This window comes from Zea mays, chromosome 7 (assembly GCF_902167145.1).
Source record: "Zea mays cultivar B73 chromosome 7, Zm-B73-REFERENCE-NAM-5.0, whole genome shotgun sequence".
Classification (NCBI taxonomy): domain Eukaryota; kingdom Viridiplantae; phylum Streptophyta; class Magnoliopsida; order Poales; family Poaceae; genus Zea; species Zea mays.
The window spans coordinates 119,984,864-120,056,952 of record NC_050102.1 but is presented as its reverse complement, the minus strand read 5'-3'; the positions used below and the strand labels follow the sequence as shown (position 1 = coordinate 120,056,952).

At 47.2% G+C, this 72,089-nt stretch overlaps 2 protein-coding genes and 1 long non-coding RNA gene across 3 annotated transcripts; 2 read left to right on the top strand and 1 right to left on the bottom strand.

The window, feature by feature from the left end:
• The first annotated feature begins 12,244 nt into the window (after window positions 1–12,244).
• Window positions 12,245–13,987, top strand: LOC100147737 (uncharacterized). The gene is made up of 3 exons (NM_001127251.1): window positions 12,245–12,542; window positions 12,662–13,042; window positions 13,157–13,987. Exons 1-3 carry the CDS (start codon window positions 12,354–12,356, stop codon window positions 13,493–13,495), a joined length of 909 nt encoding a protein of 302 aa, NP_001120723.1. The 5' UTR covers window positions 12,245–12,353; the 3' UTR covers window positions 13,496–13,987.
• Window positions 13,988–14,065: 78 nt separating this feature from the next.
• Window positions 14,066–16,532, bottom strand: LOC109940984 (uncharacterized). The gene is made up of 4 exons (XR_002263813.2): window positions 15,945–16,532; window positions 15,771–15,851; window positions 15,535–15,685; window positions 14,066–15,415 (listed from the first exon to the last, which is right to left on the bottom strand). It is a non-coding gene; the product is annotated as an uncharacterized lncRNA (long non-coding RNA).
• Window positions 16,533–44,671: 28,139 nt separating this feature from the next.
• Window positions 44,672–47,492, top strand: LOC103632755 (transcription factor bHLH69). The gene is made up of 6 exons (NM_001370774.1): window positions 44,672–45,145; window positions 45,263–45,454; window positions 45,701–45,766; window positions 46,296–46,361; window positions 46,492–46,536; window positions 46,862–47,492. The coding sequence occupies exons 1-6, from the start codon at window positions 44,939–44,941 to the stop codon at window positions 47,240–47,242; spliced, it is 957 nt and encodes a 318-aa protein (NP_001357703.1). The 5' UTR covers window positions 44,672–44,938; the 3' UTR covers window positions 47,243–47,492.
• Window positions 47,493–72,089: the final 24,597 nt, after the last annotated feature.

Sequence of the window (72,089 nt, the reverse complement as noted above, 5' to 3'; positions counted from 1 at the left end):
CGACGCCGAGTCGTGCCACGGGCTTCACGCCGTTTTTCCTGGTCTACGGGGCTGAAGCTATCTTGCCCACTGACCTGGAATACGGCTCCCCGAGGGCGAGGGCCTACACCGAACAAAGCAACCAAGCTAGTCGTGAGGAATCGCTGGACCAGCTGGAGGAAGCTCGGGACAGGGCCTTGCTACACTCGGCGCGGTACCAACAGTCCCTGCGACGCTACCACGCCCGAGGGATCCGGTCCCGAGAACTCCAGGTGGGCGACCTGGTGCTTCGGCTGCGACAAGACGCTCGAGGGAGGCACAAGCTCACGCCCCCCTGGGAAGGGCCATTCGTCATCGCCAAAGTTCTGAAGCCCGGAACATACAAGCTGGCCAACAATCAAGGCGAGATCTACGGCAACGCTTGGAACATCAAACAGCTACGTCGCTTCTACCCTTAAGATGTTTTCAAGTTGTTCATATACCTCGCACCTACGCAAAGTTTAGTCGTCAAGGAAGGGTCGGCCTAGCCTCGGCAAAGCCCGACCCTCCCTCGGGGGCTAAAAGGGGGGAGACCCCCTCTGCGTCAAATTTTTCCTCGAAAAAGGATCTCTCTTTAGCAGGATTTCTTTCGTGCTTCTTGACTACTTCGGAAAGCGGATCCTGGAAACGACGAGGTACACGTAAGCAGCCAAGGCTGACCGAGCCGAGGGACTCCTACGCCTCCGGGATACGAATACCTCACTCGTCCCTTTCTGCGATAAGTAACTTGCGCTCGGATAAAGCGACCCCGTGGACCGAACGAGTCATCACGTTCGGAAGCTCTCCTGCCGAAGCAGTCCTTCAAGCTCTCTCGACTAAGTCGGGGACAGGGCCTCATGGACGGGTGAAAGTACGCGTAAGCGGCAAGGCCGACCGAGCCGAGGGATTCCCACGCCTCTGGGATACGGATACCTCACTCGTCCCTTCCGCGAGAAGCAACTCTCGCTCACACAAACATCCCTGTTACCGACAGAGTCCAGATGCTCGAAACAGGAGGAAAAAAGACGCAGCTTCGCAAGCGCAGCGAGGGTGTGTTGTTCTGGCCTCGGCGGCCGCAGAAAGCACACGCTACAAGATGATCTGATCCTGCAGGCTCGGGTCTTCACGCCGAAGGGAGCCGTAGCACCCTCGGCATCGACGACGTCTTCAGCAAAGCCCGACCCAGCCTCGGGCGGCGCCGCGGTCCAGGGACTCCTCCGGGAATCCGGCCCGAGCAGGCGGCTCAGCCGGTCACCCCTGGGGCCTCGGACAACCGGCTTCCAAGGGCGCCAGCCCGACCCGAGGCCTCGGCTGATCGACTTTGGAGTCGGCTCCGCTGACGGACAACGTGGCTAGGCTCCGGCCAACCAGGTTCCCATTCTCGAGCCAACTCCGCCTCTGTTCATACTGATATCGCTACCCCTGGCCTCGGCCCGCCGAAGGGCAGCCGGGGGGTCTCTTTAACTAAGCTAGAGGAGCCCCAGACAACAAGGTCGAACGGGCCGAGGGATTCCTACGCCTCCGGGATACGGATACCTCACCCGTCACCTTGACACGGGGCAACTCATGCTTGGTAAAGCGGTTCAGATAGTCAACAGGCGAGACTTAGTGCTCGAAAATGAGGAAAAAACACGGCTCCGTGCCAAAATTACATACACGTTCAGGCCTCGACAGCCGCAATGAACGAAGAACACTGGCATTCGAAGTGCCATTACAAACGGAACTCCGGTTCCCCCTCCGCAGGTACGAACAACCCCACTCCGAGGGGGAAGGCCTGCGGAGCAACGGAAGGCCGACGAACGGCGCGCCGTCACCTGCCCCAGCAGTGGCGACGACGGCGACTTCTGCTCCAGGGGGCCGAACAGCGGCAGCGCTGACCTCAGGGTGGATGCCGCTGCAAGGAAGCCCCCGCCTATGCCAAAACTCGTGAGGCAAGGACGGGCAGAAGGCCGTAGGAGTTGGAGGTCAGCCCGTGGCCGGTCCCGGCCACCGTGCCGGCGGAAGAACCTCTTCCAGCTGCCGTGGCAGACGCCGACGCCGCAAGTGGCCCCGAAGCCACTCGCGGCTGAAGACCAGGCACGCTGCAGCTGCCGGACGCCACGGGCAATGCCCGCTTCTCCCCCCATCACTGAGTGAAGGAGCGGGCCACCGCCCACGCAGGGGCCGACCCCAACTCGGCACTCTCCCCTCCCCAGCCTTGGTGATGAAAATCCTTGAGGCTGAGGAAGGGGCAGAGGCCGCAGCCCGGCTCGCTTTCCCCCACCATCAAGCTGGAGGTCGCCATCTCGGGTGACCACCGGTGAAGGGGTGCGACCGGGCTGCATGATGAAAATCCTTGAAGCCGAACGATGGCTGAAAGGTACCAACTCCCATGGAGTTGCGTTCCTCCAACGAGGAGGCGGAAAGGCGGCGGATACCCCCCATCCGGGGGCTTGGAAGATGGGAAGACCCGACGCTTAAGGGAGGAAGAAGACATGGTTGCCTTACGAAAGGAGTCTCCCTCCTTTTAAAGGCGACTCTCCCTACGTGCGCCCCCAGGTACCGCGGGCTGAGTCTTCTCCGACACGCTCCAAGGCCCTCCCCTGCGACTCGGGGGCTGGGTCCCGCATGTCATGCAAGCCGGCTCAGGGCAGAAGAAGCCAAACCGCCGCGCGTGGTGCGCACGACCGTCCAGCGGTTACAGGCGACCCCCCATTTTCGCCCAGACCAACGGGCAGAAGGGGCGGGCAGCCATGCAGGCGGCATGCAACCACGCCAGATGGACGCGCTTCTCCGACTTCTGACACGCCAGCTTGGAACCCAGGCCCACGCGTCGAGCAACCGGCGCGCCAGTTGCTGCATGCAAGCAACCGCACTGCCACTTGTGCCACCATCGCGCCTCTTCGGTTGCGAAGCCTATGCCACGACTCGAGGCGACCCAACAGCGCCAGACTGGCGCGTCGGTCAAAGCGACCGAAAGGGGGCCGGCAGTAATAGCGGTGGCAGGCGGCGGGCGCAGCGGTCATGTCGTCAGCCAGGCTCACGTCCCATCCTGAGACAGCAAGAGAGCCTCCTCTCACGGCGTGAAGACGGTGCACCCGTGACCCGTTCCTCAAACGGATCGCACGCGCGCAACGGCCGCCCCGCCAACCACTCGCCCCGTCGCATTAACTCCGCGGCGGGACACGCGGCGCCTCTGGCAGGAGGAGCGCGCGACGCTTCACCTTCACCGTAATAACCGCGTCAGAAGAGGTACGCCACGTCGTCCGATTTTGTATCCTTTTCCGTTTTCCTCTATCTCTATCTCTTGCAACAGGGACCGGGAAAGGGGGACACCCCGAAAGGGATCCTTCTCCGCGAAGGAACCGGGCTCCGAGCCCCCCGTTACTGATCAGGGGTTCGAAGGCTGGCCCCCCAAGGGTTCAACAGTCGCCTCAGGTCGCGTGGGCCCGACACCCACTACTGGTCAGGGGTTCGAAGGCCGGCCCCCCGAAGGGCTCCATGGCCGCCTCAGGCTACTCGGGCTCCGCGCCCATTACTGATCAGGGGTTCGAAGGCTGGCCCCCGAAGGGTTCACAGTCGCCTCAGACACCGAGCGAGGGATGACCAGGGGTACGTTCGATACATAACCAAGGCTCGGGCTGCGCTCCCGAGGTACCCTAGGACATTTCCGAGACCAGCGGGAACGATCTTGTAACGGAATCCCATCGGAGGGAGGCATCGAGCCCTCGGACCCCGTCGCCAGGGGACCGGGTCCGGCAAATCACCCGCAGGTACTTTTGGGCGTGCCTCTGGGCCACTAGCCGACCCCCAACGAACGGGGCACGGACGTCCACTCGGATTACCCGCTTGCAGCTCACCGGAGACACCATGTTCGGTGCCCATCGAGGGTAACATGGCGCACTCCCCCCCTCCTCCTTGCGGAAAGGCGACGTAGGGGCGTATGTAAAAAGTCGGGTCTGTCCCTGATCGTCCTCTCGCCCTGTGCAGAGGCTCGGGGGCTGCTCTCGCAAAAACCGGCTCCGGCCAAATCGTTGACAGCGTCAACATACCAGCCCGAGAGCTTGGGCCCCGACCGTGCACCCGGGCTACGGCCAGTTCGCATGAGGGAACGACCAGACCAGCCGAAGCGTTAAGCGAAGTATTAAGACCTCGAAGGAGTGTAACCACTCCTCCGAGGCCTCGGGGGCTACACCCGGCGGGTGCGCTCGCGCGCACCCACCGGAACGAAATGCAACCGAGAAAGGCTGGTCCCCTTGCAAAAAAGTGCGACAAAAGCCTCCAAGCGAGTGCTAACACTCCCTTCGAGGCTCGGGGGCTACTGTCGGGGACCATAATTAGGGGTACCCTCAAGACACCTAATTCTCAGCTGGTAACCCCCATCAGCATAAAGCTGCAAAGGCCTGATGGGTACGATTAAGTCAGGGATCAGTCCACACGAGTGACTCGATCACGCTTCACCCGAGCCTAGCCTCGGCCAAAGGTAGCCGACCTCGAGAGACTTCCGTCTCGCCCGAGGCCCCCCTTTTATGGCAGACACATCACCGGCTCGCCCGAGGCCTTGGCTTCGCTCAGAAGCAACCTTGACTAAATCGCCACACCGACTGACCAAATTGCAGGGGCATTTAACGCAAAGGTGGCCTGACACCTCTATCCTGACACGCGCCCCCGGCAGAGCCGAAGTGACCGCCGTCACTCCACCACTCCACTGGCCAGTCTGACATAAGGGCAGCGCCGCCTGCGCCACTCCGACTGCAGTGCCACTCGACAGAGTGAAGTCTGACAGGCAATCAGGCCTTGCCAAAGGCGCCACGGCGAACTCCGCTCCGCCCGACCCCAGGGCTCGGACTCGGGCTAAGACCCGGAAGACGGCGAACTCCGCTCCGCCCGACCCCAGGGCTCGGACTCGGGCTAAGACCCGGAAGACGGCGAACTCCGCTCCGCCCGACCCCAGGGCTCGGACTCGGGCTAAGACCCGGAAGACGGCGAACTCCGCTCCGCCCGACCCCAGGGCTCGGACTCGGGCTAAGACCCGGAAGACGGCGAACTCCGCTCCGCCCGACCCCAGGGCTCGGACTCGGGCTAAGACCCGGAAGACGACGAAACTCCGCCTCGCCCGACCCCAGGGCTCGGACTCCGCCCTGGCCTCGGCCGAACGACTTCCGCCTCGCCCGACCCCTCGGCTCGGGCTCGGCCACGGCAACAGAAGGCAGACTCAACCTCGGCTTCGGAGGAACCCCCACGTCGCCCTGCTTGGGGCACAGACCGCCACGTCAACAGGAGGCGCCATCATCATCCCACCCCGAATCGACTCGGGTCACGGAGAACAAGACCGGCGTCTCATCCGGCCGGCTCCGCCAGAGGGGCAATGATGGCGCTCCACAAGCTCTATGACGACGGCGGCCCCCAGCTCTCTTACGGAAGCAGGACAACGTCAGCAGGGACTCGACCGCTCCAACAGTTGTCCCTCCATCAGGCTCCGCCGCACCTCCGACAGCCACGACATCACGCCAGCAGGGTGCCCAGATCTCTCCGGCTGCCACATTGGCATGTACCTAGGGCGCTAGCTCTCCCTCCGCTAGACACGTAGCACTCTGCTATATCCCCATTGTACACCTGGATCCTCTCCTTACGACTATAAAAGGAAGGACCAGGGCCTTCTCAGAGAAGGTTGGCCGCGCGGGACCGAGGACGAGACAGGCGCTCTCTTGGGGCCGCTCGCTTCCCTCACCCGCGTGGACGCTTGTAACCCCCCTACTGCAAGCGCACCTGACCTGGGCGCGGGACGAACACGAAGGCCGCGGGACTTCCACCTCTCTCACGCTCGACTCCGGCCACCTCGCCTCTCCCCCCTTCGCGCTCGCCCACGCGCTCGACCCATCTGGGCTGGGGCACGCAGCACACTCACTCGTCGGCTTAGGGACCCCCCTGTCTCGAAACGCCGACACCTTCCACGAGAAGCAACTCTTGCTCGCAAAAACATTTCTGTTACCGACAAAAAAGTCCAGATACTCGAAACAAGAGGAAAAGAGACGCAGCTTTACAACACGGCGAGGGCGTGTTTTGGCCTCGGCGGCCGCAGGAAACACGCGCTACAAGACAATCCGATCCTGCAGGCTCGGGTCTTGACACTGGAAGGGAGCAGCAGCACCCTCGGCGTCGATAACACCTTCGGCGAGATCCGACCTAGCCTCGGACGGCGACGCGGTCCGAGGATCTCCACTCCGAAGGACGGCGTCATCGCCACGCCCGGGCCATCGCTGCCAGGGTCTTCTCCGGGAATCCGGCCCGAGCAGGCGGCTCGGCCGGTCACCCCGGGGCCTCGGCCAGCTGTCCTCCAAGGACGTCAGCCCGACCCGAGGCCTCGGCTGGTCAACTCCGGCGTCGATCCCGCTAACGGACGACCCGGCCAGGCTCCGGCCAACCAGGTTTTCTTTTCGAGCCAACTCTGCCTCTGTTCATGCTGACACCGCTACCCCTGGCCTCGGCTCATCGGAGAGCGGCCGAGGGGTTCCTTTAACTAAGCTAGAGAAGCCTCGGACAACAAGGCCGACCGAGCCGAGGGACTCCTATGCCTCCGGGATACGGATACCTCACTCGTCACATTTACACGGGGCGACTCAGGCTTGGTGAAGCGGTTCAGACAACCAACAGGCGAGTCTTAATGCTCGAAAATGAGAACAAAACACGGCTCCGTGCCAAAATCACATACATGTTCAGGCCTCGACAGCCACAATGAACAAACACACTGGCATTCAAAGTGCCATTACAAACGGAACTCCGGTTCCACCTCCGCAGGTACGGACAACCCCACTCGATGGGGGGGCCTGCGGAGCAACAGAAGACCGACGAACGGCGCGCCGTCGCCCGCTCCAGCAGCGGCGACGACGACGACTTCTGCTCTGGGGGGCTGAACAGCGGCAGCGATGACCTCAGGGCGGATGCTGCTGCCAGGAGGACCCCGCCCATGCCCAAACTCGTGAGGCAAGGACGGGCAGAAGGTCGTAGAGTTGGAGGTCGGTCCGTGGGCGGCCCTGGCTATCTCGTCGGCGGAAGAACCTCTTCCAGCTGCTATGGCAGACGCCGGCGCCGGGAGCGGCTCCGAAGCCACTCGCGTCCGAGAGTCAGGCACGCGGCAGCTGCCGGTGCCACGGACAACAACCGCCCTTCCCCCGATCACTGAGGGAAGGAGCGGGCCGCCGCCCACGCAGGGGCCGGCCCCAACTCGACACACTCCCCTCCCCAGCCCTGGTGATGAAAATCCTTGAGGCTGAGGGAGGGGCAGAGGACGCAGCCCGGCTCGCTTTCCCCCACCATCAAACTGGAGGTCACCGTCTTGGGTGACCGCCGGCGGGGGGGTGCAGCCAGGCCGCATGATGAAAATCCTTGAAGCCGAACGATGGCTGAAAGGTACCAACTCCCACGGAGTTGCGTTCCTCCAACGATGAGGCGGAAAGACGGCGGGTATCCCCCATCCGGGGGCTTGGAAGGTGGAGAGACACGATGCATAAGGGAGCACGAAGACGTGGTCGCCTTCCAAGGGGGTCACCCTCCTTTTAAAGGCGACTCTCCCTACTTGCGTCCCCAGCCGTCGCGGGCCGAGTCTTCTCCAACACGCTCCAAGGTCCTCCCCTGCGGCGCGGGGGCTGGGTCCCACACGTCATACAAGCCGGCTCAGAGCAGAAGAAGCCAAACCGCCGTGCGTGGTGCGCACAACCGCCCAGCGGTCACAAGTGACCCTCCACTTTTGCCCAGACCAATGGACGAAAGGGGCGGGTAGCCATGCAGGTGGCATGCAACCGCGCCAAGTGGGCGCGCTTCTCCGACTCCCAACACGCCCGGCATGGAGGCCTAGGCCCACGCGTCGTGCAACCGGCGCGCCGAATGCTTCGTGCATACAACTGCACCGCCACTTGCGCCACCACCGCGCCTCCTCGACTGCGGAACCAATACCGTGACTCGAGGCGACCCAGCGCGCGACCCAGCAGCGCCAGCCTAGCGCGACGGTCAATGCGGCCAAAAATGGGCCAGCAGTAATGACGGTGGCAGGCGGGCAGGAGCAGCGGTCACGTCGTCAGCCAAGCTCACGTCCCATCCGGGGGCAGCGAGAGAACCCTCTCTCACGGCGTGAAGACAACGCGCCCGTGCTCCGTTCCTCGAACGGCTCGCGCACGCGCAACGGCCGCCCCGCCAACCACTCGCCCCGTCGCATTAACTCCGCGGCGGGACAGGCGGCGCCTCTGGCAGGAGAAGCGGGCGACGCTTCACCTTCGCCATAATGACCGCGTCAAAAAAGGTACGCCGCGTCATTCGATTTCGTATCCTTTTCCTTTTTTCCTATTTCTCTCTCTTGCAACAGGGACCGGGAAAGGGGGATACCCCGAAAAGGGTCCTTCCCCGTGAAGGAACCAGGCTCGAGCCTCCCTACTGATCAGAGGTTCGAAGGCTGGCCCCCAGAAGGGTTCGACAGCCGCCTCAAATCGCGTGGGCCCTACACCCACTACTGGTCAGAGGTTCGAAGGCCGGCCCCTCGGAAGGGTTCCACGGCCGCCTCAGGCTACTTGGGCTCCGCGCCCATTACTGATCAGGGGTTCGAAGGCTGGCCCCCGAAGGGTTCACAGCCGCCTCAGACGCCGAGCGAGGGATGACCATGGGTACGTTCGATACATAACCAAGGCTCGGGCTGCGCTCCCGAGGTACCCTAGGACATTTCCGAGACCAGCGGGAACGATCTTGTAACGGAATCCCATCGGAGGGAGGCATCGAGCCCTCGGACCCCGTCGCCAGGGGACCGGGTCCGGCAGATCACCCGCAGGTACTTTTGGGCGTGCCTCCGGGCCCCTAGCCGACCCCTAACGAATGGGGCACGGACGTCCACTCGGATTACCCGCCTGCAGCTCACCGGAGACACCATGTTCGGCGCCCATCGAGGGCAACATGGCGCTTTCCCCCCCTCCTCCTTGCGGAAAGGCGACGCAGGGGCGTATATAAAAAAGTCGAGTCTGTCCCTGATCGCCCTCTCGCCCTGTGCAGAGGCTCGGGGGCTGCTCTCGCAAACCCGGCTCCGGCCGAACTGTTGACAGCGTCAACATACCAGCCCGAGAACTTGAGACCCGACCGTACACCCGGGCTACAGCCAGCTCGCATGAGGGAACGACCAGACCAGCCGAAGCATTACGCGAGGCATTAAGACCTCGAAGGAGTGAAACCACTCCTCCGAGGCCTCGGGGGCTACACCCGGCGGGTGCGCTCGCGCGCACCCACCGGAACAAAACGCAACCGAGAAAGGCTGGTCCCCTTGCAAAAAAGTGCGACGAAAGCCTCCAAGCGAGTGCTAACACTCCCTTCGAGGCTCGGGGGCTACTGTCGGGGACCATAATTAGGGGTACCCTCAAGGCTCCTAATTCTCAGCTGGTAACCCCCATCAGCGTAAAGCTGCAAAGGCCTGATGGGTGCGATTAAGTCAGGGATCAGCCCATTCGAGGGACTCGATCACGCCTCGCCCGAGCCTAGCCTCGGACAAGGGCAACCGACCCCGGAGGATTTCCGTCTCGCCCGAGGCCCCCCCTCCGGCAGCGAACATATTTCCGGCTCGCCCGAGGCCCTGTCTTCGCCAAGAAGCAACCCTGACCAAATCGCCGCACCGACCGACCAAATCGCAGGAGCATTTAATGCAAAGGTGGCCTGACACCTTTATCCTGACGCGCGCCCCCAGCCGGCAGAGCCGAAGTGACCGCCGTCACTTCGCCGCTCCACTGACCGGCCTGACAAAAGGACAGCGCCGCCTGCGCCACTCCGACTGTGGTGCCACTTGACAGAGTGAGACTGACAGGCAGTCAGGCCCGGCCGAAGGCACCATAGGAAGCTCCGCTTCGCCCGACCCAGGGCTCGGACTCGGGCTAAGTCCCGGAAGACGGCGAACTCCGCTCCGCCCGACCCAGGGCTCGGACTCGGGCTAAGTCCCGGAAGACGGCGAACTCCGCTCCGCCCGACCCAGGGCTCGGACTCGGGCTAAGTCCCGGAAGACGGCGAACTCCGCTCCGCCCGACCCAGGGCTCGGACTCGGGCTCAGCCCCAGAAGACGGCGAACTCCGCTCCGCCCGACCCAGGGCTCGGACTCGGGCTCAGCCCCAGAAGACGACGAACTCCGCTCCGCCCGACCCAGGGCTCGGACTCGGGCTCAGCCCCAGAAGACGACGAACTCTGCTTCGCCCGACCCCAGGGCTCGGACTCGACCTCGGCCACGGAAGACAGACTCGACCTCGGCTTCGGAGGAGCTTCCACGTCGCCTAACCTAGGGCGCAGACCAACCACGTCAATAGGAGGCGCCATCATCACCCTACCCCGAGCTGACTCGGGCCGCAGGGAACAAGACCGGCGTCCCATCTGGCTCGCTCCGCCAGATAGGCAATGATGGCGCCCCGCATACTCTGTGACGACGGCGGCTCTCAGCCCCCTTACGGAAGCAGGAGGACGTCAGCAAGGACTCAACCGCTCCGACAGCTGTCCCTCCGCCAGGCTCCAGCACTCCTCCGACAGCCACGACATCACACCAACTGGGTGCCAAAATCTCTCCGGCTGCCACGACGGCATGTACTTAGGGCGCTAGCTCTCCTCCGCTAGACACGTAGCACTCTGCTATACCCCCCATTGTACACCTGGATCCTCTCCTTACGCCTATAAAAGGAAGGACCAGGGCCCTCTTAGAGAGGGTTGGCCGCGCGGGGACGAGGACGAGACAGGCGCTCGCTTGAAGCCGCTCGCTCCCTCTCCCGCGTGGACGCTTGTAACCCCCTACTGCAAGCGCACCCGACCTGGGCGCGGGACGAACACGAAGGCCGCGGGATTCCCATCTCTCTCACGCCGGTCTCCGGCCGTCTCGCTCTCCCCCCTTCGCGCTCGCCCTCGCGCTCGACCCATCTGGGCTGGGGCACGCGGCGACATTCACTCGTCGGCTCAGGGACCCCCCGGTCTCGAAACGCCGACAATACCCAAGCCGGTATTGCCACAATCACAGTTAGGCACACAAAGATCAGGAGGCACAGGAGCATCCTTACTAGATACATCCGGATATAACTTCTAAGGACGACCTCTCTTCTGCCACAACATCTCCCGATACATGTCTTTCATCTAAGAAACGATTATATATTAACACAACTATATGCAAATAGCAGAAATGATTTTATAAACACCACAGATCTTTGTATAAACGTATTTCGCAAACTATCTAATAAATTGTAGTCATCATATGAACTACATATCCTAGGAGCAACAATCAAAAGTAATAATCGAAAAATACAACCCAATATACAAAACAAACGAATCAGTGAGACACCATACATTGGTATACAAAATTTTCCAACTCGAATCTAGTTTTTTTTTAAGAAGATTGGAATGGAGAGAAAGTTAAGAAAAAAGGTGGGTGCAACTCTCGGCTAGCAGAACGACTGATTTATAGAACTACCTAACTCGCGACAAGATCTATGACACCGACCTAGGAAGCCAAGTCAGCGTCACGGCAGCCCTGGCCGCCGACGCCACGTCAGAGCTCGGCGCCTAGGCCATATGACGCCAAGCTAAGAGTACAAAATTAGAAATAAGTCACCGAGTAGTCTAAATGTTATTTTTTGTCGAAAAAAGAATTAAAAAACAAAAAATCGGATTTAATCACTGCAATCCATCTCGAACGGAACACAAGGGACATTTTAGCTCTATCCACTCCGTCATGCGCTATTGGGAAGGCGAAACCGAAGCCGCCATTTTCTTGCGCAACCCCGTGTAGACGTAAACCCGGGCTCGTGCGTGCTTACACACCAGATTTGTATTTGTATTAATACGGAGTATTACCCAAAACTAGCAGAGCTGAAGAAGGCACCTAGCGCGCGCTCTTCGTTTCGTTTGATCGCACGCGCCAATCCTGACGCGGTCAACCGCGAGTCCGCGAGGGGAGGGGAGGGGAGGCGAGGAGAATGACGCGCACCGTGACGACCACATTGGTGACACTGTGTTCCGTCATCACGATACTACAGGCGCCGCGCGCGTGGCTCCTCGTATCCCGACCGACGGTCACGTCGCGCGGGCGCGTCGGTCTCGCATCGCACTCCACTTTTTCCACTCAGTTGCGTCACGATTTTCACGACGCCCCGGCCCCCGCCCGTCGATCCCTTCCCTCCTCCTGCTTGGGCCGCGCCCGCGGTTCGGGTTCCCCCCTTCGGCCGTCCCCCTATATATTAAACCATGCCCGTCCTGTGGAAAGCATCCGTTCGGATCCGAGAGTCCTGCAGAGCCCATCCTGTTCCTGTCCCCCTCGAGCAATCGAGCTCTACAGCTGCACGCTCGCTTACGCGGAGACACAGACGCTGAGACACACGCAGGTCATGATGCTGCTCATGGACTCGGGGAGCCGCGGTGACTGCTCCCCGGTCTGCTTGGACCTCAGCGTCGGCCTTTCGCCGCCGTCGCCGGGGAGCGGCCCGGAAACGACAGCTGACGCTGAGAGACTCGACCGTCCCGCCACTGGCTGCTGGGGGCCACGGACATCGTCCCTCGCTGACGGGAAGGACGAGGTAACTGACCGACGACCATTTCCTCGCCGCTCGGTTTCCACAATCTATCGGCGTCGTCGTCGTCCCTGAAATCCTGAAAATCTATCGGCATCGGTGGCCACAATGCTGTGTGATGACAGGCCAAGACCCTGGAGGCCAGGCTCACCCAGGTCAGCGAGGAGAACCGGCGTCTCACCGAGATCATCGCCTACATGTACGCCAGCCAGGTCGCCGCGCGGCGGAGTCCCGACGGCAGGAAGAGGAGCAGGGACAGCCTGGAGCCGTCGAATTCGGGCGACGCCAACGCTGCCGTCGAGAGCGCCGCCCTCAGCGACGAGGGCACGTGCAGGCGGATCAAGCTCACCAGGGTCTGCACCAAGATCGACCCCTCCGACACCACGCTCACCGTCAAAGACGGCTACCAGTGGCGCAAGTACGGCCAGAAGGTGACGCGCGACAACCCGTCCCCGAGAGCCTACTTCCGCTGCGCATACGCACCATCCTGCCCCGTCAAGAAGAAGGTAGACTCCTGGCCCACCATCCGTCCATCCCCGGCCTGACATTGATTCGATTCACGGCGGCTTCTTTCACTCTGTCGCTAATGGTCGATACAATAACTCTGTTCCTCGGAACAGGTGCAGAGGAGCGCGGAGGACAGCGCCATGCTGGTGGCCACGTACGAGGGCGAGCACAACCACCCGAGCCCGACGCGCGCCGGCGAGCTCCCCAGCTCCACCTCCATCAACTCCTCCGGCCCGGCCATCACGCTGGACCTCACCAGGAACGGAGCCGGCGCCGTGCGGGGGCTCGATGCCGCCGCCGAGGTGCCCGGCCTCAAGAGGCTGTGCCAGGAGATCGCGTCACCGGATTTCCGCACGGCGCTCGTGGAGCAGATGGCGCGCTCGCTCACCAAGGATCCCAAGTTCACCGACGCGCTGGCTGCCGCGATCCTGCAGCAGCTGCCGGAGTACTAGTGTCTAGCGCCCCACCTGCTTTCAGTGCTTATTACAGATATCAGAGCGCCCGTCTTCAAAGAGCAGCAGTTCTTTCATCGTCAGGAAACAAAAAACCGCTTTACGTTTAGGGGTAGCTCGAAAACTCTATTTTTAAGGGATTTTTATTATCTCAAAGAAAAATAAATAAATTTTTTTAAGAAAATAGAAATTCCTTTGAAAAATAGAGTTTCTAAACTAAGACTTAGGGTTAGTTTAGGAATCACATTTTTCCATGTGATTTCTATTTTTCTAAAGAAATTTAGTTTATGTTCTTTTTAGAAAACAGAAATCCCTTAGAAAAATAAAGCTTCTAAACTAGCTCTTACTTAGATTAGATTAGAGCCAATCTCCCTCAAATTTATTATAGGTGTACCTGTAAGTTTCTTTCTTCTGTTCTTCTGGCTAGGATCTGAACTGCACTAGTACTACTGTACATTTCACATGTGCATAGAGCCATAGAAGGCCGTTGTCAAGTACCGCGACTGCGTCCTACCTGAATGTGATCTGCCTAGTTATCAATAGGGAATTTTATACTATAAAATTTAAGTATAGAATCAGATTAGAGAGTGAGTGAAGAAGCATTTAAATCGTGATCTATTACTATCCCTTTTCAAAGCATACATTTGATCTCTCTAGAATTAGAGATGGAGTGTTGGGTACAACTAACACAACTCGACCAATATAACGGGCGAGCTCGAGCCATAATTTTTGACCCGCAACAATTCATAGTTGGGTACAGACCATGATTTTTGACCCAAAACCTGATCCAACTCGAAAACCTTCGACCCATAGCTTGAAAACTCGTCTCGACATGTCCCACAGGGGGGCACGTGCCAACCCGGCGGCTATGCACGGGTCAGGTGTGGGTTGTGTCAAACGATCCACGAGCCAACCATTTTTTCTCCTCGAACATGGTTCGACAACTATGCACAGGTCAGGCACGAGCTGTGTCAAACGACCCGACCGATCATGACCCGGCCCAAACCCGATCCGAGCAGAGGTTTGAACAGGTCTAGATACAGCCCAAGTAAAGTTTTATACTTGTCTCGTCAAATGTTTGAATAATAATTCCGGATATTAAATATAGTCTAATTATAAGACTAGTTATAGATGGAGACTAAAAGACAAGTCAATTTTATTAAATTTAATTAAACCAATACTTAATAGTCTTAATTGATATTTGTTTTAATTAATATTCAAACATTTAATGTAGCACAGACTAAACTTTAGTAACCAAATATCCCTTAAATTTAGAAACTAAACTCTCTCGATGGAGGATTTCATTTCACTGTTTCTAAAACAAGCTGCACCACCAGTTAATGTATACATACATGTTTTGATCCAATGTAAATTACGTAGCCATTTGAAATCATATCTAAACTGAACACAGTCACTTCAACAAATACAATATATCTCATGCCGACAAATAAACATGATCAACCAAAAAATATTGATTAATATAATATTCATCTCAGTTTCGGAAAGGAAAAAATTTGGCACCCACCAAAATTGGGGAAATTTCGGAAATTTCAAACCAAATTCAAATGAATTCAAAATTTTAAAAAAATTGACAGAATTTCCCTGTAATTTATGTCTAATACATCTGACATCACAATTGCACATATATAAAATAGAAATGTGACTAAGTATCACAACTTACAACATCCATGGCACATTGGCATCAAACCACAACCCACCTAATAGTGTCCAAATATGATAAGTGCATATAGCATAGTTTATCAAAATAATAAAAGTCCGAAATAGTACATTTTCAAGCACATGTCATCAACAAAAGCACTTGAAAATCAATTCATTCTTTCCAAAATCAGAATCCCCAACAAAAGTGATCATTCTGTCCAAAAGTGTGCCATGTTCCGGTGGCCATTTCTCTTCCACATCCTACACAACAAATATAAGAATTTTAGGAAGATTATAACCACTGACATTTTGTATATATAAAGTGTTTTTACTACCATAGCACAAGCTGGACAGATGGACACCAAAGTTCATGAGCTTACCTTTTATAGATCATAAACACTCTTGTGTGTTGGCTTCCTTTTTCTATTTGATCTTGGACGAATATGGGTCGATTGTGGAAGACTGGACGCTGTCGTAGCAGGAGCAGACGCACTGGCACCAAGGGCGCCCCTCTATTTCCACTACATCCGCCTATAATAAAACATTGTAAATAAACTTTCATGCTAACAAATAATTATAACAGTTGGTAGTTGGTACTAATTGAAATCACCATAACCTTCAATACAATCTGATTTGTTCTTGTCGACATCACCACCCGATTTATCTTCCAACCAAGCATCCTAGCCTGAGTTGTTTCCTAACACATGACCACCATATATGAAACAGATCAGGTTTCAAACAAAATATTAGTATGGAGATAAAATGGATCACAATAAGATCTCAAAATTACCTTCATCATCAGAACAAATATCACATGGCTCATCATACAATGGACTACCATGTGGAGAATCTAACTCATAGTCATCTTCAAACTCTTCTTCCTCATCTAATTGACTCATTGGTTTCTTCCCTATGCTATTTTTACCAAAACCAAGATTCCTTTTGAATGCAGTCACATCTGATTTACTCATTTGTAGTTCTTCAATGAGAAAACTGCTAGGCGCATCCCAATCATCGTTGTCGTCATCATATTCATCAAGGATTGGTCTAGACTCAGATCTAGAGTTGTTGAACCAGTCTAAGATTGGATTATTTTCATCAAAAAGGACAACATCCATCATCATACTATATGGATCTATCTCCTTTCCTTGGGGATTGTCAAGTTCAAATTGTTGGACGAGAAGCTTTAAGTTATAATGGACATAGACTAACCTATCTAGCTTCTCATAGCCTAAGCGATTTCTCAACTTAGTATGGACTAGAGCAAACGTACTCTAGTTACGCTCACAACCACTAGATGAACAACAGCGTGAAACAATTCTAATAGCAATTTTCTGTAATTCTTTGCATTGCCCTCCGCATGAATTCCACCAATCAGCTACAATGAATAAAACAACATAAATATCAACGAAAGTTGTAAATAGCAATCAACTACAATGATAGAAGTTGATTTGGACAAGGAAAAGATGCTTTACTAGGATTAGCATCAGCACGAAGTGCCGAGGATCGAGCCTCTAGTGATCCAAATAACTTCTCTTTTTTGCTAAATGTTCTTGTAAATTGATCAATTGCAATTGATGCTTCTATAGGTGAGTGTGCTAGCTTCTTGATTGCCAATGTTACAGCCAATATAGCACTATGATGGGTGGCTAATTTTGATGTATAAAGTGCTTTTGGGTCAAGTGCAGCCCCTACAATAGGCATCCACAAAAAAGCATGATAACTAGATAGAAATTTCAAAAATTGTAAACTATACTAGCAACAAACATGAGAGTGTAAATAGGTAATAGGTATACTACCTGCAACCATGAGAGTATCACTAAGAAGATACTGAGTTCTCTTTTTAATTATTTCATTCACTTTCTTCATGAAATCTCTTTTGACATTTTTGTCATGCTTTAACTTAGCAAAGATCTCAGCTTGAGCAGATAGCATTTTTGGAAGAAAGCCAGAAATGGTTCCATTTTTCTGTTGGTCAGCAAATCGAAGCATAGAATAGAGTGGTGTCACAGTTTTTAGCACCATTTCAACCTTCTCCCACCATATCCTATCTATCAAACAATCGTAGGTGAATTTGTGGTCTTCCTCATCTCTCCAATCATTATTTTTCCAATCGCTAGACATCATCCAAGCTTGGAACTTGTCTTGTGTGTCCCAAAACTCTGTAGGAACCAAAAAAGTGTCCAAAACCTCGTGGAATTCCATCTAACAAGCTCTCCACCTATCTTCTCTTTCATCATAGCATGAAGCCTGAAAAAATAGAATATCATCATATTAATATTAGAATAACATCAGATTAACTATAGAAATATTAAGTATTATGCTTGTACAGGAATTTCACAATATAAATATTACCTATTATGCTTGTACAAGAATCTGCATATCCGCTTAGCACTATACAATAGTCCATCAACCTCATCACAGTGTGCTATGTCCTTCAACATTAAATTAATAGTGTGAGCGGCACATGGCTGCCAAGTAATATGTGGATACTCGGCTATAAGTTGCTTGCATGCTTTCTTGTAATTGGAACCATTATCAGTCACAATTTGAACAACACAACTTTCTCCAACATCTTTAACAACAACTTCCTTAATGCAATCATAAATAAATTCTGCATTTTGTATTTGACCAATTGCATCCACGGTTTTATGAAAGAACATGCGACCATTCAACAAATCATAAAATTAATAATGCACATCATGGTTGGCCCTGTCCATGAATCACACATAATAGTGACCCCAAAGCGAACCCAATCTTCCTTGTATTGGTCCATGCGAGTTTGTAAGTCCACATAATTCATATTTAGTAATGGTCCATCTATATCTCTTCGCTTTGGAACAGCCACTCCTTCCCCAAGCTGTTGAGATAGTTTTACTGCTGCTACAAAATATGGGCAGTCTGCTTCCCTTCCAGGAATATCATTGGCATGGAACCATTTCACCCAAGTTTTACCAAGTCTCTCTTTGGCACCCCCATGTAGCATAATGTCTATCCTAGGCTGTGTTGACATCTTACTGCATTGCAAATCTATATCACATATGTCCTGAGTCACACTTGGACTCCGATAGTACCTATCCATCCTACTCTGCCACGAGAGTCTGTAGCTAATGGTGGGGTGGTATTGCTTGTTGAAAGGGAATTAGGCTTACACCTAGTTTCTAAATAATTTTGGTGGTTGAATTGCCCAACACAAATAATTGGACTAACTAGTTTGCTCTAGTGTACAAGTTATACAGGTGCCAAAGGTTCACAACAAGCCAATTAAAAAGACCAATGTTGGGTTCAAAATAGAGAGCTAAAGGCATCCCGAAAGGCTCCCTGATCTGGCGCACCGGACTATCCGGTGGTGCACCGGACAGTGTCCGGTGCACCAGGGGACTTCGTGCAGAACTCCTCAGCCTCGGAAATTTTCAGAGTCGGCGCGCTATAATTCACCGGACTGTCCGGTGTACACCGGACTGTGTCCGGTGCTCCAAGAGGACGCGGCTCTGGAACTTGGCAGCCTCGGGAATTCGCTACGGCTGCTCCGCTATAATTCACCGGACATGTCCGGTGTAACTGCGGGGCAACGGCTACTTCGCGCCAACGGTCGCCTGCAACAGCAATTAATGCGCGCCAGAGCGCGCAGGCGTCAGGCACGCCCATACTGGCGCACCGGACATTCAACAGTACATGTCCGGTGCGCCACCGGACATCCAGGCGGGCCCAGAAGACAGAGCTCCAACGGTCGAATCCCAACGGCTTTGGTGACGTGGCTGGCGCACCGGACATGTCCGGTGTACACCGGACTGTCCGGTGCACCATACGGCAGTCAGCCCCACCAAACGACTAGTTTGGTGGTTGGGGCTATAAATACCCCCAACCACCCACCATTCATTGCATCCAAGTTTTCCACTTCTCAACCACTTACAAGAGCTAGGCATTCAATTCTAGACACACCAAAGAGATCAAATCCTCTTCAATTCCACATAAGGCTTTAGTGATTAGCGAGAGAGATTTGCCGTGTTCTTTTGAGCTCTTGCACTTGGATTGCTTCTTTTCCTTCTCACTTATTCTTGTGATCAAAACTCCATTGTAATCAAGGCAAGAGGCACCAATTGTGTGGTGGCCCTTGCGGGGAAGTCTTGTTCCCGGCTTTGATTTGAGAAGAGAAGCTCACTCGGTCGGAGGGACCGTTTGAGAGAGGGAAAGGGTTGAAAGAGACCCGGTCTTTGTGACCACCTCAACGGGGAGTAGGTTTGCGAGAACCGAACCTCGGTAAAACAAATCCTTATGTCACACTCCGTATTTGCTTGAGATTTGTTTTTGCACCCTCTCTCGCGGACTCGTTTTTATTTCTAACGCTAACCCGGCTTGTAGTTGTGTTTATATTTGTAAATTTCAGTTTTGCCCTATTCACCCCTCTCTAGGCGACTATCAATTGGTATCAAAGCCCGGTGCTTCATTAGAGCCTAACCGCTCGAAGTGATGTCGGGAGATCACGCCAAGAAGGAGATGGAGACCGGCAAAAAGCCCACTACAAGCCACGGGAGCACTTCATCGGAAGAGTCCCGCACCAAGAGGAAGGAGAAGAAGAAGGACTCCTCCAAAGGGAAGGAGAAGAAATCTTCTTCACACCACAAAGAGAAGAAGGAGAAATCCTCTTCCCACAAGCCGCATCGGAGTGGGGACAAGAAAAAGAGGATGAGGAAGGTGGTCTACTACGAGACCGATTCTTCATCGGCATCCACCTCCGGCTCTGACGCAGCGTCCGTCACTTCTAAGCGCCAAGAGCGTAAGAAGTATAGTAAGATTCCCCTACGCTACCCTCGCATTTCTAAACATACACCTTTACTTTTCGTCCCATTAGGCAAACCACCAACTTTTGATGGTGAAGATTACGCTAGGTGGAGTGATTTAATGCGATTTCATCTAACCTCGCTCCACAAAAGTATATGGGATGTTGTTGAGTTTGGTGCACAGGTACCATCCGTAGGGGATGAAGACTATGATGTGGATGAAGTGGCCCAAATCGAGCACTTCAACTCCCAAGCCATAACAATACTCCTTGCCTCTCTAAGTAGAGAGGAATACAACAAGGTGCAAGGGTTGAAGAGTGCAAAGGAGATTTGGGACTTACTCAAGACCGCGCACGAGGGTGATGAACTCACCAAGATCACCAAGCGGGAAACGATCGAGGGGGAGCTCGGTCGCTTCCGTCTTCGCCAAGGGGAGGAGCCACAAGACATGTACAACCGGCTCAAAACCTTGGTGAACCAAGTGCGCAACCTCGGGAGCAAAAAGTGGGATGACCACGAGGTGGTTAAGGTTGTTAGAATCTATACTGTCTAGAATCGATTCCTAAGTCCCTAGAATACCAATCCGTAACTGAAAGTAAAATCTTGATGACGAGTAGATCTGATCTACTGAGAGGAATGCGGAAACACACCTTGTTGCTGTTGTTATCTTCATACCGTGGCCCTGTAGAGAAGCAGACGGCATCGGGATCCGAGCCGCTGTAGGTTGTTGCGTTTCCAGACACTTCGAGGCCTAGGCGATGGGGGCCTCTGGGGACTAGGGTTTTGGGGCAAGGTACTAGCGTTAGTCTTTCCTGCGACCCCTTAGTCCTATATATAGCGTCGTGTGTCTGGAGGCTCCAACCGAGGTTAGCGTGGGCCCTCCCGATCAAGGGCCCGATTAAAGGAACGATAGTTGGGTTAAGCCCAATCCAGTCTCTATTGACCGGCTGTAGAGGACACACCCAACAATCTCCCCTTTGTTCTCTACATTCCTTGTACTCAACTTTTTTTTGGATTCCATCCCTCGACAAGTTTACACATAGAGACCAATGCGTGACAATAACCGATTAAGTATCATCGCACTCATTGACTACAACATGCTCGCCTGCTTCAGAACGAAAAGAGACTTTATTTGGTTGCAATCTGTAGCCCCTTTGATTCAAGATCATAGGTACTCCCTTAAAACCCATGCCGGCTGCGTGCTTACTAAACACGCTGGGTGGAAGACCTTTTGTGAGCGGATCCGCTAGCATCTGCTATCTTCTGTTATGCTCATCTTTTATGATTTGATCCTAAATCTACTCCTTAATAACATAATACTAAAGTCAATGAACTTGGCAGCGCCACATGACTTGCTGTTATAGGAGTACGGTACCGCTGGCTCATTATCGCAGTAAATTCTCAGTGGTCGCTCTATGCTATCAACCACTCTTAATCCGGGTACAAATTTCTTTATCTTTATTGCCTGCCCATTTGCCTCATGCATGGTTACAAACTCAGCGTGCATTGTCGACGATGCTCTCGCTGTCTGTTTGCAACTTTTATAAGAAATAACTCCCCCGGATATAGTAAATTTATACCTTGAAGTAGGGAACTAGATCTTCTATTTGTTAGCATGAGGCCATTTTCGTACCTTGGAGGTACATTAGAGCCTTCTTAGCTGCTTAACAGTGTTCTATGCCTGGGTTGATCTGATATCTCCCAAGCATCCCGGTAGTAAATTCTAAGTCAGGGCGAATATATATTTGAGCATACAAAATGCTTCTGATAGTAGAAGCATATGGTACTGACTTTATCTGATCTTTCTGTCACTGAATCTGGGGATACTGATGATTCCCAAACTTATCACCCTTGACTATTGGCGCAGGCGTGGCCTTACACTGATGCATACTGTACTTCTTTAGTACTTCTCTATGTATGACTTCTGTGAGAGTTCTAATACTTCATTATGCCTATCTCTGTGAAATTCTATTTTAAAACATAAGAGGCTTCTCCTATGTCTTTTTATATCGAAGTTCGAGGAACGAAACCTTTTTGTTTCCGCCAGTAGATCTTTATCACTACTAACTAAAAATATGTCATTGACATATAGAACAAGGAAGATATATTTTCTTTTTCCTTAGATTTCGCATAAATGCAATTGTCTTCCTAGTTATCCTTGAAACTAAACTTTCTGTTAGTCTGATCAGACTTGACGTACCACTATCTGGAGGAATGTTTTAATCCATAAATGGACCTCCTTAAGTGACATCTCTTGTTTTTTTCTTTTACTGCTCACAACAAAACCCTTTGGTTGTGTCATGAACACGTTTTTCTGTTAACTCTCCATTTAGTGATGTTGTCATTACATCCATCTGATGGAGCTCTAGATCAAAAAGAGCCACTAATGCCATAATGATCTGAAATGAATCTTTTGTTAGGACAAGTGAGAAGGTTTTATGGTTGTCAATGCCTTCTCACTGTGTGAACGCCTTGGCCACATGTCCTTGTATCTTTCTATATTTCCTTTGGAGTCACGCTTGGTCTTCTAGACCCACTAATTTGCGCTTCTCGTAGCTATTTCATATGTAATGGGATCACTTTCTGCTTCAATGTTCTCACACATATGAATCTCATCGCTTTCTATGTCTACACTTGTGTAAACTCCATAATCATCAGGAATCACAGATCGTCTAGACCTTTGAGACCTTCATAAACTTGTTTCTAGTTCTGGTTTGTTATGGGGCTCCTGCATTGGTGCGTCACTTGGCACAACACTACCACTCTCATGTGAGCTCTCATGTGCAACCGACTTAGAAGAGCCAGACTGTGCAGAAGGTGAATTGACTTACTCTGTGGTAGTTGCACTTGGTGATGCAATATTTGCAGCAGGGGTTTCACCTCGAGTCGTTACAACTGTTGGTGGAACCACAGCGGGTATCGAGAAGTATGGTTCTTCAACCATCGGAATTGGGACATACGTCCTCTTTTCCTGAAGGTCAACCTCTCTAAGTACCTTACTCCCCTTGATCATGTCATCTTCTAGGAAAATGGCATGTCTAGTTTCTATAAACTTGGTTTATCTGCCTGGACAGTAGAATCTGTAACCCTTGGATCTCTCAGGGTAGCCAATAAAATGGCAGCTAGTGGTTCTCTCATCTAGCTTTTCCTGTCCAGGATTAAATATTCGAGCTTCTGCTGGACAACCCCATATGTTGAAGTAGTTGAACGTGGGCTTTCTGCCAGTCAACAACTCATATGGAGTTTTAGCCACTGATTTACTAGGAACTCTATTTAGTATATGCATGGTGGTTTTTAAAACCTCCATCCATAGACCCAATGGTAAGTTAGAGTAACTAAGCATACTCATTACCATGTCCATCAATGTTCTTCTTACGCCTTTAGGCAACCACATTCTGTTGCGGTTCACCAAGTGTTGAATACTGAGCTACAATACTGTTTTCACTTAGGAACCTCGCGAAAGGATCCTGGGACCTATCCATACTCAGTATGGTGCCCACAGTACTCCCCCACATGATTTGATATGACAATATTTGTGTTCAAATTGTGTTGTTTTTCTACATCAGCCTTGAACTATTTAAACTTGTCTACATCTTATGATCTGTCCCTTAAAAAAAGGGTAAATATAATCGCAGCGAGAGTAGTCATCTGTTAAGGTTATGAACAAGTCAAACCCATCTACTGTCCTAACTGAAAAAGGACCACATATATCTATATGAATAATTTCTAACACTCTCGTACTGTGCATGCAATCTCTGCATTGCTCTAAGTCTGTGAAGTCTAGGTGATGGAGAATCCGTCCCTTAATGAGACTTCTTTTCTCCCCCTCGAAATATGGCCCAAACGATAGTGCCATAATTTTGACGAGGTTTCTCCATCACATTGTTTTCTTATTCCGCCAGTGTTGGCTCGTTTGTTTTTCTGGTGTATCTAGCACCACTATGCGAAGATAAATAAAGCATGTCTCGTCAGATGGCGAGACCAACATCTTTATTATCAAAACTGAATAACACACAGTCTATGTCACCAAAGTGATAGTGGATGTGCTGATTGTCTAATCACGAAACTGAAGTTAAGTGTCTGCTTGCTTTCCGTAAACCACTGTAACTGTTTTCAGCCCTCTGGGAGCCTTAGGTTTGTACGGAATTGCATTATGTAGCATCTATTGCAGGAATTCTAGACACTTTCTATTGTATGCCCTGTCTTCTTGCAATAGAGGCAGGTCTCAGGGGGATCTGAGAAACAGTCTGATCGTTGCATATAGAAAACATCGTGATCATGTTTGATCTTATTTTTGAACCTTTCTCAGAGGTCTTGTTCTGTTTGAGGATTCTTAGTTTGGGAAGATTGATAGAATCACTTATTTGACTTATCAACCTTTCCTCCTTCTAGACACATTGTGTCGTGAGTTGATCTATATAGCACTTGTCCATTTAGACAGGTGTTTTACTGATCATGAAATGTCTCATATTCTGGAATAGCACCCTCAATAGGATCCTGGATGAAACTCTTATTATGATCAAGTACATTATACTTGGATCTTTTCCAGTTGACCTTATAGATGATGTACTGCGCCATCTTAAGGTCATCCTTAAGGTGAGCCTCCTGTAGGCTTAGTGGGTTTCTCAAAAACCACAGTGAGGAATCTATTTCATCCACGATAGTTATCATTTTAATCTTTTCCCGCCATAAGTGACAACAAATACCACATAGCGGTTTAATCTACCTTATCTGACCAACTAGTAGGCCAATATGTGCACTTTTGCAAAAGTAAAACAGAAAATATTTAGGACATCTAAAGTAAATACTGAAACATAGAACTTGCATGAATTAAATATTCGACGTTGGTCAAATAATAACCATGTCTGATCTACAAAAAATTTTCTTGTTCTAAAATTCTAAACCATCGTTGGATGATCTAGAAAACATAATTCTTGTATAAAATGTGGCAACAATATTCGACGTTGGTCGAAATATTCAATCACCACAAAAAAACTGAATTTCTATGCACTTAAAGAGAATTAATCCACGTAGGCTTCATAATAAACAATAATGCATAGAAAAACAAATAATAATCTGGTTCTAAAATTCTAAAACCATCATCGGATGATTAAGAATATATATACTTATGTTGAAAATGTGGTAACAATATCTAATGTTGGTTAAAATATTCAATTACCACAAATTTTCTGAATTCTATGCAATTCTAACAATAATTAATCCACGTTGGTTTCATAATCAACTGAGAATTGCATAAAAAATATATAAATAAAAGTACCAAAGTACGCAGCGGAATAAAATAGTCCATAAATATGTCTGTAATTTTCTATAACTGAAAAAATTATATTTCTGAAATTTTCTGTTTTTTTCTGTACTATTTTTTTACTGTTTCTGTTTTCTGGAAATAGCAAAAAAAATCCAGAAAAAAATTTGGAGCCATTTCGGCCCTGGTCGGCCTATGTGGCTCAGTCCACATGGCCTTTCGGCCTGCTTAGACGGGCGGCCGCGCGCCCAGGCCGAAACCTGGGCCTGGGCCGCGCATCTGGCTCAGCCACGGCGAGCCCCCTTTCCACCCGCCGAGATCCTGGCCGTCGAACCGATCTGAAGGTCCAGATCCACCCGTGTACTATAGCAAGGTCTATAAATGCCGTGGATTTCGGAATGGCTATAAACCCTAGTGCTCATTTCTTCTCACCTCCCCAGCCGCCACAAAACAAACGAGCCGCATTGCTCCTGACCGACCGCTCTCTGCACTTCCCTTCTCTCTCTGTTTCTTCATTTCTACTCCACGTGCCCCACAGCTACTCGGCTGCCAGGGAGAACCAGCCGTTAGCTTCTCTACTCCCTCTCTTGTTTCACGTTCCTTCTGCACGTTCTGGTGGCCAGCGCATGGCAGCCACCGCGCCCAACTGTAAGGCACGCGCTAGCGGCTTTTCGGTCGTCTCTATGCACAGTGAAACGGGCACCGCAGACCTCGCCGCCAGCGAGCTCATCCCTTCGGGCGGGTGAGCTGCTGTCGGCGGGAACTGACGGCAGTCCGAGCACGACATGTCGGGTGTCTGTCTCTCGACTGTCTTTAACTTTTAAAACTCGGATCTAGTCCTCATTTACTCGAATCCCTTACTGTGTATGAATGAATGTATGAGATGGATCTAATGTAATATTCGGGATCGAGTTATGAGTTGATAAAACGTAGATCCGAGACCTTGCGTTATTTCTGTTATTTTCTGTGATGATTTTCTGTACCTTTGACTGAAAAACCAGTCCAAGGATTATATTGATAGTGCTCTGTACACTTAATCTGTACGCGGTTTCTTATTGACTGTTTCTTGGCCGTGAATTAAAAAAAATACGAGCTACTGTGATCTCTGTTGACCTAGTTTAAAACCTTTTAGGGTTAGGTTATTAAACCCTAACCCTAAAATGTCGATCTGTTTTTATGATTTCATATTTCATGGGTTTTCCGAGACTAAGTCTTACAGTGGCCGAAAACATCTTTCTATTTAAATCTTTCTGATCTCGGTTGATGAACCATGATAAAATAAAAATTGAGTTCAATCACATTCATCTGAGATCTTTCTGTTATCTCATGAAATCTATGCGGATTAGGAGATCTAGAGTTCTTAGGACGCCTCTGATACCATTGTTAGAATCTATACTGTCTAGAATTGATTCCTAAGTCCCTAGAATACCAATCCGTAACTGAAAGTAAAATCTTGATGACGAGTAGATCTGATCTACTGAGAGGAATGCGGAAACACACCTTGTTGCTGTTGTTATCTTCATACCGTGGCCCTGTAGAGAAGCAGACGGCATCGGGATCCGAGCCGATGTAGGTTGTTGCGTTTCCAGACACTTCGAGGCCTAGGCGATGGGTCTCTGGGGACTAGGGTTTTGGGGCAAGGTACTAGCGTTAGTCTTTCCTGCGACCCCTTAGTCCTATATATAGCGTCGTGTGTCTGGGGGCTCCAACCGAGGTTAGCGTGGGCCCTTCCGATCAAGGGCCCGATTAAAGGAACGATAGTTGGGTTAAGCCCAATCCAGTCTCTATTGACCGGCTGTAGAGGACACACCCAACAAAGGTTATTCTAAGATCTCTCATCTTCCTTAACCCCACTCAAGCTCAATTAATTCGTGGTAATCCTAGATACACACTAATGACTCCCGAGGAAGTTATCGGGAATTTTGTGAGCTTTGAATGTATGATCAAGGGCTCAAAGAAGATCAACGAGCTTGATGATCCCTCCACATTCGAAGCACAACCGGTGGCATTCAAGGCGACGGGGGAAAAGAAGGAGGAGTCTACACCAAGTAGACAACCAATCGACGCTTCAAAGCTCGACAATGAGGAGATGGCCTTGATCATCAAAAGCTTTCGCCAAATCCTCAAGCAACGGAAGGGGAAGGATTACAAATCCCGTTCCAAGAAGGTTTGCTACAAGTGTGGTAAGCCCGGTCACTTTATTGCTAAATGTCCATTATCAAGTGACAGTGACAGGGATAACGACAAGAAGGGCAAGGGGAGAGAAAAGAAGAGGTACCACAAGAAGAGGGGCGGCGATGCCCACGTATGCCGCGAGTGGGACTCCGACGAGAGCTCCACCGACTCCTCCGACGACGAGGACGCCGCCAACATCGCCGTCACCAAGGGACTCCTCTTCCCCAACGTCGGCCACAAGTGCCTCATGGCAAAGGACGGCAAAAGGAAGAAGGTTAAATCTAAATCCTCCACTAGATATGAGTCCTCTAGTGATGATAATGCTAGTGATGAGGAAGATAGTTTGCGTACCCTTTTTGCCAACCTTAACATGGAACAAAAAGAAAAACTAAATGAGCTAATTAGTGCCATCCATGAGAAGGATGATCTCTTGGACTCCCAAGATGACTTCCTAATCAAGGAAAATAAAAAGCATGTTAAGGTTAATAATGCTTATGCTCTAGAGGTAGAAAAATGTGAGAAATTAACTAGTGAGCTAAGCACATGCCATGACACTATTGCCAACCTTAGAAATGAAAATGCTAATTTGTTATCTAAAGTTGATTCTCATGTTTGTAATGGTTCAATTTCCAATTCTAGAGATGATAATGATGATTCACTTGCTAGGATTGAAAAATTGAACATTTCTCTTGCTAGCCTTAGGAATGAAAATGAAAAATTGCTTGCTAAGGCTAAAGATTTTGATGTTTGCAATGTTACTATTTCTAACCTTAGAAGTGAAAATGATGTATTACATGCTAAGGTTATAGAATTAAAATCTTGCAAACTCTCTACATCTATCGTTGAGCATGTATCTATTTGTACTAGATGTAGAGATGCTGATATTAATGCTATTCATGATCACATGGCTTTAATTAAACATCAAAATGATGATATAGCAAAATTAGATGCTAAAATTGCCGAGCATAACTTAGAAAATGAAAATTTTAATTTTGCTCGTAGTATGCTTTATAATGGGAGACGCCCTGGCATCAAGGATGGCATCGGCTTCCAAAGGGGAGACAATGTCAAACTTAATGCCCCTCCTAAAAGATTGTCTAATTTTGTAAAGGGCAAGGCTCCCATGCCTCAGGATAACGAGGGTTGCATTTTGTACCCTGCCAGTTATCCCGAGAGCAAGATTAGGAGAATTCACTCTAGGAAGTCTCACTCCGGCCCTAATCATGCTTTTATGTATAAGGGTGAGACATCTAGCTCTAGGCAACCAACCCGTGCTAAGTTGCCTAAAAAGAAAACTCCTAGTGCATCAAATGAACATAGCTTTTCATTTAATACTTTTGATGCATCATATGTTTTAACTAACAAATCCGGCAAGGTAGTTGCCAAGTTTGTTGGGGGCAAACACAAGGGCTCCAAGACTTGTGTTTGGGTACCCAAAGTTCTTGTTTCTAATGCCAAAGGACCCAAAACCGTTTGGGTACCTAAAGTCAAGAACTAAAATTATTTTGTAGGTTTATGCATCCGGGGGCTCAAGTTGGATACTCGACAGCGGGTGCACAAACCATATGACAGGGGAGAAGAAGATGTTCTCCTCCTACGAGAAAAACAAGGATCCCCAACGAGCTATCACATTCGGGGATGGAAATCAAGGTTTGGTCAAAGGTCTTGGTAAAATAGCTATATCTCCTGACCATTCTATTTCCAATGTTTTTCTTGTATATTCATTAGATTACAATTTGCTTTCTGTATCTCAGTTATGCAAAATGGGTTACAACTGTCTCTTTACTGATATAGGTGTCACTGTCTTTAGAAGAAGTGATGATTCAATAGCATTTAAGGGAGTGTTAGAGGGTCAGCTATACTTGGTAGATTTTGATAGAGCTGAACTCGACACTTGCTTAATTGCTAAGACTAACATGGGTTGGCTCTGGCATCGCCGACTAGCCCATGTTGGGATGAAGAATCTTCATAAGCTTCTAAAGGGAGAGCACATTTTAGGATTAACAAATGTTCATTTTGAGAAAGACAGGATTTGTAGCGCATGCCAAGCAGGGAAGCAAGTTGGTGCCCATCATCCACACAAGAACATCATGACGACCGACAGGCCGCTTGAGCTACTCCACATGGATCTATTCGGCCCGATAGCTTACATAAGCATCGGCGGGAGTAAGTATTGTCTTGTAATAGTGGATGATTATTCTCGCTTCACTTGGGTATTCTTTTTGCAGGAAAAATCTCAAACCCAAGAAACCTTAAAGGGATTCTTGAGACGAGCTCAAAACGAGTTCGGCTTAAGGATCAAGAAAATTAGAAGCGACAACGGGACGGAGTTCAAGAACTCTCAAATTGAAGGCTTCCTTGAGGAGGAGGGCATCAAGCATGAGTTCTTTTCTCCCTACACCCCTCAACAAAATGGTGTAGTGGAGAGGAAGAATCGAACTCTATTGGACATGGCTAGAACCATGCTTGATGAGTACAAGACTTCGGATCGGTTTTGGGCAGAGGCGGTCAACACCGCTTGCTACGCCATCAACCGGTTGTATGTACACCGAATCCTCAAGAAGACATCATACGAACTCCTAACCGGTAAAAAGCCCAACATTTCATATTTTAGAGTCTTTGGTAGCAAATGCTTTATTTTTGTTAAAAGAGGTAGAAAATCTAAATTTGCTCCTAAGACTGTAGAAGGCTTTTTACTAGGATATGATTCAAACACAAGAGCATATAGAGTCTTTAACAAGTCCTCCGGACAAGTTGAAGTTTCTTATGATGTTGTGTTTGATGAGACTAACGGCTCTCAAGTAGAGCAAGTTGATCTTGATGAGATAGGTATTGAAGAGGCTCCATGCATCGCGCTAAGGAACATGTCCATTGGGGACGTGTGTCCTAAGGCATCCGAAGAGTCTCCAAATGCACAAGATCAACCATCCTCCTCCACGCAAGCATCTCCACCGACTCAAAATGAGGATGAAGCTCAAGTTGATGAAGTAGAAGATCAAGCAAATGAGCCACCTCAAGATGACGGCAATGATCAAGGGGGAGATGCAAATGATCAAGAGGATGAAGAACAAAGGCCGCCACACCCAAGAGTCCACCAAGCAATCCAAAGAGATCACCCCGTCGACACCATCCTCGGCGACATTCATAAGGGGGTAACTACTAGATCTCGTGTTGCACATTTTTGTGAGCATTACTCTTTTGTTTCCTCTATTGACCACACAGGGTAGAGGAAGCACTCCAAGATTCGAATTGGGTGGTGGCGATGCAAGAGGAGCTCAACAACTTCACTAGGAATGAGGTATGACATTTAGTTCCACGTCCTAACCAAAATGTTGTAGGAACCAAATGGGTCTTCCGCAACAAGCAAGATGAGCATGGTGTGGTGACAAGGAACAAAGCTCGACTTGTGGCAAAGGGATACTCCCAAGTCGAAGGTTTGGATTTCGGTGAAACCTATGCACCCGTAGCTAGGCTTGAGTCAATTCGTATATTATTGGCCTATGCTACTTACCATGGCTTTAAGCTTTATCAAATGGACGTGAAAAGTGTCTTCCTCAATGGACCAATCAAGGAAGAGGTCTATGTTGAGCAACCTCCCGGCTCTGAAGATAGTGAGTACCCTAACCATGTGTATAAACTCTCTAAGGCGCTTTATGGGCTCAAGCAAGCCCCAAGAGCATGGTATGAATGCCTTAGGGATTTTCTTATCACTAATGGATTCAAAGTCGGCAAGACCGATCCTACTTTATTCACTAAAACTCTTGAAAATGACTTGTTTGTATGCCAAATTTATGTTGATGATATTATATTTGGGTCTACTAACGAGTCTACATGTGAAGAGTTTAGTAGGATCATGGCGCAAAAGTTCGAGATGTCTATGATGGGGGAGTTAAAATATTTCCTAGGATTTCAAGTAAAGCAACTTCAAGAGGGCACCTTCCTAAGCCAAACGAAGTATACTCAAGATATTCTAAACAAGTTTGGGATGAAGGATGCCAAGCCCATCAAGACACCCATAGGAACAAATGGGCATCTCGACCTCGACACGGGAGGTAAGTCCGTGGATCAAAAGGTATACCGGTCGATGATAGGTTCTTTACTTTACTTATGTGCATCTCGACCGGATATTATGCTTTCCGTATGTATGTGTGCAAGATTCCAAGCCGACCCTAAGGAAGCTCACCTTACGGCCGTAAAACGAATCTTGAGATATTTAGCTTACACTCCTAAGTTTGGGCTTTGGTATCCTAGGGGATCCACATTTGAATTGATTGGTTATTCGGATGCCGATTGGGCGGGGTGTAAAATCAATAGGAAGAGCACATCGGGGACTTGCCAGTTCTTGGGAAGGTCCTTGGTGTCTTGGGCTTCAAAGAAGCAAAATTCGGTCGCTCTTTCCACCGCCGAAGTCGAGTACATTGCCGCAGGCCATTGTTGCGCGCAATTGCTTTGGATGAGGCAAACCCTGCCGGACTACGGTTACAAATTAACCAAAGTCTCTTTGCTATGTGATAATGAGAGTGCAATCAAGATGGCGGATAATCCCGTCGAGCATAGCCGCACTAAACATATAGCCATTCGGTATCATTTTCTTAGGGATCACCAACAAAAGGGAGATATCGAGATTGCTTACATTAATACTAAAGATCAATTAGCCGATATCTTTACCAAGCCTCTTGATGAACAAACTTTTAACAAACTTAGGCATGAGCTCAATATTCTTGATTCGCGCAACTTCTTTTGTTGATTTGCACACATAGCTCATTTACATACCTTTGATCATGTCTCTTTCATATGCTATGACTAATGTGTTTTCAAGTCTATTTCAAAACAAGTCATAGGTATATTGAAAGGGAATTGGAGTCTTCGGCGAAGACAAAGGCTTCCACTCCGTAACTCATCCTTCGCCGTCACTCCAAGCACCTCTCCATTCTTGGGGGAGAAAGCATGAGCACCAAGCAAAAGGTCTTCGTCTTTGGTATAATCTTCACTTATTTATTTATGACCAAAGGGGGAGAGAGTATTTAAAGGGCTCTAATGATTCCGTTTTTGGCGATTCATGCCAAAGGGGGGGAGAGTATGAGCCCAAAGCAAAAGGACCGAACCACCACCTAATTTTAAAAATTGGAGATTTTCAATTGGTAAATTTCAAATTGGTATCTTATTGTGTTCAAAAGGGAGAGAAAGTAGTATTTCAAAATAATATATCAAAACCCTCTTGAACACTAAGAGAAGGATCTCATTTAGGGGGAGTTTTGTTTAGTCAAAGGAAAAGCATTTAAAACAGGGGAGAAAATTTCAAATCTTAAAAATGCTTCGTAAAATCTTATTCATTTACCTTTGACTATTTGCAAAAGAACTTTGAAAAGAATTTACAAAAGAATTTTGCAAAAACAAAATCTGTGGTGCAAGCATGGTCCAAAATGTTAAAAATGAAGAAACAATCCATGCATATCTTGTAAGTATTTATATTGGCTCAATTCCAAGCAATCTTTGCACTTACATTATGCAAACTAGTTCAATTATGCACTTCTATATTTGCTTTGGTTTGTGTTGGCATCAATCACCAAAAAGGGGGAGATTGAAAGGGAATTAGGCTTACACCTAGTTTCTAAATAATTTTGGTGGTTGAATTGCCCAACACAAATAATTGGACTAACTAGTTTGCTCTAGTGTACAAGTTATACAGGTGCCAAAGGTTCACAACAAGCCAATTAAAAAGACCAATGTTGGGTTCAAAATAGAGAGCTAAAGGCATCCCGAAAGGCTCCCTGATCTGGCGCACCGGACTGTCCGGTGGTGCACCGGACAGTGTCCGGTGCACCAGGGGACTTCGCGCAGAACTCCTCAGCCTCGGGAATTTTCAGAGCCGGCGCGCTATAATTCACCGGACTGTCCGGTGTACACCGGACAGTGTCCGGTGCTCCAAGAGGACGCGGCTCTGGAACTTGGCAGCCTCGGGAATTCGCTACGGCTGCTCCGCTATAATTCACCGGACATGTCCGGTGTACACCGGACTGTCCGGTGTAACTGCGGGGCAACGGCTACTTCGCGCCAACGGTAGCCTGCAACAGCAATTAATGCGCGCCAGAGCGCGCAGGCGTCAGGCACGCCCATACTGGCGCACCGGACATTCAACAGTACATGTCCGGTGTGCCACCGGACATCCAGGCGGGCCCAGAAGACAGAGCTCCAACGGTCGAATCCCAACGGCTTTGGTGACGTGGCTGGCGCACCGGACATGTCCGGTGTACACCGGACTGTCCGGTGCACCATACAGCAGTTAGCCCCACCAAACGGCTAGTTTGGTGGTTGGGGCTATAAATACCCCCAACCACCCACCATTCATTGCATCTAAGTTTTCCACTTCTCAACCACTTACAAGAGCTAGGCATTCAATTCTAGACACACCAAAGAGATCAAATCCTCTCCAATTCCACATAAGGCTTTAGTGATTAGCGAGAAAGATTTGTCGTGTTCTTTTGAGCTCTTGCACTTGGATTGCTTCTTTTCCTTCTCACTTACTCTTGTGATCAAAACTCCATTGTAATCAAGGCAAGAGGCACCAATTGTGTGGTGGCCCTTGCGGGGAAGTTTTGTTCCCGGCTTTGATTTGAGAAGAGAAGCTCACTCGGTCGGAGGGACCGTTTGAGAGAGGGAAAGGGTTGAAAGAGACCCGGTCTTTGTGACCACCTCAACGGGGAGTAGGTTTGCGAGAACCGAACCTCGGTAAAACAAATCCTTATGTCACACTCCGTATTTGCTTGAGATTTGTTTTTGCACCCTCTCTCGCGGACTCGTTTTTATTTCTAACGCTAACCCGGCTTGTAGTTGTGTTTATATTTGTAAATTTCAGTTTCGCCCTATTCACCCCCCCTCTAGGCGACTATCACTTGTCCCAATGCTACTTCTGCCTACAGGTAGGCTATTGCCAGATGTCCTTTGATCCAACAATGATTCCCTTAGTGCCCACGCCATCTGTCCAGCTTCATCCCTAGGTATTTGTTCTCTTCTAGCATCACTATATGCTAGATCCATAATTGTCTTATCCACAAAGAGTTTATGCTCTTTATAATCTGCCCTCCTTTTTCCCTCTTGCATAGTCATTCAACATTACCTCCCTCACACGCTTTGGTACATTCAGGCATGACTTGCCATCTCCTGACAAACTAGCTAGATGGCACCTTAGACGGGTCTTATCTCCACTCTCCTTAGCACACCCGCAATAAGCACACTTGAATCCCTGTTTCTTCCACTTGTCACCTTGACTCCATGGGTCATCAATAGAACCTTGTAGTTGTTTGCGAGTTCCTAGTAATATAAAAATAAATGACACAAAACAATAAACAAAGTGCTAATCTCAAAAAAATAAATGACTTTCCACTAGAGAACTAAAATTTCTACTTCCAGTTTGCATGTGAGAACTCAATAGTGCTAATCTAATGCTAGAAAGCGTTACCATCGGCAGTAACCACCCATTCACGGGCTGCAGCAGATGATGATTCACCAATACATGGCTCTTTTCCCTTGTCCCGTCCACTGCCTCCTTCCATCACAATCAAAATTGCAAACAAGGCATTTCCATCACAACCAAAACTCAAACACTTGCATATCAATGGCGTAAGTGTAGAAGCGCAGGCTGGTCCTCCTAGAGTTGTACTCGCATACCAGGCCAAGCCTGCAGGTGAGTGGCGGCCGAGCACGTGAGTGGCGAGCGACGAGCAGGCAAGCAGGCGAGCGCGCGGCCGAGCAGAGGAGCAGCGAGCAGGCGACTGCGCGACCGAGCAGAGGGCGCGGAGCGGCGTGCAGGAGGCGAGCGGCGAGCAGAGCAAGCAGCGAGCAAAGCGTGCCGCGGCGCGCGGCGAGCAGGCAGCAGATCAGCAGAGAGAGGGAGCACCGACGCTTGATGACGGGAGAGCCGTTGTCGCCGCCAAATGCCCAAATTTCGGGTGGGATTGGAGGGAAGATTTAGGGTTTGGGGATTCGTGGGCTGTTTTGCAGCCCGTTTTGGCACGGAGCCCAAATTTTGGCCGAAGTGCTTTTTTCCGCTCCTAGCAGAAACCACCGAAATTTCGGAAATTTCAGAATTTCCGTTCCGAAATTGCTAACCCTAATCATCAGTGCATACGCATATATTAAAATGCTTATATATTAAAGGATTGAGCCCAAACAAGATGAAAATTTTCTCCTGTAGGTGGGGGCAGCACCGGAAATTGATTTTGATTTATAAAAATTTACAAATCGACCTTGAAGAAATCCTCTAACACATAGAATTTGGTTAGAAAGTGTCATCCTGTTTACAATTTAAGTTGTTAAATACTGCTGACTCCAAACTTTGAGCAATACTCCATGAAAAAACTAACATCATTGACAGGTGTGCAGCAGGATCATTCTAACAATTGTCTATCTATCTATATATTCAGAACAAAACAAATCTGCAATTCATGAAAAGTCTAACACCACCGGCTGACATTCAGATAGCTCAGTACCTCACATGTCGACAGAACAAATCTGCAATTTACTGACATTTAGACAGGTCATTTTATCACACACAAATCTGCAATTTACTAACATTAAGATAGTTCAGTGCCTATCTATATATATCCCCACATGTCAATAGTTCATACTTCATGAAAAAATCTGACAGTGTAGGGAGCAATCTATAGGCCATGTTGAGCGAACCTCCACAGTCGTTAAACAAAATTTACAGACTAGTGTGCAAGATTTGAAATTCATGATCTATGGTTAATTCAACAAGAAGGAAGTAGAGTACCACATATTGGTAGCTTGATTTCCTTGCGGTGAGTGACCTGCTCCACTGCTGCCGCTGTGTCTGGGCCAGAAACCATCAATTGATGGTGGTGGTTGCTGCAGCCTGCAGGTGCGAGGGGAATCTCCGCTGGGGTGCCGCAGACGACGGTGGCGCAACTGACGGTTGGAGCTCACGGAGAAGTGGGAGTAGACGTGGAGTTGCTGGCGCTCTTCTTGCCGCGCCGTGTTGTTGGAGCCACCGCTTGCCGACGCCGCCTCACCGTTAGCTGATGCCGCCCCGTCGCACACCGATGAACTGACCCAGATGCAGCGGACAGCGGTGGCTTGCCGTGGATGCCCACGGGCCATGAGATGCCCACACGCCTCGGAGGGAGAGCACGAGCAGCAGCGTGAGGCTTCCGCTTTCTTCGTTCAGACAACTTTTTCTTCGTTCTAGTTTTGAGATCATTTTGTTTTTTAATATATAATTTTTATTATATATTTAGTTTTATCTTCTATTCAAGTATGTAGCAACAAACTATGTATCTAAAAAACAAAAGAATCTATAATTTAAGATGTTTTAGATAATAAAAAATGTTCTAGGTCCATTCACTTTGAAAAGAAGCACAGTAAAAAAACAATAAAGCACATCTAACATTAAATTCTAAACTAGTGAGTGAGCACTACACAAAAGACCATCCATTAGAAGGAGAAAAAAGATGCATGACACTTATTTCAAATAATTTGCATGTCTCTCAAATAGTCAAATCTGATCTTTGCAATCATCTCAGCGTTGAAATCGTGCCCACCAGAGCGGAAGTCAGCGCGTCCCGTGAATAGAACCTACACAAATATTTTTGGATCATTTGTTAAAAACAGAATCGTTTCTTGTGAGCCAAATTGCATAGCAAAGAGAAGCAGCCCTAATCAATAATAGGTAATTCTGTTTGTTGCCTCCCAACTTAGACCAACTGTCAAACAAATGTAAGCTGTTTCTTTGTGGTTTAAAATCGAACACCAAATAAACTGATTGCCATAGAAAACGAGAATAATGAAATTTAAAGAATAGATGTTGGATCGTGTCAAACTTATTACAAAAGTAAAAAAAACTTACTTCCATTCCAATTTCTTTTAGTTAGATTATCTTTTTAAGTAACACGCCATTTAAAAAAAACCATAGAAAAATCTTGATTTTTAAGGGAGTTTTTATATGCTAACTTTCTTGTAGAAGATTAACCCCATTATTGACTAGATATTTATACATAGATCTAAATAAGAACGAGCCTTTTTTGTATAAGTTTGAGGCAAACGAGTCCCTGTCGTCATTTAGATTAACAAATGCAGCTTTTTACGGCTAGGCTATGTTATTCCAACAGTTTGTTTCCAGCTAGTGTTTTTCTAAAAGACACATTGAAACATAAAGTGTATGGAAGAAAAAAAACAGGACAGTTGGTATGAAAACATTAGGAGAACTCTTGAATCTGCTCTCAAGGGCCTCTTGACGAGTGTTCACGCACTTCACCTTCCAAATTGAAGAGAACTTTTACCAGCCTTGGACGGCGGAAACAAGTTGCCATTGGCTTGCCTATCATTTAGCCTAGACCCGAACTCAGCCCAGCCCACATAACAAAAGGCCTTCTGGTCATTTCTTTGAGTGACTTGTTGCTGCCAAAGCCCAAAGTGGTACATGGAGAATGTTGATCCTCTCACCAATAAGAAATGAGGACGAAGGCTAACTAGTGACAACTACTTTAGGGTGTGTTTGGTTGGAGAGTCAACTAGAATGGAGCGACTTTATTCTATTTTTTAAGAATGGAGTCGTTCTATTCTGCGTTTGGCAAACAGAATAGAGTCGCTCTATTTTTTGTTTGGTTGAAGAGTAGAATAGAGTGGAGTCATTTTGTTCTTTGTTTGGATGGAGAGCCATATGAGTATAGATGGGAGAAGAGGGAGGAAAACGCTCGTGTCTGGGAGAGCGCTCGCATCCGATCGTTTTTTAGGAGCAAGAGCATTCCAATCATTTATGGTAAATTTACATATGGAGACTCTATGAGCCACTCTGCTCTTTTTTTGTTAGAAACCAAACATCCAAAAATAAAAATGAAGCCACTTCATTCTGCTCCACTCCTCAACCAAACACACCCTTAGTCCGCCCTTTTTATTAAATAAAGGTATTGATGCCACTACCACTACAATATGGTCTAGACATCTATACCACTATATAATCCACCAGTTTAAACTTTGCAAAAATCACACCACACCCATAACCTCCACTAAATCTACCAAATAAATTGCACACAGACTTAACACACCACCAAAACCAGTTTTATTCCTATGTCTCTAGCCATGGATTTGAGAGGAGTCCATATGATGCTTGTGTGTTTCAGCGGGCTCTTGCGAGTGGCACAAGGATGTATATGTTGCTTTATGTTGATGACATCCTTATTGCAGGAAAGAGTGGCTCTGCTATTGATGAAACAAAGGCCATGCTCAAGAGTGAGTTTGAAATGAAGGATTTGGGTGCAGCAAGGAGATTGTTGGGTATGGATATTTGTCGTGACAGATCTTGGAGCAGATTTTGGCTTTCTCAGAGTGAGTACGTTGAAAAGGTTTTTGCACAAATTTCATATGTCACAAGCAAAACCCGTTTGTACTCCATTAGCTGCGCATTTCAAGATATCTACTTCATCTGGTCCATTAGATGCTAAGGAGGAGATGCACATGTCCAAAGTTCCTTATGCTTGTGTTGTTGGCAGTTTGATGTATGTTATGGTTTTGCACTCGTCCTGATATTGCATATGCAGTTATTATTGTGAGTCGTTTTATGTCAAAGTCAGGCAAAGAACATTGGAAGGTTGTGCAGTGGATTCTCCATTACCTAATAGGCACAAGCACATATGGTCTGATGTTTGATCAAAGGGCAGTCAATATGGGATAGGTTGTTGGTTATTCTGATTCTGATTTTGCTGGGGATCTTGATTACAGGCGTTCCATCACCCGCTATGTGTTTCAGCTTTGTGGGTCTTGCGTCAGTTGGAAAGCAACATTATAGCATACAATTGCCTTATCTACCATAGAAGCTAAGTTTATGTCTTTGGCTGAGGCAGTGAAGGAAGTTATTTGGTTGCATGGTTTTCTTGGTGATTTGGGCATTGAGCAAGTTGATCGTGCTGTCTTTTGTGGTAATCAAAGTGCGATCTATCTTGGAAAAGATGAAAAGTTTCATGAGAGAACTAAGCACATTGATGTGTGAAATTTCTTTATTCGGCTTCATGTGACAAACAAAGCTTTGTATATTATGAAGATCGGCACAAAAGATAGCCCAGCTGATATGTTAACCAAGGTGGTCCCAAGAGCCAAGTTCGAGCACTGCTTGAGCATGGTGGGTGTTCTTGCTTGCCCGAGGTAGCTCCCTAGTGGAGCTTTGGAGGCGGTGAGATTGTTACATACTAATTTGTTGACTTGAAGATGAAGAGTTTGAAGATTGAACTTTTGTTGGCTTATGGTTCAATTGTCGCTGAGGTGGAGAATTGTGGACGGTAGCTCCAATTTACTACCACCTGGCTGCAGTTGTTGACCCCGCCGGGGGTCAGCTACAGGCATTTCCTAGGGGTCGGCTAGACACAACCACCTCGGGGTCAGCAGGGGGTCTTCTGCAAAAAGACTAGTCTAGCCCCAATAAGTGCAGCCCATGGTTGTTGTCTTCCATGAGAAGCTTGTCCGGTGCACTAGCTCATTTGGGGAAAACCAGAGAAGAGAGAGATAAGCTTAGAGAGAGGGAAGGGGAGACTGAGATGCACCAATCCACAAATTTGGGAGAGTGATTTGGGGATCTGGAGCCTCCCCTCACTTGTTGGTTCCCACCTCTTATACTCTTCGTCTTTATAGTGGAGTTCTTGCTCGTCGCCGTCCGTGGGTTTTCTCTCCGCAAGGAGTTTCCCATGTAAATCTCTGTGTCTTCACTTGTTGTGGTATTTTACTTGTCATATGTGCTGATTGTTCAACATATTGCTTGCTGTTGAAGCCATCCTTCAAGTTTTTTGGTGTATGGTCAAGTTAGCATGAGAGGCGTATATGTGTTTTTTGATATGTTGGTGATTCGTTGATGGGTTTGATGTTGTAGTGAGCTGATTGTGTGCATATAGCGTTGTTGTACTGCTGGGACAATTTGAAGTTATCTAATCTAAAGCTTAAGTGCTTCTTTTGGTTCATGCACGTAAGTCGGCAGGTCAGCTTGCTATATATCTCGCCGCGTTCGATGGGTTGCGGGCACACTGTCGAATTGCTGGCTCTGTCTTTTGCATGCCTAACTCCCGCTCAGACACGACTGAGACGAGCACGGCATGCAGCTCGATCCCCGCCAGGAATGTTCGGCACAACCGCACAAGCTACAGCTAGCGAGCAGACGATGCTGGCTCTAGTTGGAGCAGTGCCCAGCTACAGTTTTGTTCTGCAGACGAGAGCCCTTTGTTTGCGTCGCTGGGCGGTCTCGGCGCTCGACGATCTGTCCATGTTTCGTCGTTGCATTGCATCCATGCACGCGGTGAGTGACCAGCCGCTCCCTGCCTGCCAAAGCTGCAGGGTTGACTCATCACTCAAGGCGCGCGCGTCAAGCACCAGCCTCAGCTCTCAAGTCGGCCAGGCCAACGATCATGAATTCATGATGGTGTGCGTGCGACAAAGTTGTTAGACATGGTCAACCTAGTTGCGGCCGTATGCTTAGTATTGTGTGCCACGTTGTTTTTGTGGAGAGGCCGGACGATGTCGACAGCAGGAATCATCAGGACCCTTTTGGAGTTTACCCTGGACGGCCACGGCGGGCCAGTTGTCTCGATCGGGGCTGGTGTTTTAAACTGCGCAGCCTAACAACTGCTTGCATATCTGCATATGCATAGCACTACTGTACAAACGGTTCGGTTGCATTATATTGCCTGGTCCGTCGAGCTGGATGAAGGGACTGATGATGATTAGCTCGTGGTTCGTCAGGTCAGCAGGCGGCTGCAGCTATATATAATTTTTCTTTTTTTCTTCTTCTTTTGGCAAATAAACCATGCTTGAACATTACTGTCTACCGTTTACAAGAATGCTGAGCAACATGCTAGCTTTGGGTTCCATTTTTTTAACTGCTTTGGGTTTCTTCAGAAGTACAGATTCTTCAGAATCTCAACGTACAGTCAAGGCTGAGACAAGACAACAAAGCTTTGACCGGGTCCACCGATGCTTACGTTAAGCAAGCAAGGTAGGGCTGGACAAAATGCTTGTGGCTCGTTGGCTCGCTTGGTTCATGGCCAGCTCGGCTCGGCTCGGATCGACTCGTTTGAATTTTTTTATGAGCTGAGCTGACATGCTAGCTCGGTTCGTTAACGAGCCAGCTCTGATCGTTAACGAGCCAGCTCGCGAGCTAAACGAGCTACCATATTCCAGCAAAACGAAACTATATGTATATCATTTACAGAATAATTGATTAACATGTTATATATATGTGAGGTGTCTATGGCCTATGAATTAAACTAATGATTAATGAACTATGTCTATGTGTTGATTTGGTCTATGCAAATATAATTATGGATTAAACTGATGAACATGTATGCGAATTAATGGGTGATGAATTGTGTTAATTTGGTGTTATATTGACGTGGTTTGTTAAACTTTGAGTATAATTACTATTTTCTATTGTTAAATTAGTTTGAAATTAACTAAAAAATAATTATTATATATATTTTATTTTTTTTCTGCTCTGGCTCGCGAGCTAAACGAGCCAGCTCGAGCTCGTAAATGAGCCGAGCCAAGCTGACTCTGTGGCTCGTTACCTTAACGAGCCGAGCCAAGCTCGGCTCGTTAGCTTAACGAGCCAGCTCGAACTCGGACGAGCTGAGCCGAGCTGGCTCGTTATCCACCCCTAAAGCAAGGCCTCTTTTTTTTGACATGTACAAGACCATCTCCAACCGGAGTCCTAAACTAAGTTGTATGTTGAAGTACATGACTCTAACATCAAAAACATGTGCCAACAGCCAACAGGGGTCCTATTTCACAAAAAAAGTCAAGTAATTTTAGTACTCGTTCTCTCATGCCCTAAATACATGACTCCATATGTTGGAGCCCTATCCTCATTTTGTACATTTTTTCTAACATTTTATTTCCTAAATAATATGATATATTTCCTAATAAAATGACATAGGATTCAACAAGAAAAGGACAACGAGTTTTGGCAAGGTGAAAGGATCTCTTTCGGAGCATCCAAATGAACTAGCTTTCAAACTTTCCAAAAGTGAAGTGTTCTGATTGACATATCGATGAAAAGTTTTGCGTCCTAAGTTACAACCTTATACTAACATGGCAATTCTAGTAACGCACACGCTTGAATGTAATTGCTAAATCTAAATGTTCAAAGTAACAAGGACTAGGAATATCTTGATGTTTTTCTAGGGTATCATAGAATTGGCAATCCCCACTAGTCCTCACTAGAGCACCCACACAAGGGTGTCACTCTCCCTTGATCCATACAAGCACCAATTTCTCTATAAAGATAGTTCTTTGCCTCTCTAACACGGTGAACCGCTCACAAATGCATACACCTTTGAGTTGGGTCACACACAAGCTCTTAAAGTAATCACGGAGCTCCTGATCACCATCAAACCATCTAGGTGATGCCGATCACCAAGAGTAACAAGCAATAACTCTCACTTGACCTGGCCAAGTCTAATAAAGGATCCTGAATGTACACAAGCTACTCTCAATACACTAATGATGTTGCTAATCAAGTGATTAACAACTCTCAATTACGTCACTAGGCAAAGGCTCTTCATCAGTCTCCAATGAGTTTCTTTAGCAGATGAAATGGTCAAGGGACCTTAAATGAACGAGTTTGGAGGGTATAAATGGCCCAAACAAAAAGAAATTAGTTGTTACCCCTCTACTCAGCTCGATTGGGTATCTTTGCAGCGAACATGTATGGTGCCTTCCGTGGCGGTTAGTTTTTGAAAATATCCATTACTATACTGGCATCCAATGCTTATATTGGTGCTACACCAGACAAGTGTGGTGACTACAATACGAGTGCACAGTTGCAGACTTATCTACCTAGTGCCATGAATGAAAGCACACCAGACATATACGATGAATACTCTACCTCTCAAACACAGTTTGCAACCCCAAACATGCTTTGATGAGTATATCGATTATTTATGCCAATGTATAGGAACTAAGAGTAAGTCTAGGATCTTGAATCTATTTTGAAAACATAAAGTAAAAGTAAATTCTGAATAAAAAAGAATAAACTCTAAGTTTAAACTTAGGACTAATTTACTTAGTTGAAGGACAAACCTGAGCTATTGAGTTCAAAGGTATGGACGAACGAACAAAATAAGATATTCCGCTTAAAGAAACATGAAGATGTGTGTCAACGGAAAAGGGGGTAATATTGTGACATATTTAGATTCTAATTAGATAGATTAAAAATGGATTAATTTTAGAATTAACTGTACAAGCGATAATTTATTGGATAGACGAATTTGTTAATCCTAATTGTTACTTGATTAGCCTATGTTTATTATAACGATATATGAGCTAATTATGGCTTATTTATGATTAATGGATTCATCTAGCTAATTACTTTTGAATTTAGTTTATGCCTGGTCCTTCTAATTAGCGCATAGAAATATAGTACTGATTTTTAACAGGGTAGATCAAACGGGTCCTTCGTTATCTCACTAGCTATTTTCCTGCCATACTACAACGACGTCATCGTTGACCCAGTCTGAAATCTCTGGAAAAAAATCGAGTTCGCATATATCAATCATCTTACTCCCAAATGCAAATTGACAATTTCAATTGTTGAAATTTTCAGCCCAGGACCGAAGCAGTTAAGATAATAATAATAACTTTGATTTGAGAGTTTTAGTTTCCGTATTTAGGGGGTGTTTGGTTAGAGGGACTAAATATTAGTCTCTAGTTTTTAGTCTCATTTAGTCTTTTTTTTTTTGCCAAACACTAGGACTAAAATATGGACTAAAATGATTAGTCTTTAGTCCTTCACATATGTGCTAAAAGGGACTAAATCATATTAATTTCATATTTACTCTTTATTTAGTTCAATTGTACTAATAGCAGGAGAATGTTAAAGGCCATTTTAGTCTTTTTATGAGTCATTTAGTATATTCTTACTATTTTTAGCCCCTAACTAAACTTTAGTCTCTAGACTAAAGAAACCAAACATGGCCTTAATAATTTAGTTACTAAAATATAATAAACTGTAGCTACTAAAAATTTGTCCTGAAACCAAACGCCCTCTAAATTAGTCTGCGTAGAAGATCTACCTGTCTATCTCCAGTTCTCCACCACTGTCAACCACATGATACGGTACAACTTGTACTAAACAAATGTCAACCACTGAATCAATTATCAAACACTTGACCTGTCACGCACTACACATAGCCGTCTTCAGTCTACAGGCAGCTTATCATCATCCATTCCATTTCCATACCGAGTACTAGTAAAACAAGTAGCCGCCGCCCCATTATAAATAGCCGACGACACCAACCCGATCTGGTCCTGTTTATCTTTCCCTTCTCCGTTCTTCCTTCGAGCCACCAACCTTTCCTCAGCTTATCCAGCCAGCTCCCTTGTAACCCTAGCTGCCCGCCGGCTCATAAACCCTAGCGATTATCGAGGGATGCAGCCCACGACGCGGGAAATGCACGCCATGGTCGCCGCCAGCCAGATCTCCCTCGACGACTTGCGCGCGGCAGCAGGCGCTGCTGGCGGCGTGCACGACGACTTCCTGGACCAGATGTTCGGAGGCCTGCCGCCGTCAGCATGGCCGGAACTGGCATCCGTGGCGGGAGGGAAGGCGCCGGATGGCGGCGCGCAGGCGGAGGGGATGGAACACCAGCCGCAGCACTTTGGTGGGGGGTTGTACGACGGCTCGTTGCAGGGAGAGGAGAAATCGCCGGCAGCGTCTTCGGCGGCTCCTTTGTCGGATCGCTCCAGCAGCAGCAGCATTTTCAGTCGCATCATCCGCAGGTTCGCAGGATCAACAAGCCACATGTGTACATACGCATTTACATAGCTTAATGCTTGTAAGAACACAAGCGGCCACTTCTATAATCTCTAAAGCAAGCACGGTTTTGATTCTCGCAGCAGCAAACAGCCCCGCCGTTGCCGGGCCAGGGCTTCGGTGGAGGAGGCAGAGGAGGTGGACGCGCGGGCGCGCCCGGCGGCATGTCGCAGCCGCAGGCCGGGGCTGCGGTAGGAGGCGCGGCGGCGCCGCCCAGGCAGCGCGTACGGGCGCGGCGCGGCCAGGCCACCGACCCCCACAGTATCGCGGAGCGGGTGAGCTACGCGACTACGCTCCCTCGCCCCTCTCCCCATCTCTAATTGCCGCTCTTCGTCTCCTATTAGTCACGTCGAGTAGTTAATTTCAACTAAATAAATCCGCCACTGCAATAGAATCAGCTCCCGTGTCTGACTGTCTGTCGTTGTTTCTTGGGTCGTTTGAATTGTTCTCCTCCGTCCCGACTCCCAACCCAACGTCCCAACCACTGATATTCTTCCCCTATCGTCGTCGCCGTTTTGCAGCTCCGTAGAGAGAGGATCGCGGAGAGGATGAAGGCGCTGCAGGAGCTGGTGTCCAATGCCAACAAGGTGAGCATAAAGCTAGAGATCAATTAATTGTGTAGACGAGAGAGGGGAGATCGATTGCAAAGGCCTAGGGTTTTGTTTGTTGCAAAGGTGCCCCCCAATCACTCTCGAAACGGGGGATTGAACAATGGAAGACAGCACGTAGCTTTCTAGCTAGAGTCCAACCAACGCCATGGCCGCCCGGCCATGCACGCTTGGGCGGAGGTGTGGCCGGTGGTGGGCGCGCGTGCGGGGGCACATTTACGCCTACTTGACCAGCACCGTGCTCCCTCGGCGACCGCGCGCGTGGGGACGAAGGCATGGCATGGCTTTTGCTCCGCGGCTCCGCCCAGAATTTCTGCCCATGTCACGGCGCCGCTTCCGAAGAGACTCTAGCTTTACCGCTTTCTTTTCAGCTGTCCGCCTCCATGGCTCCATCCTCCTTTTTGTTCTTTGCGCTTGCTCACTCACCGAGTACAGTACTGAACTATTGATCCATCTTGCTCTGTGTTTTCTCAATATCTTGGATTGGATGCCTGCGCCGTGCATGCAGACGGACAAGGCGTCGATGCTGGACGAGATCATCGACTACGTCAAGTTCCTACAGCTCCAAGTCAAGGCAAGCATATGCATGGAATGTTAAATGCCAGTGTTCGTGTTCCTGGTAGCAGTGGACTCGATCCAGATGTATGATACGATGTTGTTGATGGAGTTGCTGACATGTAATCTGCGCTTGCCAATCCACGCAGGTGCTGAGCATGAGCCGGTTAGGTGGCGCCGCTCGTAGCCGACAGGTAACTCTCCGTCTCCCCCCTCCCATTTGCATTGCAGTAGTCGATCAAGTGGCAAGGCATATGCAGCTCCTGCTTCTCTCTCTCTAGCTTTCTTTCGTTCCTGGAGCTTATTCTCTCTCTCCCCCCTAGCTTTTCCCGCACTCGAAAGAATCAGCGGGATGTGAGCAAACTTTTCGGTGCCACAGCTGACGACTACTGCCACCAGCGGCATCGCGTGCCGCCACGCGAAATGACGCGGCTGCCCCCGCTGGGCGCCAGCACCATCGCTTGGGACAGTACACGCGTGCCTGACCTGCTCTGCTTCTTTGTGGACTGTGTGTTGCAGGGTCGAGACGGCGCGGCGGCCGCGGCCGGGAGCGACGGCCTGGCGGTGACAGAGCAGCAGGTGGCGAAGCTGATGGAGGAGGACATGGGTACTGCCATGCAGTACCTGCAGGGGAAAGGGCTGTGCCTCATGCCCGTCTCCCTCGCCGCCGCCATATCCTCCGCAACGTGCCACATGCGACCGCCGGTGGGGGGACCCGGGGTCGCCGCCGGGCACCACATGGCCGCCATGCGGTTGCCCCACGTCACGAACGGCGGCGCCGGAGCCGACGACGTGTCGGCCTCCCCGAGCATGTCCATGCTCACGACGCCGTCGGCCATGCCCAACGGCGCCGGGGCAGGCGTTGATGGCAAGGACGCCGCGTCCGTGTCGAAGCCGTGATCTAAGGGCAATGGACGCCGTTTCACTAACGGCGAAACCCTGACACCCGAGGACTTGGACTACTGGGAAATGTGGGCTGACCCACGGGCTCCTTGGCGGGCCCTCGCACCCCTGGCTGACCCTCATATTTCTACTCTCCCCCCGCCCCCCCTCCCTTTTCGTATTCCTTCCTAGTGTTATTTGTTGAGAAACCCTAATTAAGGGTTATATGAGCAAATACGGAATATAGACCTAAGGTCTATCACGTCTCTATATATAGAACATGTACCTATCATATGGGATTAGGGGTGAAAACGGGCGGATACGGACGGATAGTAGCTCATCCTGTATCCTACCCTAATGTATTTAAAACGGATTCAGGATCGGATACGGATAGTTAGAAACGGGACGGATACGGATACAGGGACCGGATATTTATCCGGGCGGATAAGTGACGGATACGGATATTATTTGATCGGATATCGGATACTTATCGGATAATGCATTAATTGGTTATCATAAAATATTCTTGTTCGATCACGAAATTGCAAGTAAATTAATACTAATAAACATTTAATAGAATATAATCTCAAGTTCCCACATAAAAATGGTAAAGTGAAGTATTGATTATGTTAAAACTTGGATACTTAGAGTGATTTCACGTGTAACTCACGCAATAAGTGGAAATAAAATAGAAAAAACGTTGACATCCTATGAATTTTATGGTCTCATTCTATTCAAATAAAACCTCAAGTCGCCACATGAAAATGATAAATGAAATATTAATTATGTTGAAACGTCGATACATAAAATGATTTCACGTGTAACTCACGCAATAAGTGGGAGTGGAATGGAAGAAACACCAACATCTTGTGGATTTTATAATCCAAATGTTTTTTGAGAACTATATGTAGATATATGTTGTGTCCCAGTAAAAATTGATGAATTTTTTAGGCTATTTGGTGTATTATTAATTTCTTGTTGTAGAAAATCATCAAAATACAATTAAATTCATAAAAATATTGTAGTGTCGACCGGAAATTGCGAATAAGTTACCAATATTAATAAATAGTTTATAAAAAGACAATTCTAAGTTCCCACATGGAGATAATCTTAAGTCCCCACATTTTCATGTTAAAGTCTATTATTTTGATATAAATTTAGACATTATTTCAATGATTTTGGCCTAAAGATATGTTTAAACAAAAATGTGTTGTACTACAAAGTTATAGATCTCTTCGAGCTCTACAATTTTCATATAAACTTTATCTTCATCCGATTTCATATGTAAAAGTTATGATTTTATAACTATATTATTATGCAGAAAAAGAAAAAACGGGTACCCGAATTCCGGGTACCCGTATCCGACCCGAATATCCGGGTATTTACCGGGTAGTACTCGTTCCGTATCCGACCCGAATCCGAAGCTGTACTATCCGGGTATTACCCGTATCCGTCCCGAATAAAAAAATACCTGTATCCGTATCCGAAAAATGGTCCCAAATAAGTATCCGTATCCGGTACCCGTTTCGGGTACCCTACCCGTTTTCACCCCTATATGGGATAGAGAAGAGAAAGAGGTCAGAGGCCCAACCCTATACACTGTGTCTCGTGTGTTTACTCTGTCGTGCTTATGGAAAGAGAGACGTGTCTATACATCTTCTCGCGCCTCTACTGCTGATGGGAGGGAAGGGAGTGGATCTGGTGATCCGTGGTGACGTAGTTTTCAACACGTTATCAGCATGCTCTTCCTCGACGTTGCTGCTGGATCAGATCTGCATCAACTCTCCGTCAATCCGGCAGGTCTCCGGCCTAGCCGAACTGTCATACGCGACAGGCTTCGATTCTCCCTCTACGCAATTGAACGGTATCTGTTCTTGATCTCCTGTTGTGCACGGGCTACGATTTTTGTGCGACGAACTTGCCATCGCTGTCATGGGCTACGATTGATCGGTAAGGCTTGTAGATCGAATATAGTGTTCTTGATCTACTGTGCATGTGCTGCGATCCGTATTCCTCTACGCACATCGAGAGCTAGGTTGTTTTCTCCAAATCCAACAAATGTGTTTGCGGCTGATGGTTTGTGTGTAGCACTGTTCATTATTGATCCGACGGGGACACACAAGGCTGCACTATGGCCCTTGCCACTGCGATCGGTGAGGTGCATGCTTGCCCATGCCGACTTAGCGTGCAGGTGGCCCATGTCTCGCCCCGTCAGCTGGGCCCCGCCAGGTCTGTTCACGCCATGGCTGATTCTGCACTGGTCGGTCTCTACTCGCCATTAGCGGTGGGCGCGCTAGGTCACGCGTCACCGTCCAGTGGAGCGCCCAGGCACGCGCTGCGCTGGAAGCGCCCGCGTCGAGGCCACACCAGTGTGCCTTGCTGATGCTGCACCTCCGTAGGGGCGTGCCTATATGAGGGTCGTGGTTCTCGGATCGCCTTTTGACCACCTGGTGGCCAATGAATCCTATCAATAACTGCTGGCGTGTTATAAGGATAGGAGCCTCAAGGGGTGTTTGGTTTCTAGGGACTAATGTTTAGTCCCTTCATTTTATTCCTTTTTAGTCTATAAATTGCTAAATATAGAAACTAAAATAAAGTTTTAGTTTCTATATTTGGTAATTTTGGAACTAAAATGGAATAAAATGTAGGGACTAAACATTAGTCCCTACAAACCAAACACCCCCTCAAAGGCGTAGGAAGAGCATGGCTCATTGTGAGCCGCCATCGCGAGGCCGGCCATCTCGGCCTTAACGGGTCATGCGATAATCAGTGTATGCATGGATACGCCTGCATGCATGCAGTCAAAGTAGCATGCAGTCAAAGCGGTTGGTGCACATTTATATGAATGGAGCACGCACACACACGCCACCCACCATAGTACATGTTGAGATTAAGAAATGAGACATAAAAAAAAGCATCGGCTGGAAAAAATAATTAATAAGTTTTTTATTGTTTCTATCTCAATTAATTATTTTCTACCGCAAATAACTAGTCAAAATGCATGCTTAAATATGGAAAATAACTTTTTTACACCTGATGTGTTATGCTAATGCATTAATTTTGGTGTTTATTTTTCTGCTTTATATTTCTCATAGCAGATATTTAGTAGAAAAATATTAAAATGCATGTTTCTACATTGTGCATACTTGAATCGCTCTTTAAATATTTATATTATGTTGAGCTTTTGGACTCATGTCGAGCGATTAAATTGTATAGTGGGTACCCGAACATGCCGATCAGGCTGCGTTATTAATCGGTTGAGTTATGGCATTAGCTGAGCATTGGCTGCGCCCTGGCAACACGACGCAGTATTTGTGTCGTACGAACTTGGCTGCGTCATGTGATTGCTATATAGCACTCTCGTTTAATCAGACAGCTCCCGTTGAGTGGAACCGCCATCGGTGAGTCGCGTATTTTTCGCATGCCCTGCAGCCACTCTTTGTCTGTCGTGATCATCGAACCACAATTGCGCATGTTGCGTGGACTTATCGTGTACCCCGATTACCGAGCCATAATTGTGCCTGTTGCACTTATTACGAAGGCTTGTTGTGTTGTCGTGGCCCTGATGGCCGCACATGTGTTGACGTCAGATACGCTAGAGCTTGTACTCCCGTGGATTGTGGTGGGTTGTTCAAGCCCCTAAAGTCACATTATGCGCAACCTTCGTAAACAATTTTATTTGGCTTTATATTTTATTTGACTGTGTTGTGTGGCATCATATTTATATATCGCCAAGTGGCCATAACAACTATATCAAGCTCTATAGTGCTTGGAAATCTGGGAAATTAAATTTAATTACAATAAAACACACATAAGTTAATTTCGTGCTCTCTCTCCTCATGCATAAAGTTTTACCCGAAGTAACCTGAAGAAATTCAATATTAATGCATGAAAGTTTTTTTTGGCACAGAAGACATCACAAATTGGGATTTTATTAGTAAGCAATAAGACCTTACCAAATGATTTAAGGCTATAAATCTCAGTTATACATTGCTCAACCAGATGTTGACACGTTGCTCTCCTTGTCGTTGAACGACATGAAGCGAACTTTGAGATAAATGGCTAGTACCCTAGCAACACGAAGTTGCGAGTACATCGAAAGGTTATTCTGAGAATTTTTTCACTATGTTGGTGTGAAAACCATAGTGTGTTCCCGTCGAACCACTTTACTCGTTCTATCTAGAACCTCTATGCTTGTATCGCATACATCTCTCGGAATTGTAAATACTTATAGTCACTGAGTTGACTCGGGATAGTCCTTTGACAAGTTTGGTATACACTATAAACTAAATGGTAAAGGTCGGTCCTAAATGGACACATACCTTGGGTTTATGTAGCCGAACTACACTGAATTCCACCCTTTTACATGCTTACCATTATCTACCTCCGATCTACCGAATATAGCCCTGAGGGCTATCGCGTCTCTATATATAGAACATTGTAATACCCAAATAGTGAAGAGTAATAGAATGTACAAGAAATGAGAAATATAAAAGGGTTTATTTGACCACTTGTGTTGTTAATCTCATTTTTTTCATAAATTCAAATAATAGGATTAACCTTGGCTACCAATAAATATACTAAATAAAAGAATGATGCATCATGTTGGAGTTCAATTGCTTGTGCATTTAATAAAATAGTAAGATGAATAAAAATATTATAATAATTGGAGATGTGGATTGAAACCCAAATAGCAATTTGGCTTGAAATAGAGAAGGAAAGAAAAGAAATGGAAAAGAAAGAGAAAGAGTATAAAATTTACATAAAACATATATAAAGATGTATCTTCAAAGTCAGTACTTTAATGGCACACTTAAAACTGAGGACAAATTCATCACAAAGTTGAATTCAAAATTTAGAATCTAAAATGAAAAGAAAAATAAACAGGAAAAGAAAAGAATAAAGAGAAAAGGAAAAGAACTCGATTTGGGCCCAAAGCGCTCCAATGGCCCGCTTTCCCTTCCTCCCTTCGGCCCAACCGCCTCCTGCACAGCCGCTTTCCCCGCTCCCACGTCGCGTGCAGGATTACACTGAGCTGTGGGGCCAGCCCGTCATCCTCCGCGCGCCAGCCGTCTATTTCCTATCGCGCGTCACTGGGTGTTCGGGCCCACTGGCCAGGAGCTCCTTCCACGCGCTCGGACTCCGTCCACCACCCGTGTCAACCAACTCCGCGCATGGCGGCCGCGTCCCGGGATCCTATCCATACGCAATCGCCCACCCATAAAAGTTTTCCCGAGACCCGTTCTCCCCCTGCTACTCCCTCGCGCATGCGCCGAGCCAAACTCTCCACCATCCCGCCGCCAGACACCGCCGCGAGGGAGCGATTCGCGTCGCCACCGTCGCCGTGCGTTGCGTCGCCGTCCGAGGTCTGCTGGGTGGTCAGGGTCAATCGAGTTGGAAGTGCTGGTCGCGTGGAAGTCGGGCGTGGGCGCAATCGAAGAGGGGAGCTCACCGGAGCTCACGAAATTCCTTGCCGGTGTTGGAGAATCCGCAGGTTCCCGTGACCAGGGCTGTCCGCGCTACCAACCGTGGTGAGAACCCCCTTTCCGTAATCGCCATCACCCCCTCTAGGTTTGGCACCGACCAATTTTGAGTTTGGAGCGTCCAGCCGTGGAATTGCGCGTCCGCCGATGATGCTCCGCCGTGGGCGGACTGTGCGTCTCCGTCGTGTAGAATAGGGGGAGAAGAAGAACTGTGGGCCGTAGGATCTCGGGTTGACGGTTCTGATTAGATCAGTGATACTCCCTTCATTCGGGTCGTCGATCTCGAATCGGACGATAGGCGCTTACCTCTGTAATCATTAAATGGTGACCGTTGATCTTAGATCGTGCGGATCCCATGGCGTACCGGTTCGCGCGTCTGTTGATTTAATCTGGACGCGTGATTTCTAATCGGACGGCCGATATTATCCGATACCCTTTCGCCTTGAACATTTTGTAAAAGAGCCCCTGGAAAAGCTGTTAATAAACCCGCAGTCTACGACCTGGTTTTGCTGTGTCTCGGGACACTTTGCGCTAGGACCCCTGCGTGTTCTAGGATTTGAGGCTCACTCCAGGGAATTATAAAACCAGAGAAAATAAATCAGAAATGTATTTTTAATACAAAAATAATTGTTGAAACTTGTTTAAATTGTACAAAATGCATATGAACTCCAAATTGGCCCATTCTAGTTCCTATAATTTTTTAATATTACCCTTTATCAAATAGTGACACTGTTTTGGCATGAAAGACTCATTTAAATTTATCTATCACATAATCTTGTATTAAGCACATAAAACATTAGAAAATCCATAACTTAAAATCTATAACTCCAAATTTAATGATTCCAGTTCCTATGATCTCATTTTAATGTCTAGATTATTACTGTGTATTTTATTTACATGCTTGGTGTAATGTTAATTTTTGCTATACTATGTATGTATTGTGTTGATGCGAGTAGACGAGCAAGCTACGTAGGATTCTGAGGTTCAGTTGGTAGAGACTGCTGAGCAGGAGCTCGTGGAAGGCAAGTTGTGCCCTTGATCACTTCTTTTTACCCAGTCATGTTCTGATTAATCATAATGATCTGCATAGGTTAATTTTGATGGGACCCAATAGGTTACCCCAGTTTGATTATCTTTATACCTTGATTACCACCACATTTTTTGGGTAGTACCTGCTATTGCTTTATGTGGTTATGGGTATGGAGATACATTTTATTCATGATTATACTTTTATTATCAGTTGTTATTTACTGTTCATGATAAGATCATTATGTTAATTGGAACATGGAGAACCACCCAGGAAAACAGTGCTACCACAAGGGTTTATGGACGCCCTTGGCTGATTAATTAGGAAAGCTAGTGGAGGACTACCTTACCCGAAAGGGGCAAGGGCAGTAGGGGAGTGGTCAGTGTAGGGAGGTCCTTGGTTGATTTTGCTGCGATGGCGGTCAGGCAAGAACCCTGCATTGGAGCTTCCTATAAACTGTAGCGGGTTTTCTGAAGCTAGTGGAACTTTGTAAAGGCCTCGTAGTGTTACCCTGCCTCGCCTCCTCGGTAGAGGTGTATGGGAAGTCGCGATCCCTTGGCAGATGGGTAACATGACTTGTGGGTAAAGATGTGCCACCTTTGCAGAGTGTAAAACTGGTATACTAGCCGTGCTCACGGTCATGAGCGGCTCGGACACTCACATGATTAATTTATGGAACTAAATTCAATTTGTCATATGCATTGCATCGCAGGTGATGTTGTTACTTCTGTTCTACTTCTTAATTGGGATGGTATTTACTTATACTTAGTAATTGCTAATAAAATTTTGACCAACTTTAAAAGCAATGCTCAGCTCTAACCATCCTCTTTGGTAAGCCTTACACTTCACGTGAGCTCCCATCTTTGGCGAGTTCATGCACATTATTCCCCACAACTTGTTGAGCGATGAACGTATGTGAGCTCACTCTTGCTGTCTCACACCCCCCCCACAGGTCAAGAACAGGTACTGCAGGATGAGGCGCATGGAGGATGCTGCGATGAGTTCGTGAGAGATCTAGGTCGTCGTCTCCCAGTCAACTTTGGGTTGCTGGACCGTTGTCTCCTTATAATGTAATTATTTATTTTGTACAGAACTCTTATTATATAGTAAAGATGTGACATTCGATCCTGTGCCATGATTCATCATATGTGTGAGACTTGGTCCCAGCACACCTGGTGATTATGTTCGCGCCCGGGTTTTGGACCCCTAAAATCCGGGTGTGACAGAAGTGGTATCAAAGGAAATGTTGACTGTAGGACGAAACCTAGATAGAAATGGACAAAACCCTTACCTACTTACCTTACTCTGATTCTTTCTACACCTATCTTGATCCTGTCTCACCTTCTACTGTTCTACTCTGATCATTCTTATCTTTTCTACTCTAAGACAAGATGGATTTCATACCTTGGAATCCTACATTTATGACCTTTTTTAGGAATAGGAGACCTACTCATAGGAACAAAAGCAAAACTATTTTTGTAGGTATCTATACGCTTGAATGTTTGTTCTTATGATACTTGTCTGATTTGGATCTTTGATTGAGTGTGATGGGTTGTGGAGTAATGCCCACAATTACATCTGTATATACATATAAGAAAATGCTTATAAAAAATAACTAGACAAACTAGATTATTCCCCATTAAAATATCTAGCCTAACAATATCCATCTCATCTCAAAAGATCCCAACTTATCCTAATTAAAATATATCTCATCTTAATAGATCCATCTTATCTTAAAAGATACTCTATTACCTTAATAGATACATCTTATCTAGAAAAGATTTTATCCTTATCCTAATAGATCTAACTGGCCTCAAAAGATTCTATCTTATCTTTATGGATATGTCTTATCCTAATAAGCATACTTATCCACCCTAGTTTAACAACCATGATCTAATGCAAATTAATTAGATCATATCTAGTCAAACTAGTCATACCAATCTAATCTAGATCCCATCTAACTTAATATGATCTAATCTAAAGTGAGTTACTTAACGGACTAGTTGATACTAGTGAAATAGATTAGACCCTGCTGGCCATGTTTTAACTTAAATTAGTACATCATACCAAACCACCCATGAACAAATAACTTACCAGCATATTTATGGTGACCATCCCTCCTAGATGTTGCCATAATACACTTATCTTATGCCACCAGCATGTTAACCATCTGTCCTTACCTACAAGTTATCCTAACTACATGTCCCTAATTCGGATAAAAACTTCAAGAACGAAGATCGAAGATGATCAAGCTCATCAAATCAAGGAAGGATAAGATTCAAGCTAGATCTTCAAAAGTAATCAAGATCCACAATCTTGGATATAGTCTTTCCTAGCCCTACCCTTTCATAACTAAACCTATCTATGTTCTAAGGACATCTTCTATCCTACATAATAAAGTGGACATACATATATATACCCATGCTCTCCTAATCACCCGCTTTTGACTATAAAATACTCTGGATATTTGAAACAATTATAGACTAAAAGTTGAATTACAAGCCAATCGTTTTGTATTCCTTTCCTTACAAATCTCGAGGACGAGATTATTTTTAAGGGGGGTAGGATTTGTAATACCCAAATAGTGAAGAGTAATAGAATGTACAAGAAATGAGAAATATAAAAGGGTTTATTTGACCACTTGTGTTGTTAATCTCATTTTTTCATAAATTCAAATAATAGGATTAACCTTGGCTACCAATAAATATACTAAATAAAAGAATGATGCATCATGTTGGAGTTCAATTGCTTGTGCATTTAATAAAATAGTAAGATGAATAAAAATATTATAATAATTGGAGATGTGGATTGAAACCCAAATAGCAATTTGGCTTGAAATAGAGAAGGAAAGAAAAGAAATGGAAAAGAAAGAGAAAGAGTATAAAATTTACATAAAACATATATACAGATGTATCTTCAAAGTCAGTACTTTAATGGCACACTTAAAACTGAGGACAAATTCATCACAAAGTTGAATTCAAAATTTAGAATCTAAAATGAAAAGAAAAATAAACAGGAAAAGAAAAGAATAAAGAGAAAAGGAAAAGAACTCGATTTGGGCCCAAAGCGCTCCAATGGCCAGCTTTCCCTTCCTCCCTTCGGCCCAACCGCCTCCTGCACAGCCGCTTTCCCCGCTCCCACTTCGCGTGCAGGATTACACTGAGCCATGGGGCCAGCCCGTCATCCTCCGCGCGCCAGCCGTCTATTTCCTATCGCGCGTCACTAGGTGTTCGGGCCCACTGGCCAGGAGCTCCTTCCACGCGCTCGGACTCCGTCCACCACCCGTGTCAACCAACTCCGCGCATGGCGGCCGCGTCCCGGGATCCTATCCATACGCGATCGCCCACCCATAAAAGTTTTCCCGAGACCCGTTCTCCCCCTGCTACTCCCTCGCGCATGCGCCGAGCCAAACTCTCCACCATCCCGCCGCCAGACACCGCCGCGAGGGAGCGATTCACGTCGCCACCGTCGCCGTGCGTTGCGTCGCCGTCCGAGGTCTGCTGGGTGGTCAGGGTCAATCGAGTTGGAAGTGCTGGTCGCGTGGAAGTCGGGCGTGGGCGCAATCGAAGAGGGGAGCTCACTGGAGCTCACGAAATTCCTTGCCGGTGTTGGAGAATCCGCATGTTCCCGTGGCCAGGGCTGTCCGCGCTACCAACCGTGGTGAGAACCCCCTTTCCGTAATCGCCATCACCCCCTCTAGGTTTGGCACCGACCAATTTTGAGTTTGGAGCGTCCAGCCGTGGAATTGCGCGTCTGCCGATGATGCTCCGCCGTGGGCGGACTGTGCGTCTCCGTCGTGTAGAATAGGGGGAGAAGAAGAACTGTGGGCCGTAGGATCTCGGGTTGACGGTTCTAATTAGATCAGTGATACTCCCTTCGTTCGGGCCGTCGATCTCGAATCGGACGGTAGGCGCTTACCTCTGTATTCATTAAATGGTGACCGTTGATCTTAGATCGTGCGGATCCCATGGCGTACCGGTTCGCGCGTCTATTGATTTAATCTGGACGCGTGATTTCTAATCGGACGACCGATATTATCCGATACCCTTTCGCCTTGAACATTTTGTAAAAGAGCCCCTAGAAAAAGCTGTTAATAAACCCGCAGTCTACAACCTGGTTTTGCTGTGTCTCGGGACACTTTGCGCTAGGACCCCTACGTGTTCTAGGATTTGAGGCTCACTCCAGGGAATTATAAAACCAGAGAAAATAAATCAGAAATGTATTTTTAATACAAAAATAATTGCTGAAACTTGTTTAAATTGTAGAAAAATGCATATGAACTCCAAATTGGCCCATTCCAGTTCCTATAATTTTGTAATATTACCCTTTATCAAATAGTGACACTGTTTTGGCATGAAAGACTCATTTAAATTTATCTATCACATAATCTTGTATTAAGCACATAAAACATTAGAAAATCCATAACTTAAAATCTATAACTCCAAATTTAATGATTCCAGTTCCTATGATCTCATTTTAATGTCTAGATTATTACTGTGTATTTTATTTACATGCTTGGTGTAATGTTAATTTTTGCTATACTATGTATGTATTGTGTTGATGCGAGTAGACGAGCAAGCTACGCAGGATTCTGAGGTTCAGTTGGTAGAGACTGCTGAGCAGGAGCTCGTGGAAGGCAAGTTGTGTCCTTGATCACTTCTTTTTACCCAGTCATGTTCTGATTAATCATAATGATCTGCATAGGTTAATTTTGATGGGACCCAATAGGTTACCCCAGTTTGATTATCTTTATACCTTGATTACCACCACATTTTTTGGGTAGTACCTGCTATTGCTTTATGTGGTTATGGGTATGGAGATACATTTTATTCATGATTATACTTTTATTATCAGTTGTTATTTACTGTTCATGATAAGATCATTATGTTAATTGGAACATGGAGAACCACCCGGGAAAACAGTGCTACCACAAGGGTTTATGGACGCCCTTGGCTGATTAATTAGGAAAGCTAGTGGAGGACTACCTTACCCGAAAGGGGCAAGAGCAGTAGGGGAGTGGTCAGTGTAGGGAGGTCCTTGGTTGATTTTGCTGCGATGGCGGTCAGGCAAGAACCCTGCATTGGAGCTTCCTATAAACTGTAGCGGGTTTTCTGAAGCTAGTGGAACTTTGTAAAGGCCTCGTAGTGTTACCCTGCCTCGCCTCCTCGGTAGAGGTGTATGGGAAGTCGCGATCCCTTGGCAGATGGGTAACATGACTTGTGGGTAAAGATGTGCCACCTCTGCAGAGTGTAAAACTGGTATACTAGTCGTGCTCACGGTCATGAGCGGCTCGGACACTCACATGATTAATTTATGGAACTAAATTCAATTTGTCATATGCATTGCATCGCAGGTGATGTTGTTACTTCTGTTCTACTTCTTAATTGGGATGGTATTTACTTATACTTAGTAATTGCTAATAAAATTTTGACCAACTTTAAAAGCAATGCTCAGCTCTAACCATCCTCTTTGGTAAGCCTTACACTTCACGTGAGCTCCCATCTTTGGCGAGTTCATGCACATTATTCCCCACAACTTGTTGAGCGATGAACGTATGTGAGCTCACTCTTGCTGTCTCACACCCCCCCACAGGTCAAGAACAGGTACTGCAGGATGAGGCGCATGGAGGATGCTGCGATGAGTTCGTGAGAGATCTAGGTCGTCGTCTCCCAGTCAACTTTGGGTTGCTGGACCGTTGTCTCCTTATAATGTAATTATTTATTTTGTACAGAACTCTTATTATATAGTAAAGATGTGACATTCGATCCTGTGCCATGATTCATCATATGTGTGAGACTTGGTCCCAGCACACCTGGTGATTATGTTCGCGCCCGAGTTTTGGACCCCTAAACTCCGGGTGTGACAAACATGTACCCCCTCATATGGGATAGAGAAGAGAAAGGGGTCATAGGCCCAACCCTATACACTGTGTCTCGTGTGTTTATTCTGTCGTGCTTATGGGAAAGGAGACGTGTCTTCTACAGCTTCTCACGCCTCTACTGCTGATGGGAGGGAAGGGAGCGGATCTGGTGATCCGTGGTGACGTAGTTCTTAACATTATTATTGTTTTTTCTTGGTTAGTATTGATCCCTGTATGCTGTTTTTTTAAAGTAAATATCAATTAGCTAATCCAGGGCCGGTTCTCCTCTGCTGGCTTTCCCGTCACCAACATCAACGTTGCTCTCTTTGTCGTTGAACGACATGAAGCGAACTTTGAGATAAATGGCTAGTACCCTAGCAACACGAAGTTGCGATTACATCGAAAGGTTATTCTGAGAATTTTTTCACTATGTTGGTGTGAAAACCATAGTGTGTTCCCGTCGAACCACTTTTCTCGTTCTATCTAGAACCTCTATGCTTGTATCGCATACATCTCTCGGAATTGTAAATACTTATAGATACTGAGTTGACTCGGGATAGTCCTTTGACAAGTTTGGTATACACTATAAACTAAATGGTAAAGGTCGGTCCTAAATGGACACATACCTTGGGTTTATGTAGCCGAACTACACTGAATTTCACCCTTTGACATGCTTACCATTATCTACCTCCGATCTACCGAATATAGCCCTGAGGCTATCGCGTCTCTATATATAGAACATGTACCCCCCTCATATGGGATAGAGAAGAGAAAGAGGTCATAGGCCCAACCCTATACACTGTGTCTCGTGTGTTTACTCTGTCGTGCTTATGGGAAGAGAGACGTATCTTCTACAGCTTCTCACGCCTCTACTGCTGATGGGAGGGAAGGGAGCGGATCTGGTGATCCGTGGTGACGTAGTTCTCAACATTATTATTGTTTTTTTCTTGTTTAGTATTGATCCCTGTATGCTGTTTTTTTAAAGTAAATATCAATTAGCTAATCCAGGGCCGGTTCTCCTCTGCTGGCTTTCCCGTCACCAAAATCAACTCCCCCCCCTCCTTTTCTGTTCCTGCCCTTGCTTTGCCTGGGCCAGCTTTCTATTTAATTTATGCACAAATTTGTCCTTTGCGGTTGGACGGGGAATTTGGTCTCCAAGCTTTCGCTACAAGCGTTTGACTTTCAAATAGGAGTATAAAATATAGACCCAACCAACTGTACTAGATTCGTCTCACTTTTTAATCTTCGGCTGAGAAATTAGTTTTATAATCCGACTACATTTAATACCCCGAACGGAGGTTCAAACATTCGATGTGATAGGGGCTAAATTTTAGCAGGGGCAAACCAAACACCCCCTAACCCATTCACCATTCTTTTCCAGTTGTACTATATTTTATATTCCCAAGTGTATCTTGCTATCTTCGTGTACTCCTGGGGAGGTGTTCTCGGCCCCACAAGTGAAGAACAAATGTGCTGATATTCTAGCTCGGTAGGGACTTGGATGGATGGATGTATCAGAGTGATGCGTGGAATTTTAGGTTGCTAATTTATTGTTTGTTTATTTAAGTTATCATTTATTTATGTGTTAAAATAATCTCTAAAGTGACTTCAACCTGGAACGTTCTCGAAATGACTTACTTCTTGACTCACAAAATAGTTGTCGCTACGATCAAATATTTTCAAATTTAAATAAACTTATAAAAAACAATATTAGCAACATTCATATCTTCAAATAAATTTATTATAATAATATATTCATAGACCTATCTAACGATACTGTTTATGTACTATAGATATTATTATTATTATTATAGAATGACGTTTTCAGAACTACGTTAATGTTTGAAGTACCGTTTCAAGAGAAAGAAGTCTTGTTAATCTCTTCGTACTCGTTTCAAGTTTGAAGTACCGTTTGACCAAAGAAATAGTTGCTTCCTGCATGCGACTAACTACTGAGGCATGATGTTTTCTCAAGGTAATAAGAAATCAATTAATCTTAGATTGAACTAAATATATTTTAAAAAATATCGATAGTCATGAAGTATCGTAAATATCATTAGATTGATCTTATATTTTCATAATAAACCTATTTAGAACTTTACATATTTAAATGGTTATACTATCTTATATAAATTCAATCAAAATTGAAATTATTGACTCATCAAAATACACTTGTTTTGGGACACACAGAGACAACTAATGACTCGTTCGAGTTCATCCATAGCTTTCTTCTTTGGATGCACATACACTAGAGATAATTTTAGCTAAAATTAGCTAGCTAGTAATTAGCTCTTTGGTATCAAACAAAGCGCTTAGGGGGTGTTTGGTTTCTAGGGACTAATGTTTAGTCCCTTCATTTTATTCCATTTTAGTCTATAAAATACTAAATATAGAAACTAAAATAGAGTTTTAGTTTCTATATTTGGCAATTTGGAACTAAAATAGTATAAAATGTAGGGACTAAAAATTAGTCCCTAGAAACCAAACACCCCCTTAGTTGATATTGACATCTATAGGGTTTAACGTGGAAACTTCCCGTGCTCGAATAAATTCCCAAAAGGTTATTAACGTGTAGCTAGCGGAATTTTGAGGATCAATTTTCTTTCTTTTCGTTGAAGAAGCGTTGAACGTTTTCCAAAGAGATGGAACAAGGCTAGCAAGCAGGGGCGGAGGTAGAGGCTTTTGTCAGGTGTCGACACCTGACACTCATAGATTTTAGAAAATCAATGAAGAAACAGTATAATTTACTATTTTACCGTGTAGTATCGTGTAATAGTTATATCATTCGGCTGACACCGGCAATGTTATTGGCTGGCTTCGCCCCTGCTAGCACCAAACCAAATCTTTTCACGAGATCTCCTACGAAGAAATGTCAGTCGTTGACTGGTAGTTATAAAGGTATGTACTTATAGCTGGTTTTATTAATTGGATCGTAATAATCTTGCGCCACCAATTTTGGCCTGCATACTTGTATTTTTATTACACTGCTGGTTTGTTTGCCTAACTACTAGATTTGTTGCTTAGAGATGACAACGAAGGTCAGCATAGTTAGCCTTAGCCACTAGTGCAGCCGATTGATTAATTAATAAGCTGTTTTGTTAGATCTAGCTAGGTATTGCTGAGCACGCACTAGGGTTAGGAGTTAGGACCCTATAGCTCCAAGCGAAAACAAGTCTAGTCAGCCCGCAGTACCGCATGCGTAAGCAACCACTACAGGAATTCACTTAATTCCCGTCGGCCAGGAATCGACGGGAATAAGCCTAAACCGACGGGAATTACTTATTCCCGTCGGTTTAGGGCTTATTCTCGTCGGTTGTCAGCCGCCAGGCGTCCCTTGTCGGGGATAAGTTTATCCCCGTCGGCTAGAAGGTGGCCGACGGGCGTTATTTATTAATTCCTGTCGGTTTCCCAGGCCGACGGGAGTTATGAATTAATTCACGTCGGTCCGACGTGGCCGACGGGAATTAACTGGGCCGACGAGCATTATTAGTTAATTCCTGTCGGTTCGACCATAGCCGACGGGAATTAACTGGGCCGACGGGAATTACCCTATACTGCTACAAAAACATCACTAAATTATGTCACTATTTCTGCACACATAACATATATCAAACATAACATAAATCACAGATAACAGCCACATTACAAACACATGAATTTAGAGATACGACATCCACAAACACATGCATTTAGACATAAACACTTGCATTTATAATTAAAACATCCACCAACGTGTACGACATAGTATTGAAACATAACATCCACCAACGAGTACGACATACTATTGTCACACCCGGTTTTAGAAGGCAAACCGAATGCGAACCATGTACGTGCCAGGATCAGTTATTCACGTACACAGCAGTTACATAACATGGACATCATCACACAGTGCTCAAAATAGTATTAATAAGGGAAATAGTCGATTACATCATACGTCTGAGACGTCCATATAGTCCTTACAATAAATCAAAGTGCGGAAAAGAAACGTAGATAACCGCGGCCTTCACAGGCAGCCGACTGGGGGTTGCCGCTAACCCACACCTAGAACTCGTCGTAGTCTTGAAACTCCTGGAAGTCTCCTTCCACAGCTTCATCTTCGCCTGAGCAGTGGTTGCAATGCTGACAACCTGGGGATGGGGGGGGGTTTGGTGTGTAGAGCAAGGGTGAGTACACATCAACATACTCAGCAAGTATCCTGTTTGGCTGTAGTGGACTAGCTGTATGTGGGGATAAGTCAAGCAGTTGCTTTTAGTTGGTCAGATTATTACTTACTAGTAGAAAGCCAGGTTTTAGCATTAACCCAAGTTATTAACCCAAATGTACTCCTTTCCAAACGGAAAGAGTACCACTTACCAGCACCATAGTCATAACCAAAACCATCAATCTCATAACCACCTGTACCAAAGTATCTCTGATCAAGTACCACTAATCACTGGAGCTCCCTTGGCCGCTCATAACCGTGAGCACGGCTGATATATCAGTTTTCAAACACTCTGCAGAGGTTGTGCACTTTACCCACAAGTCGTGATTCCCATTCTGCCCGGAGATCATGACTCTCCATTGATCACTACCAAGGTGACCCAGCAGGGCATCACTACGTAGCCTTTACAAAGATTCCCCGGGGCTGTAGCCACCCGTTAGGTTTCCTAAATGCACCGCACTCCTCCCCAAGGGGCGAACCCAAACTTGGCAGAGCGAGCCGCATACACCGAGCCCCATTGACGGCACGACGGCTAAGTGAACTACACCCCGGATCCTCTAATTATTCAGCTAAGGGCACCCCATTCCACCCTCATGGTTGCACTGTTTTCCCGGGCGGTCATCCATAGAACAGGTCCTTACGGAGAGGCACTCGAGAAACCGCTCGAGCCCCCTTGATGACCACAAGTACAACATCATAATAAGAGAAGGGAAAAACAGCGTATCATAGATATTCTCATCATGTTCATTGATTAGAGTTAAGCAATAGCATAAAGCTAAACAGTAATAATCCAACCCAAATAGGTAAACAAGGACATGGATAACAAAAGCTAGTCAATCCTTAGGCATAAATGTGTAAAGCGGGAGGTGAATTAAATAATGAATAGGACATAGATAGGTCAAGGGACACTTGCCTCCACCAACCGACTGCTGCTCAGGGGCTTCTCCTGCGGGTTCCTCGGGCTCTTCAACCGGATCGTTCTCTATGCGAGCGCAAACATACACACATCCACATATTTAATACCAAAGAACAGTACACCATACAATGGAATGCAATAAGTAAACAGACGTTCTACGCAGGCTCGCGAGTACGGTTAAGAGAGAAAGAGAAAAAGACAGTCGAGAAACGATCACGTTACATGATTATAAATTAACCACTCGCTTAATAGAAGGAAATTTAATGTAGACACTATGTTTAGCGTAAAGTAAAGTCATGTTTCATGTCTAATTATTATAAGCAGGTGGAGATAAATAAAAGGATGGTCGCGTGGCGAGACGCGCGACAAAGCTCTCTAAAACAAATTAAGAAATTAACGACTCGTCGCGCGACCGAGCACGCAGCGAGACACTTTGCCTTAGTTAAGAGGAGACGTTATGCGTCGCGCGACGAAGCGCACGACGGCATACGTCGACTAAACTGAGTCCAAAGTGGAACGTCGCGTGAATACACACGCGGCGTTACACCTTAAACAACCTGAAACAAAATGGATCGTCGCACGACGAAGCGCACGACGCAACACAAGATAGAATCTGAACTTAGACAAATCCGTCGCGCGGCGAAGCGCGCGACGCAACACGCTAATTAACGAATAATCACCGCGAGCGCGGGCGAGCGAAGATACGGTCGGGCGAGGCCGGGACGGGGGAACGGGCGGCCGGGCCGGGGCCGGGGCGGGGCCGGGGCGGTTGAACCGGCCAGGGGCGGCCGAGGCCGGGCAGCCACAGGGGCGGCCGAGCCGGGCGGGCACGGGGGCGGCCGAGCCGGCCATGGCGGCCGAGCTGGGTGGCGGGATCGCCACCGCGCGCGGGGGAGGGGCGGGGAGCGCCGCCGGGCGGGCAGGGGCGAGCGGGCGCCGCCGCGGGCGAGCAGGGGCGGGCGAGCGCCGCCGTGGGCCAGGGGAGGGCGGGCGCCGCCACGCGGGACCGGGCAGGGGGCGGGCGGGATCGCCGCCGCGGGGAGGGGCAGGGGGCGGGCGCCGCCGCGCCGGGGAGGGGGCGGGGAGCGCCGCGCGGGCGGGCAGGGGGCGGGAGCCGCCGCCGCGAGGCCGGGGGAGGGGCGGGGACGCCGCCGCGCGGGCGAGCAGGGGCGGGGAGCGCCGCCGCGGCCGGGGGAGGGGCGGGGGGCGCCGCCGCGCGGGCCGGGGGAGGGCGGGGACGGGGTCGCGCGCGGGCAGGGGAGAGGGAGGGCGCGCGCGGGGGGAAGAAGAGGAGGGAGGGGGAGAGAGAGAGAGGAGAAGGGGAGGGGAGCTCACCTCGGGGTCCAAAATCCGGTGATCGCCATCTCCAAACCCTAGGGCACCACGGGGAGAGAGAGGTGGAAGAGGGAGAGGAGAGGTTGTTGCGCGGGAGATCCAAATGAGAGAGAGAGAGGGGAGGGGGGCGCATGGGGGGGTTTAGGCGCCAGGGGCGCGCAGGCCGGGGCGGGCCGGGCCGGCTGGGCTGGGCTAGGTTGGGCCGGGCCACTTCGCGGATCGAAAACCCACGACGAGCGCGACCACTAAACGGAATTAAATCGCGAATCGAAATCCGGAACGGAACGAGACGAACATTCAACATCAGACAAAGAAATGTGCTTCGGCATGATGCAACACCCATGAGACTTAGGTTTTGGTTTATACATGACACAGACACCCGTCGCTATACTGGTTTGAAATTGGGAAGAAGGAGCAAACGGGGAAAGAGAAAAGAGAGTAACACCCGAATTTGGTGAGGGAAAAGAAGAAAAAATTCTACCCCCAAATTCAGGGCGTTACAACTATTGAAACATAACATCGACCAACGAGTACGACATTTCAAACATAAGTTCAAGTGTTTAGAGATAACCACCACTTGGGAGGTTAGAGCTTTGACCGCTGCCGCCACCACCACCAGGAGGAGGGAACGCGAAGAGCGAGTCAACAAATCAAGTCCCTACTGCTGGATCAGACCCACTACCACCCACTTCAGGCGTAACCTATGCAAGTTAGCAAATATCATCACGTTAAATGCAAATATCAAAAAAGTATACAAGTATATAAATTAATGGAGAGTTATCAAACGTACCCTATCTCCAGGTGCAGGTATATGTGTCGGAGGGGTGGTGAACTGTGGTGGTGGAACTGGTGTGTTTGCAAATTGGCTCCATTGTGGTGGCGGTGGAAAATTTGATGTCATGCCCTGTTGCTGCATTAACTGTTAAACACATATGTGTTACTACCGAAGATGTTGTATTGAAATATAATAATTTAGAGTTCGGATTATGTGTACTCACTTGATACATCGCTTGGTTATGTGCATTGCAAGCCTCCATAAATTCGCATTGTTGTCTCATCTCTTCACGCATCCTCATAATCTCCAACTCCTGCTCGTTCGGACGACGAGAGCATGAGCTACGGGAAGATGAACCCGTCCTCTGAGATCTCACCGACGACGAGTCAATGAATCCGTCGAAGAGTGCGTATCTATAAGTTATTCAAAAAATGTGATTACTATATAATCAATTTAGTGTCAACCATATAATTTCATAAGTTAGAGCTTACCGTACATGCGCTTTGCCACCACCACTTGCGTACACCACCGAGGGATCCACCGGTTCATGGCGCCAGTCGAAGTCAGGGCCATGGCGACGAACCATCTCCTCCCCATATGTCGCCTATACATCATTCACAACCTTACAAATGCAGGAATTTATATACTTTGAACGTTTGAACTTTTGAGCCAAAACTCACCAAGCGATCCGTGGCTGTCTGGCTACAGAGCTGGTCAGGGTTGTTCGGGTCTGGTCCTTTGTGGCCCTCCTGGTTGACCTCAATGTCACTAGGCTTTTGGCCACTCGTAGCTTCCTGTATAAACAAAAAACATTCATAAGAAATCGTATTATTTGCTGATCGACATAGCTAGATCAAACTTACCATTCTTTTAGCTTTTCGTATCATGTCGTCACCGCCAAACTTGTGGTTAGGATTGGTTCCTCGACATTGTCTGTGATGCGCTGACGCTTTTTGGAAGCCTTCGGAAGCCCAATATCGACACCAAGCATAGTACGCATCAGGCACGGGCGCCATCCATGGAACCATCACCTGCACACACAATGTTACATATTATATCAATCACAACAATCAATATAAAGGGTAAAACAAATTGAATACTAACCTCACGATATTGATCCTCAGTCAAATATATCTTTGAGGACCCTTCCTTTTTATTCAAGGGGCCTCCTTCTTCCGGATGCTTTTGAAAATACAGGTTTGTAGCCTGAATTCTCGCATAGTATATGGCATCCTTCACCAGCTTCTTTGCATTGTTTTGGAAGACACGTTCAGCGTGCCCCATGTAATCCTCTCCGTCAGGCAACCGATATCGAAGCTACAACATAAAGAATACAAATGCAATGGTATAAGTCATAGATTTACAATATTAAGAAACATAACAAAAATAATAAAGAATTCATACCCAAAAGTCATTACGCACAAGTCCCTGTCTGTCGGTGTGGTTTAGTTCCTTTTTAAACTTGTACTCGTCCCAGGTACTAACGAGCACATCATCCTCGGTATCACCGTTTGACACCTTCACTATACCAGGGTAGTGAAGGCGGCAAAGAGAACCCAACGTAAGGTCAACCTGAGTGTGGTGTCCCTTGCCGTCAAAGGACAGGTCCTCCCAATTCCTGCAATACACAAAAACATTAACAATAGACATAATAGTTATATGAGATAAGTTAGTATATTACACTCACCGATCTCCATGTGGCATGATTAAAGTCCTATCAGCCTCTCGCTCTATCGCGTGACGAGGCTTTACTGAGTGGCTTTTTCTTGAGCGACGTGTGCGTGTCGCTGAAGAGCCTCCCGAGCCATCATCCATCGGGTTGTCAGCCGGTTCGCCCTGTTGGCCCCACTGGTCCCACGCCTGTTGCTGCTCTCTCTGGTGGTCCCACTGGTCCCATGGCTGGTGATGATGTGCGGCCTGGTCCCATGTCACGTGCTCCACCTCCTCATTGTGCTCCACCTCCTCATTGTGCTGCTCCTCCTCAATGTGCTGCTCCTCAGTGTGCTGCTCATCCTGGTACATACAACTCAAGATTTATTTGTAAATATGTAAACAAAATTATTTGTACAAGATATGTTACCTCATCTCCATGTACCGCGCTCAACAGCTCTCGACGTCTGCTGCTGCTAGAAGAACTGCCCTAAAAAAGGCCCAGGCTCTTGAACAGCCCCTTCACTGACTTCTTTGATTTTGGCAGCATCCTGCATAAAAAATAAGAAATTATTCATTAGTGCATCAAAAATGACATAATACTTAAAAATAGAAACAAATGAAATAACAAAACAACTTTACTTGTTAAATATCATCAAAATCAGGATCTATTTGTTCTCTTCTATGCAGAGGTCGCCATGTAACTTTTCTCCTAACAGGTTGTCTTCTTCGTCTCTCGGGAAAAGTTAAGTCGTTAACGTCTGCAACTAGTGAATCTAATGCCGGTGCAGGATCAATATGAAAACTAGTTGGCAACTCTTCTTCTTGAAACACCTCATCAACCTGCTCAAGGTGACCAATTTGATATTCGTCCTCACTAGGAGTGTATAGGCGTTCGCGGGGATTTACATTGTACACAACCCTCCATTTAGACAACTTTTTGCATGGATATGTCGAGAAATAAACTTGGTCTGCTTGATGGGCAAGGATATACGTGTCATGTCCTTGAAGCAATTTTTCCGGTTGGATCTGTGTCATCCCAAATTCGGTCCTATAATACTTCGGGTCATACCATTTACACTCAAAGAAAACTAGCGCTAAAGGCTTATTTCCAGCAAATGTAATCTCGATTATATTTTTGATTTTCCCGTAATAGCAGGCTTCGTGTCCTTCCATGTCGGTTGCCCTAGTAACGACTCCACTATTTTGAGTGGCGGCCATAGGATGACTTGATTCGAAAATGCTTGAACGAAAGCGATATCCATTGACGTCGTAACGTCCATAGCTTTTGGCAGTTACGCTTCTAATAGATAACTGACGTAAGTCATCATTCAAATTCATTTCCTCCCCAAACTGTCAATTATGCCACAAAGCATTAGCAAATTCTGTAATATTAGTTAACTGAAATTAGCTCTCGGAGCCACATAATTAAGACTTAGACAGTCCCGAAGCCACATAATGAAATTAGGTCGCCCATGCATACCATCGCGTCGCAATTTGTCTATGTCTCTCGCTGTTGGCCTACTTCTACTTCTGCTGCTCGTTCAAGGCGTGACTCCCCGTGGAGATACCAGACCTTATAGCCTGGCACAAAACCATGCGAGCACATGTGTAGTGTGACCTGCCTCTTGGTGTGGCTCGTCATATTTCGACATTTATTGCATGGACACCTAATGTTATCTATTTGTGACAAAGCAGCTGCATGGTCCAGAAACATCTGCGTCTTGGCAAACCATTCACTTGTGTGACACCCACCCTTCTTGAAACCTTCATACATCCAATCACGTCTATCACCCATATTGCGGCTGTGTGTACGAGTAAGAATTGCGTGTGTGAGACATTCATGTTTATAAACATCACACATACATCTATAGATAAATAGTTAAACTATATATATACATAACATAACTATATATATACATAACATAAACGTCACACATACATCTATATATATACATAACATAACTATATATATACATAACACATAAACGTCACACATACATATATATATACATAACATATCATCCAATCCATTAACTAATAACATTAAACAACACATTTTATATTTGCAACATAAAATTAAAAATATGAAGACTAATAACACTGTTAATTAACAAATTTAAACAAAACTTAATCACATAACAGTTAACTCCCGTCGGCCATAAAAAACCAACGAAAATAAAACATTACAATATATATATAATATACCTCGCTCGCTTTGCGCGGACGACGGTGGTGGACGACGTCGGTATACGACGTCGATGTGGGGAAGCCGCGGCTACCGTGGACGGCGGCGGGTGACGGTGTTGGGCGGGCGACGACGTTCGGCGGCGGTCGTCGGGCGCCCGGGCGGGGGCGGCGGCCGTGGGCGCGGGGCGGCGCGGCGTGGGACCGGCGGCCGTGGGCTCGGTGCGGCGGCCGGGCGAGCGGCGTGACGGCGGCGGGGCGGCGGGCGAGCGGGCGCGGCGGGACGGCGGCGGGGCGGCGACGTCGGCCGGCGGCGTGCGGGCGGTGGCGGGCAGAACGGCGGCGCGGGCGCGGGCGTAGAGAGAGCGCGCGGTGAAAGAAACAGAAAGGAAGAAAAAAGGGCACGACGGTGGTTATTTCGAATAACTCCCGTCGGCCTGGCGGCGCGGCCGACGGGAGTTAGTTAATCGCCGTCGGCTGTACACGGGCCGACGGGAGTTAGTTAATCCCCGTCGGCTATGTTGACTGGCCGACAGGAATTAAATAATCTTTGTCGGCCTTACTTTGGCCAACGAGGATTAATTAATTCCCGTCGGCCCGCGCGCAGACCGACGGGAATTAATGTAGCCGACGGGAATGCTTTGAATTGCTGTAGTGAACTAAGCACAAGCCGTATGTTTGGTTGTTAGGACGAGTAGAGCCTGGTTCAAGACCATATGCAGGTTGAGCATATGCAGGCTGAGTTGATCCAATTACATAGTAGCATGTGTGTTTGGTTGGCTGATCCCAATTAGCCAGGATCAACACAACCTATGTTTGATTTACTTCTTTTGTAAGTTGCGCCAACAATGCTCATGTTTGGTTTACTTCACTTGTAATGCATGCAATTGAAAAATTACACAGGAATGTACATATGGCTGAACTATCTAAACACTTGTAAATACTCACTTGTAAATACATACACTTGTAAATACTCACTTGTAAATACATACACTTGTAAATACATGACACTTGTAAATACATACACTTGAAAAACACTTGTAAATAGAGACCATCTGACTTCTAAAAGCAGCAAATAGAGACCATCTGACTTGTACCATATTTGTTCTCAAAAGGTAAACAAAACTTCAAACATAGCTTAAATAGAGACCAAAACTTGGAAAATCAGAAATTTTAGTACATGACAGTGAATTTTTTGTTATTAGCCTGTCAAGGGCGTCGGGCCCGAGGGTAGGAGGACCGCGGCTCCGAAGGTCGTAGCCACCGTCCGTGTTGCCGACCGGGTTATGCCCCCAGGAACGGCGGTCTTCGTCAACGGGTTATGCCCCCCTGTTGCCGATTAGAGAGAGGTAGGAGACTGAGATAAAACTTTCTTGTCCCCATCATGGGTGCTTACAGGGGGTATATAAGGCCATAGGCCAGGGCTACTAA

Excerpts from the sequence above, each read along its gene's own strand:
- LOC100147737 (NM_001127251.1), top strand. The coding sequence starts at position 12,354 with ATGATGCTGCTCATGGACTCGGGGAGCCGCGGTGACTGCTCCCCGGTC. Across the intron at positions 12,543-12,661 it reads TCGCTGACGGGAAGGACGAG|GCCAAGACCCTGGAGGCCAG; the intron begins GTAACTGACCGA and ends GTGTGATGACAG. Across the intron at positions 13,043-13,156 it reads CCTGCCCCGTCAAGAAGAAG|GTGCAGAGGAGCGCGGAGGA; the intron begins GTAGACTCCTGG and ends TCCTCGGAACAG.
- LOC103632755 (NM_001370774.1), top strand. The coding sequence starts at position 44,939 with ATGGCCGGAACTGGCATCCGTGGCGGGAGGGAAGGCGCCGGATGGCGG. Across the intron at positions 45,455-45,700 it reads CCCACAGTATCGCGGAGCGG|CTCCGTAGAGAGAGGATCGC; the intron begins GTGAGCTACGCG and ends GCCGTTTTGCAG. Across the intron at positions 45,767-46,295 it reads TGGTGTCCAATGCCAACAAG|ACGGACAAGGCGTCGATGCT; the intron begins GTGAGCATAAAG and ends CCGTGCATGCAG.